This window comes from Musa acuminata, chromosome BXJ2-10 (assembly GCF_036884655.1).
Source record: "Musa acuminata AAA Group cultivar baxijiao chromosome BXJ2-10, Cavendish_Baxijiao_AAA, whole genome shotgun sequence".
NCBI lineage: Eukaryota > Viridiplantae > Streptophyta > Magnoliopsida > Zingiberales > Musaceae > Musa > Musa acuminata.
This window is the reverse complement of record NC_088347.1, coordinates 25,148,071-25,207,164: the sequence shown is the minus strand read 5'-3', so window position 1 is coordinate 25,207,164 and position 59,094 is coordinate 25,148,071. Positions and strand designations below refer to the sequence as shown.

Sequence of the window (59,094 nt, the reverse complement as noted above, 5' to 3'; positions counted from 1 at the left end):
TAATCGACTATTTAGATATGTAATTTCATCCTAAATTCGGATTATTAACGCGTACACTGCAGACGTGGAGATTCGATGAAATCCGACCCGTTGCCGTTTCTATCTAAAGCTAAGCCGACTGGGTCACCACATCAACTCGACAGTATCCACGAAGGCCACGTGTTAATCTTAAAACATGCGCGGAGTGGGGCCCCTAGTAGACGAGAGGATTTAGGCCGCAGGGGTTCACCTCCGGCCTAAACCACCCCCCCCAATAATGGCCATCTCGGAATCCACTCACCTCAAAGACCTCGAGACGGTGCCCCAAGTCTTCTCATCGGTATAGTAAATGCAGGGATGATGTACGGCATTGGCACTCGGAGATGGGATCGAAGACCACCGGTACATCATCCACCGAATCGATCCAAGTGATGCACGTTTCTTATGGTGGTCTTGGTAGACGAGGTGGTCAAAAAGGCTTGAAGGAACACATAATGGGATCGCCATTAGCCAAAAATTTGACTGGGTGCGTAAGCCTAATCGGCAGGTTTGCTGTGTCCTTCGGTCGACGCTCTTGCCGCGTAGCGTCGTCTCCCAGGTCCGGCACTGCGATCTAATTACGTGTTTGGCGTTGACTTCTCATGGAACATACAAGTAATGTACAAGTCAACCGAAACAAAGCAAGCATTTTGTGCATTAGAGCTGCAAGCAACAGAGGTTGGCTTGGCCATTTGGTTCTGATGAGTGGTGGCTACATCTGATGCAAAGACTTGTTCTACCTTTCTGGTTAACCAACACGAGCAGCAAGAGAGCATCCAGTGCAATCTATGGCGGCACACAAGCATCCAAATCCTGTCATGTTTGGGGGCCCGACAACCCAAAAGGTTCCATCTCGCAGCCGAAAGAAAGTGCTCTCAGCCACCAAACAAAAAGATACCCAAACATTTGTGGGTTGTGACTTGTGAGGCACAAATAATTTCTCATGTTTCATGTCATACTAATGTCAGAAGGCCAACGGTCAAAATCTTTTCCAAGTTTGAGGAGAGCAAAAGGTACAATGGGGTGCGTCCAATCTGTGGATCACATCTTTCTAAAGACCCCAACCAGAGGTGGACCTTTGAACATTACATCACCATGTACAAAACAGACCATAAAGTGGGAATAAGAGGGGCTACAAGCCTCTGCAATTGAGCCATGGCCTTGTTGTGGTCACTGTACTGAAACCTCCTGGTGATTCCAGAAGCCATAGCTTCCATGTGGATGGCAACAAGAGAATTCAAACACACAGGCCAGGCAGGCCAAAGACCAGGTGGGCTCTATGGTTATCTTGTCTGTACCAAGGTATGATTCCCCACTTTCTTGAACAGCCTCAATATCACAAGTCACACACAGTCTCACAACACTCTAAATTATTTACTTTCAGCTGAGTGAAAAAGGCTCATACAACATTTGCAGATCTAACCACACTAACAACAGAAAATAGAGACAGTAACACATACCCCATGACAAACCTTTCTCATGTAAACTTCTGAAGAGGAAGGCATAATTCTTTTACTCTTGTTTGGCACACACAAAATAGAGCCATCATTTCCGAAAAAGAACCGGTTTATCAGTTCACGGAGCTTGTCTGCTAGTTGTGCGTCTCTTCTGAAACCGAGGTGTTGGAGGAACTACTGTTCTCCCCAGTTTGCCTCTTGCTTGACAACAGTTCACCCAGCATCTTCCTTGGCATCTTGATGCCTTTTGCCTTGGCATTGCCGCTCTTGTCATGACCATCGCTCTTGGTTGTGTTGCTGCTGCCAGAATTCCTTTGGTTTCCACCGTTTCCATGGGTGAGTTTCGTGGATTTGAATGATCCAAGGACCTCAGCTGTCGGCATTCCGTCCCATTCATCCTCGGCATTGGTTGTGATGCCAGACCTCGAGCTTCCGTAAGAGCCACCACTCTCAGCTCGTCCACTGCAGGCAGAAGATGCTCTCATCTGCTCGAAGAAGAGGATTTGCACCACCAATCGTAAAGGAAGCCGCTCATTCTGCACCGTGTGAATGCAAATTTCTGCTGAGAGTTTCTTGCAGTCCAATAAACCACATAGCTTTTTCTTCTCGCTCTTGCTCAGGCTAGGGTGTTCCTGCTCATTTCATGCGACAATCATGCACTGGTGCCTCCAGAAAAACATCTATACAAATGTACTCCACTAATTTTCAAGAAATATTATATGTTTCACAGTAGAATATGATTATTTTGTTCTTTGGAAAACAGGTGCAGCGGTATAAAAATCATGAGGATTTACCTTTAGATAGATGTCAATAGCATGATACAGCCCATCATGCACAGTCCTTGATTTGCTTGATATTAATGCAGCAAGATCAGTAAACTTGGAACAAAGCAGGTTAGGATCTTTTGCAACCTCAGCAAGGTAGCCATCAATAAGCTTTGCTACAGCCATCTTTGAACCATCAGAGACTAAAGCTAGATTCATCGTCTCTGTTTCTTCAGTGTCATTTGGACTGGGTTGAGAAGCAATACTGTGCTGCATCAAGAATTCTTTCACTATACTCATAACAGTGTCAATGTCGTATATGGTGTTTTGCCCTGGCATAACAGGAATTAGCAAATCAGACACTGAAGCATACTCTAAATGGTGGCCTATTTGTTTGATGAGTTCTTTCATGCTTCTTTCACCACCATCTATCAAAATGATAGCTCCAAGTAGCTTAAAAAGGAATCGACATGACACAGAACCTTTCTCTGCTGGCAACAACCAAATAATGGTTTGTAGTATAGACTGATATTTTGCAGCATCAATTGCAGAATTCATGGATGCTGCGCCCAAATTTGAGAGCCACCTAAACGTGTAAGCTTTAAGAGCTTCTCCAATCACTTCAGAAGACACTCTCCTCTTTGCTTTTATGGCAACTATGATCTTCGTGTAGAAGTCTATCTCAAGCTCACATAGGTCCTCGACCCACCAGTCCATTGGTACTGACTGCTCTTTTACAATGCCATTCCACAGAGGATCAAGACTATTCTCAGACGGAACCTTTTTCTGGTTATATGTGTATGACCATTCAACCTTAGAGGGATTGACAGAAGCCTTGGAAGCTATAGAGTCTATGCAATTGCTGACCAACTTCAAGTCCTCAGACCATGGTAACAACGACTTCATAGTCCGCAGAGCAATGATAGAGTCTTTCCAGGCATGAAATATGCTACTGCTTAGGAGAACTTCAATTTTATAAATGAGGTTCCCTTTTTCGACTGTTTCATGCATTTCTAAGTACTCAGCAGCACAACGTGCAGAAACTACATTATAAGCATTGAGAATGACAGTCATGCCATAGCAAAATTTGACGCAGATTTCAAAGGCAGCAGGACCACCGGGGATGTCTGGAATGTGAATCTCACCAAGGTTGTCATCATTGTTAGTTGTCACCAACTTCTGTATACGAGAACTCTTGGACAGAAGTGGAAACTGCATTGTCGATTGGTCCACAAAAAACTAAACATTATAAGTACAAAAAAAGAGACAATATTAATTAACATTGTACATAGAAAAAGAGATGTGTAAAAGGAACAATGCTTACCTTGGAAAGTCAGGTAAAATATTTGTAATATCGGTGTGATGTAGTTACATAACAGTGTGTCAAATATACGTGATAGAAGGGTCATCAAAAAAATCTTTTATATTCTGGGCTAGTCTTTTCTCAATCATATAAAAGTAAATAAATTATTAAAAACTAAAAACAAAAAAGAACAAACAACAGTGTGCAATCCTTGGGCCCCAAGCTTGGACTATGTTGGGCTAATGGTTTCGAATTTCCGGATTGAGCCATCACATTTGTGAGACAAGCCTGGCAGTCTCCTATAGTTGTAGGGTGCCCTGAGCATACCTAGCCAGTCAGCGTGGTCCATGTTTCCCCTTTAAGTGCATCCAATTCATGTAGGCATGTGCCTTGTTGCAAATTTAGTAACAAAGGCAAATAAAATTTGAGTGTTGGAGTTTCATGCATGATGAACTCCTATATGCCATAAAATTCCAAAAATAGCTCAGCTCACCTTGTGTAGATGGAATATTACATCTCCTACTTTAACAATGATGTCAATCTCTAACTCAGATTGTACAAACCTGCAAGCATGAGCAAGATTTTTTTTTGTCAAACCTTTTCAGATGAATTAATGACACAGACAATCAGATTTGCATAAAATCAGATCTACATACAATAAAGCATAGCATTTTCTTTGTAGAATAAGATGTTATAGAACTGTAAAGATGTAGATAGAATGTATAAGATGAACCACATCGGTAGATAATGCTTCAAATATTTGAGAAAACAAGGACTTTAGAAGGCTGAACGAACAATTGTAAGTCTGCAAACAATTGCTCATCGGGTGTCGGGCGCGAAGGCAAGGTCCCGTCAAGTTAACATGCGAACTTGTAAAGAGTGTTCAACGCCTGACACCCAATGAGCAGTTGTTTGCGGACTTGCAACTGTTCTTTTAGCCTTCTAAAGTCCTTGTCTTCTCCTTCCTCTCTTGCACTCAAGGTGCTCGCCAAATTGCTTATAAAGCTTCCCTCTTCGCGAGAGATCGGGACTTGTCCGTCGCTCATTTTCAAACTAATCAATTTGTTATTTTATAGGTTCTTTGGGACCTGTACCAGGTTACAACTAGGCTGATCCTTTGTGGATGCATACATCGCAATGGCGCCTCATGACTTAGGCAATTCCAGCTAAGTTTGAGAAGTTGGCACAATAGTGCTTCACGACTTAGGTAACTCTAGATAAGTCCGTGACTTTTTCGCAAAGGTACCTTACGACTTAAGCAATTCCAGCTAAGTCCATGACATTGTGGTATCACTACAATATCACGAACTTTGGCGAAACACCACTAGTGTTCAATATGATTTAAACATACGAAAACATTTCTTTAAGAAAACTTTCAATTGTTATTGTATAACGTATTTCCATTTCCCTTTGAGAAATATTTATAAAAAATTTAGATGTGCGATTTGACACAATCACTTTTGTTCACCTAGGGCATAGAATTTCTCTCTTTGAAAAATGTAAGTTTTGATCCCTCTCATGTCACCATAACTTTCTTAAAGTTCAAGCATGGTTGGTATTGTTCCATTAAGTTATTGACCAAGTAATTGTACGTGAAGAAGATACTAAAATAGAATTCAGAATACAATCATCTAAGCTGGATAACAAGTGAGCTTATTAGATTGTGAAATGGAAATAAGTTGTCTGTTTAATTTGCTAGTCCACAGGTTTATATCAATTACATTTATTCAAGACAAATGCTTCATACATTTGACTACATAGAAATTTAAGGGTGTAACACAAGCTACCAACCGAGAATTAAATTGTTTGCTTACAAGAAATTTCATGAAAAGTCTGTTTAGAAATACAAAGTATCTAAAAAAATAATTCTTTTACTTGCATAGCAAAATAATAGATGACTTATATCTTTTCATCAGAAGTCTCAATCTTTCTGTTCTTTTATCTTCATGTCGAATGTAAACAAGCTTAGATAAATATAAATTAACGAAATTCTACCATGAACTGAATGCTCTTGTACTCTCTTTCATGAGATGAAAACAAGCCTGTATTATATAAAGGAAAACATTGCATATGGCCTTGGGCTCAGTAGGATGGTGAAAGACATGTTCTGAAATGGAGATGACAACATAGTGCCACATGTACCATATGCCACTAGAAAATAAAATCAACTCTCTTGTGAACTCAGTATCCACTTCCAAAAAGCATATCCTGAATCTAATACAATAATCTGTTGTCCATTTAATCCTCCTTAAAATTTCTAAATCCATATTTTTCCTCCTAAACTGTTAATTGTCCTATGATCCATCATTGTAATGAAGAATGTTGGTGCTTCCGTTTTTTTATTAACTAACCTATCTCTCATATCATTTACAACAAGCGTCTGGTGATGCGACTTTGAGGATGTCAAGAATCAAGTCTTGCTATGTTTTTGAAGCTTAGATGGATAATTATTCAAACTACATAGCGATGGGTGATTAGAGAATAGAAAGCTATCAGATAATTACAAAGAGAGGCAATAATGGATAAAAATATACATCATCTCTTTAGAATGAAATATGTGGTGTCAACTGTCAAGGGTGTTTCTTCTGCATGCTTACCTAAGTCATGATATAATTAATTTCAATGGGCCGAAGGACTATAATATATTATGTTGTGGGATCTCAAATATCATTAAACAAATACAAAGGATTGATAGACATAAGAATGCCAAAGATTTTTAGTATTAATGAATATAAAACCTTTTTATATTTGTCAGCTACTAAAATATCCTTTTAGTCTGGACTTATTTTCCTTTCTATGAGAAGCCAGTAGCTTTTGTGTGTGTTTACATAAAATAATAACTCTGGAAATTGTATACATCTGATGTTTTTAGGCCCACAGTGAGAATAAACATGAATCTATCACATATCGATGCTCATTGAACCAACCTCTACAATAGAGAACTTGAGCTCTTCATAATATTGTATTACCTTTGACAAAAGCATGGATAAAAACAGAGTTTCAAAAGAAGTCAGGATTCCTTCATAGAATATTGAAACGGTTCAGAATCTTTAGATGATTTGAAGCAATTGCAGCATGAGAATGCAAGTACCTGGTTAACTCAAATATTTGATCAGGCAGATTATTTGAAGATTAAAAATAAATCAATGAGACCAAGAATCATATTACCAAATTCACATGTTACCTATAAAATTACATTTAATATAGAATTAGTGCAAACAGAGTATTGTCCGAAGCAGAAGCAGCAATTCAATTAGATTCTGACCAATGAGCCAGACCGAATTTGTTAGGAATGGATGGATTGACCATTTTTGGACCAAATAATCACATTCATGTGGCTAGCAAGAATGTAATATCCTACTCAGTGATCTTTAATTTTATTCCCCTTTTTTCAAGAACGGGGAACAAAAATTTGTAGATATTTTAAAAATCCACTTTCACTTCTCAAAAGGTGGCTAACCACTGAAGTACAGAAACAAACATCGACAGATAGATATCAAACAAAAAAGAATGCAAAAGAAAAGAAAAACAAAATAACACTGCCAGTACATATTTAAGCAGAAAATGTGGATACCTTAGTGAAGTACTACTCACCTGATATTCTGCCCTTTCGACTGAAAAGAATCAGGCTTTGAGCCAAGCTTCATTGTAGGATAAATAGAGCTCCTTCACTTCAATGACTTCAACAACACACCACGCTTCCGAACACTTAATATCTAATCTATACCATGGAGAACATCTCTATCAATGCTAACTACTCCAATAAATGCATGGACTTCTTGTATGACGAAGACAAAAAGTTAATCATGATTAGCACACAGAAGAAGTTGTAGAGCAGTTAACATCTTGCTTCAAGATGGAGGAAGAAATGGCCCTGAAGCCATGTGACCATTTCACTTTCACTTCAAAGATGCCTTTTGAGCAAGAGATTTGCTTCTCAACAGATCTGCAACCGAGCCCACATGAACTTGGGCAAGCAAATTGGTCGGTCAAAGGAACGGCAACGATCTCTCTAGGCCAGATAACAATTACAGAGAGCAGACACCCACAAACAGTGAACTGAAACCTCCACTACTTGTTAAGAATTATACCCAGAGCCAAGTTCCTTCATAGATCAATTCTCCTATTAAGATGAAATAATCTAGTCAAATCGCCAAAAACACACATTAGAAAGAGTATGGAGTAACTACATGAGAACAAAAGTAAAAAAGAAAAAAAGTGCATCTAGAAATGCAAGCCCTTTGCAGTCATTATATATAACACAAGATACTGAAATATGATCAGAATAGGGTAAGATAGCAAGAGTAAATGGTAATACAGGTTATGCATATCCTGGAGAATAAATGGAGAATATAGAGGTTCTACAGGGCAAGATAGCAAGAAACTAAAATGGTAATGCAGGTTATACACATCAAATCTTTAATCTAATATTGCTGGTGCATGAAGAATGTCATCAAGTCACTGGAATCCCTCACCAGGGGAAAGTAATTTATATTACTAGATAGAAGGAAATCACATGAAGAAGATTTAAAGCTACTCGGAAATACAGCAACAGAAGCAGCATCTTTTCCGAACTAGAGGAACAGAAACAGCTCACAAGCAACACAAAACAAGCTACTCTTTGCATGAAGAGAGGAGGAAGACACAAGAGTAGAGTGCATGAAAAGAGCCCACAGAATCAAGCATGAAGCCCAACACGGTAACATTCAAGAAGAGAAGAGGGCAACATTTTCGCCTTAAAAGGGAATGCGTTCTGCCGAAAAAGAACGAAGGGAGACGGGCACAGCACCTGAAACGTCGATCGACTTGGTTCCCGGCAGGCGTCCTCCTCCGCAGAAGAGGCAGTAGGCCATCATGCCTCCTTCCCCGCCCACACCCGCCTTTCCCTCTCTCCGAGCCGTGTCAGTTGCTGGCCACCTAAAAAGCAACACAAGCAACAGATGAAGAAGAAGACGAAGAGGTATCCCCAAATCCAGCGGCCGCTAGTGTTCAAGAACTCTGAACTCCTCCGCTGTCACAGTGAGAGAGAAAGAGAAGAGGCTTTTAACATGAAAAGCTTTTCCTTCTCTCTGCTTTCTCTGCTTTTTATTGCAGTTTATGCATTAATTTATAGCTACAGCTTCCGACACAAAGTCACACTTCCTCACCTCACTCCCCCTTCTCTCTCTCTCTCTCTCTCTCTCTCTCTGTGTTCCCGCTTGCATGCCTCGCTCACTCGATCCGAAACGTGTGAAGTTACACTTCTGCACCTCATTCCCTCGTGAACACCTGTAGATGCCACTGCAGGCGTGATGGAACAATTGAGATCAGTCGAATTCGTCTCGGTGCTTGCAACCTATCAGTGGTTCTACGTAGTGCCCATCTACTTTTAACACCTTTAATCTCTTGCTGCTCCTCCTCCTCGAAGCCAATGAGGATGTCCTCATTGTGCAAATTATAAACGCGTGTCCATCTCTTATCCTAAAGAATGCTCTAAAATTAAAACTCATATATAACTAAATAAATATCAATTAATCGTAGTTCGTTTCTGGGAAATTTCCTGGACACCTGTTTCATCCTTCTTTCCTCATTCCCTTCCTTCCTCTTAACCTCGACACCAAGTTCATGCACCATAACATCTTTGGAAACCAAACCAAAGCTTTTCCACTTGCTGCACTTTCTCGGTGATGATGCCTTCCATTTTTAATTCGAGTTGAAGGTCACCTTCTCTTCTGAACCTTGTAAACTACTCAAGTGCCGACGCATGGAGCTGATGATGGATTAAGGGACAAAGAATCTGTGCTGAATTTGTATAGGATTGTTGGTACACTGCTTGTGGCTTTCTCAAGGCAGTTCAAACTTCAACAATCAAGTTGATCCTCTGTGAATCTTCAATGAATTAATAGTCAAAAGCAGAGGATCAATGGGTTTTCAAATTAGATTAGTAAATTATTCTATGTTGGGTCCCCAAAATCATGCTGTAGGAGTTCATGAAACTTGACCAACACAGTGTATTCTAATCTCATGTGTTATCCACTTCACCTCCAAGGAAGATTCGGTGCTTATTCTTAAACTAGCCTAAATATTGTAGCAAAAGAAGGGAGGAGGAGTCTCTCAAGATGGGTATCAAGTGAAATCTGGGAAGAAACACGATAAGAACATACTCATTTTATTCACCTTAAATTGCGATATCGTCAAATTTAGAGCACATCTCAAGGATTATAGAACTCTCCATCAGCATATAAAGTATGGTTTTGTGGCTTGTTCTTTGAGATGTATAAAATCACAAACTAATCAGCAAATTTACTGGTCTCACAGTATAAGAAGATGATGATGAAGTCTTGTCCCTGCTATAGATGTTGACAAGGTTCATGGAATCATATTCTATCAAGATACTGCGAGATCCTTTTCCTTGCATCACGGCATAATTGTTTTCAGCCTTCGTGGTTCTAAAAATCAAGTTCATGTGGATTATATGTTGAGCACTTGACAAAAGATCATGGTTTGCATTCAGACTTCTTGGCTCCATTAATATTTAGGTTTATTTTAGTGGCACACAAATGCAAGCCAGACGAAGAAGTTTAGGTTTGGAACTGAGAAGCCTGACCAAAAGAAAAGATTTGCAGTGACACTGGAAATTGGATGTCGTAGTAACATCGAGACATGTTCTTAAAATCATGTCAAATCCACTGAAACAAAAGGATAGCACCCCATGCTATGTTTCTTGGCATATGTAAATAATTCAAGAAAACAGTGAATGTGCTAATGAGTACAAACCACAAAGCATCATATACACAATGGAACAAGACTCAGGACAGAATGATATCCAGGGACTTTGATATGATGCTACTGTACTGATCTTGATATCAAGTATCTTGAGTCAATCCAAAAGGGATGGGGATATAAATAAAGAGATTTTGGTGTCATGAAAAGTCCAAAGCATCATGTATGTGTCAAGATGGGGACAGAGATGATTAGAAGCACAAGATATGGTGCTTGGTGCAGTCCATTGACAAATATTATAAGGCACAGAAAAGGAGGGGGACAAAGTGGGTACTCAATGTCCTAAGAGCTACTCGCGAAGCATGCACCAATAGAGGTGACATCTGACTTCATTAGGTGGTCGGCGGGCAAGGTGGGCATGTGTAAATGGTCAACCCATATGTCTGTGAACAGGTCAACTGAGAAGGCATAAGGATAGATTTTATTGATGTGCAGGAGGACACATAAAAACTGTCTTAGGTAAGGCATATGAAACCGACAAATAATATTAAGATGGATCAGTACATAACCATGCTAATTAATTTTTAATAACATTAATTGATATGAGAAATGTAAACATTATTATACAGTATAATAGTGTTTGTTACTCATGATAATGTAAGATTGGCAATGGAAAGCTTAGCTATGCAAAACATTAATGGGTGCACACACAGACCCATTAATGCCTGCTCTATCCAACTGTAGTTAGTGGGAGATATTAATTAGCACATGAGAAGCTTATGCATGAACAGTTAACACAGTTAGTCTATTACAGATCTCCTAACAACCCATTGTAGCACAAAATTTCTTTCTTGTACATCTGTTTCTACTCTTTTATGGCCGACCCAGCATGCATCTTTTATTTCTCCACCAAGGCATGTATTGCCCTTCCATGTTGGGGGCAAAACCAAAATGAGAAAGATCCTAAAAATGTAAATGGAAAAACTTCAGGCATGGATTTCCTCGAGAGAATGGTTTGGAAGCTCTCCTTGGCCGTCCAGCGGCATGTACTGTGCCATTATAGCCCTGATCTCTGAGTCCATGTATGACTGGAAAACAGGGAGAAAGTGAAAACACATCAAAATTTTATTAAAGGTCTGAACTGAATAGTATACAAGATGTTTTAAGGTAAATCATATGTGCGACACCAACCAATTTTGTCAAGCAACTTCCTCATCGCAAATGCTAATCGAATTGTAATTTTTCTTTTCAGCAACAAAGCAAATAATAATAATAAAGAAAAGCTTAAATATTGTTTAGTTTGTAATTCCTAACCAATGCCCTTGAAGTTAAATTCAGAAACCATGGGCATCATGATCTTAGCAACTATTTTAATCTGATTACTGATAGAGATGCATAGAACAAATCCTGGTACCATCCTAATCAATCAGTCGGGCTATTTCTCAATGAAGGTAGCAAACAGGGCAATTTTACATGCCAAATATTAAATCAAAGATATTAGTACTTTGTAGTCACGATGATGGTTAAAATGCAAATATAGGAAGTCTTGTGTAATCATGATGTGTTCCTTAGACTAAAAGGTTGTGGCGTCAACAACAATTTGACATTTGTGATGTTGGAATAATTAAAAAACATACATACATAAAAAGTTGGTGTACCTGAGATAGGTTTTTGATATACAGCATAAGAAAAAGCAATATTTCTAACTGATAGAGCAACCGATTTATTTATGATTATGTGGATGTCTCAGGAGAGTCTACATATGCAATGGTAAGATAAGACAGGTGGTGGGAGGAGATAAAGGAAGATCAAAGTCCTTATAAGAATTATTAGCAATAGATCTGTTGTTACTAAATATGTGAACCTAAACATAGCTCAAGGGGCACAAAAGGTCCATGTAGCTGACCTTAAATAATTGGGAACTTACACCTTGCAACTCATTGTTAGTGTTGCTGCTGCTAATCGCAGTAATACAGAAACAAAAACTAGTGCACAGAACCATGAGAGCTGTCAGCACCTAAGGTTTCACAGTTAACAGTTGGACTTTGCTCTTCCATTGTGTTACATTTGGTCCCCACTGCCCTAGTGCAATAAATAGGCCTTACAATGTCAAAATAAAAGATAGCTCAGAGTCTCAGACCATCATTGTTGAGGCCATTTCCACCAGCATGGATCGGCTCTTCGAAACAATTGCAATCGACCAGGCGATGCCAAGGATCTGACAAATTTCTAAGAAATGTTCCTAACCTAATATCAACTGCCTTGAAGCTAGAGACAAATTCATAGCTAACACAAAAATAGGGAAGGGATTGCCTAGTTACCTAAAAACTTCTGCATGGAGGGATATTGGGAGGTCTACAAGCAGAAACATAAGGGATTGTGATCAAGTGCAGCGAACATTTCAAAGTTCACATTAGAATTCCACCAACTTACACCGATTCTCTCAAATTGGCTGCACTAACGGTCAAAATTTTCTAAAACTAGCTGTCAACCGCCCGATTACAACAGGGTTTGTGTCAACCATCCAGTTCTCAAAATTCAAAATTAGGCAAGATAAAACCTAAAAAGAGACTATAGGTCAAATTGAGGCTTCCAAATAAAATGCAATGGTGAATATGATATCCCATAAAAGAACAATGACAAAACAATTTGTGTTGTCTTGTTTACTTACCCTTAATCTGTACTTGTATATAACATATGCTCCAAAAGAAGCAATAGCCAACACCATCAAAAGCACCCATGCAGCAGCCCATGTAGCCTTTGCTTCGCTAGCTTTCTTGCCTGCACATGATTCATCAAAGAGTATTTATGATATGGTTCACCTAAGATGATTACATGGACAAAGTAACTTGGAATCTCACTTATGCAAGTATCTTGTTCTTTGATGTATAGAAGGTCCCCACTGCAGGTGCACTCATAACTTCCCCACGTATCTTTGCAGCTGCATTCAGGGCACTGACAAGCTGTTTTCTTCTCGCACTCATTGATATCTAAGTCAAGAAAAGAAAATAATTACATTTGCTGAAACGGATTTGATAATTCAGCACATGTGTGGTAGCAGTAGATTGGGTCTAACAAAGCTGCTATTTTTCAAAGTTAAAACCTATTGCCTTGCACAAACACCACCTTAGAAAATAGCAACGAACTTATTGTTGTGCAAATTTACTTGCAAGAAAGAGCAACCGAGCATTCTTACTTTCACAGACTTTGACAGCATCACCTTCAAATCCTACGGGGCACTGGCATTTACCATCACCAGATTCCTGAACAGACAGATTCAAATAAACTGAAATAACTCTGGAATTCACAAATTGCAATAACAGAACAGCTAGTTAGCCCATAGTTTTGTTGATCAACAACGCTATTCTATTGAAACATTATGGGTCATGGAACTGGACGAACCTGACATGCAGAAACTGTCTTGCCATCACGAGTTTCTTGCCAACAGCCTCCATTGTTTATCCTGCACCTTCCAGGCCCAATTGCTGAAGAGCAGATGAAATGTTAGATGTGCATTCGTCTGCACTACATTTGTTGACTTTGCAAATGTCATAAGGGGAAAAGTCATAAAGAGCAATATACTTTTACAAGCAAGTTTTAGCGATGGCCTTTCCAACAGAGGAGCTATCATAACACTAAGCAGAACCAATAAACTATCAAAGTCATCTAAGCTGGCCTTTCATGCTGTTAGTTTTTTACTCCTATGGCCACTCCCATACCATTTATAGGCCATGATGTGACAGCACCAACATGATCAACAAATGAATTTAAAATGACCCAAAACCTAGAATGAAAAAGTAACATCAATATGCTAAAGTGCAATAACGCAAGATAGGCATGATAAAACATGTGCAATTTATGAATTTCAATGTATAAGAACAAAAAAGTTAAAGTTATAAAGAAAGCATAACAATGTAAAATATAAGATTCAGAAAGCATGCAGGTCAGAGAAAAGATTCATCCAGAGAAGTCAAAAACAAAAGCTGGTTGATATTTCCACATAATTTAACTATTAAAACAGTGATATCATTATCGATGCTTCATAACTGGAAATGCAGGCCAGGCCTGACATCAATTGTAACCTGCTGCCTGAAGTAGTTGGACCGTATCGAGAATGAATTCTATGAAAATATCAAAAGTCCAAATGCAACAACAAAAACCAAAGAAACTAACACAAAATATCTTGATTTAGTTTCATGTTCAAGATGAAGTTTTTTGATATATTTCTAAAGGTAGCAGAAGAAAATGTACAACCTAACAAAAGTACATTATATAATGTTAAACAAAAGATGATATACACAAAAAATTGTTTCTAGGGGATGGTCAATCTCCATATGCAGAAACAGGTTCATTCAGCACATAGAAACAAAGATGCATTAACTGACAACAGTATGATGATAAGTTCTTCACTGTAATTTTCCTTTTGACTCGAGCAAAAATATATTGGTCTGTGTTTTCTGTCATTCAGTTAGTTAAGGATACAGATTCAAATTGATGAAGACTTAAAGCATATTGGGAGGTTTCAAATTCTAGATTTTCTTCTAGAGAGGAACAAGGTGCTACCTTCACAGTTGCTATATCCATCACCCTTAAACTGCACACCATTGAATACAGGGCACTCGCAGACTCTGCCACGGAAAGTATCCTGGAAGATAATGCAACCATTAAACAAAGAATGGGCTGACTTACATCTGGAAGTTAAATTGGTACCTTGCAGGCAGTAATGTTGGATGCTTTGTCATGCCAGCATCCACCATTATCATCCAGACATTCATTTGTTTCTATATCTGTGTCATGACCATTTGCAACAGTGAAATTTTTTTTTCATCTACTAGTTTTGATCATGAAAATGGAAGGTTGAAGAACAGTGCAAAGTTACTGAACCTCACCATCACTCAGGCAAGCAGGTGGCTCAGTAGTTTCCTCAAAACCAGCACAAATAGCTTTTAAGACAGCCTTTTTCTCTAATTTTCCTGCATTTATTCTTTTGAATTATAAATGCACTCAAAAGTTTGGAACTTATATTATCCAGGACTAACCTCGATACTGTCGATTATTAACAATGAGTGTAGGCAATATAGTAACATCTCCCCTTGAACCTGTTCCAACCTACAGAAAGGAATTTCAACTGGAAATTAGGTATTGGTTCAGATTAACATTTGATGTTCAGAAGGACTGCAGACAAAAGCATTGTTTCCACAACAAGGGTCATGACCTTGTTCAGTTCTACTGAAAGTGCATGACAAGAATGACTGACCTGAGCATCTTGTTCCATCTTCAGTAAAGGATTGTCACTATCAGCATTTGGGTCTCCCATACACTGTTCAACCTTCTTAATGTCTAACCCTGCCCAAAATAAGCATGTTATATGAGTTCTCACAAATGATATATTGCTTTTCACAGTCTTTGTGTTTTTCAATATCATAAACCATGGCTTTGACAATAATAGTTGCACAGCATAGCAAATCATCATAAATTATCATACACACTTAACTATCAATACCATCTTCTTGTTATTCCTACAATGAGAGACTAGATCATGTATTACATCAAATAACACTGCAAGTCAATCAAAAGAATTCCAATTTGAGAAACATAAATGCCAGAAGAACATAGCATGAAGATGATACAGATTGAAGCATGTTAGACAGTAACAATGTTGGCAAGACCTATCATTCATATCTAATTAATTCTTGAAATGCACCTACCCAGAGACTCCATAACAGTATCTGCACAGTCTTTGTTGTACTTCTTCTCATTCATAGGACACCGTATATGAAAATCAGTTACATAATCCCACCAAACCCAGGGTCTTTTACTTTCATTTGCAACTCTAAATACACAGAGTTGTCTCAAGTTCTCAATAACTACATCCTTCCCATCATAACCAGTGCTGAAATCTTGCTCTGGATCAGGTGCACAGTATCTCCCCTTATTGATGCATTGTGACTTGCACTGTTTACTGATGATGAAAGCTTGAGGACAGTACCAGGTAATGTAATGAGGTGTAAATTGACTATAACCACCTTTCTCAAGCAGTTGAGCTACACCCCTGAATTCCTTCAAGAAGTTCATCAACATGTCACATTTAGCACCACACTCATCATTGCTATTAGTCCACAATTCATACTCCACCCGCTCATCTGGGTGTGGAACAGCTTCTCTCCAATCAAGGTTCACATTGACCATTTCACCGCTGCGGACAGCCGTCTTTAACTGTTCACCAAACCTTTTATCAATGAGAGCAGAGGGAATTGTTATGTTCTGAATATATTTTGCAGATTCATCATCCTCCAGAGGTAAATCCATGGTTATCAAAGGTTCATCCTTGTCATCTACAACAAGCACTGCAGAGGCACCAGCATTCTGTGCGTTCCAGACCTTTTTGGTGAAAAGGCAATCTGTATAAATAGGAAAAAGAATATAATGGTAGTTAAACGACATATCATAGTCTAATTAAATCCTTGGGAGAAAAATCATTGCTCTTGTTTTGCCATTAGAAAATAATGATTACAAGTTCATCTATTAAACTCAAAACTGACATAATCGCATGTGCAGCGATCTCATGTGAAACTCATAGCAAATTAGATGAGGTGCATGAAACCTCTCGACACATTTCAGAAATGTCACCGCTTTGTCGAGGCAAGACCTCGTCCAGAACTTCGACAAGTTTTAAACAAAATTACAACATAGAGGGCACTGACACAATAGACTATTAAAAGATGCTCGATGATGGAAATGAAAGATTTTGAGTTGTAATTTGTTACAGTACAATTATAATCACATAAATCAAAGTTTAGAAACAGACTCGTTTACTTGTTGAGACATTTCAAATGACCAAAAGACAGTTTCCATCAACATTTGTAAAAAAAAATCTTTCAATAAACTCAACCACCATCCTATATCTATATGGAGCTTGTAACCAACAAATAACTTCATGCCTCCCATTGAAGTAAAAAAGAAGCGAATATGAACTAGGAGAAGAAGGGGTTCATGTATTTCACTAAAGAAAAGACTAAGAAGATCTAGGAGGAAAAAAAAACCTAGATTGGAGAAGCACACAAAGTCACAAAAATCAATGAGATTCATATGGAATAAGCATTCAATTCTTCAATTTTTTATATCAAACCCTAAAATCCATGAACCACAATGGCTACAGGTTAGCTGAGTGTTTTTATCTTCAACTACAATAGAAGTAACGTCCCAAGATCATCAGCAAAATAATGCTAATGACCTCCCCTTTTCTAATTGAACGCTTAAAAAATATTTGTGTGCCCCTTCTGAACCTCCCAAAGTTTTCTAAATTCAAATTTCAAATATAAACGATTCTGAATCATCAGCCTATCAAATTTGAGTGTGTGTTCCGCTTCTCCAATTATTTTGAGTAATTAATCTATCACCTGTGTGTTTTGTTTCCCCTATTCTTTTGAGTAAATAATCTCTCATCTACTACATTATAATTTAGATTTCAAAAAAACAGAATATGTTAAGTAAAGGAAACTATATCCATTGTCGCATTTTCTATTAAACGCCAACGGAGCTCAAGAGACAGAATTAAACGGTTAAAGACGACATCTAGCATCAAACTTCCTCTGAGACGCCAAAGATCTCCAAAGATATTCACATTGTGACGGGAAAAATGAAAAAAACGATTGTCCGATACACACACATTTTACCTCCGCGATCAATGAGGAGAAAATTGGGAAGCGCGCCAACCTTGGACCTAAATAGATCGGGGCGCGAGAACTCGTCGCAGGCCGCGGCGTTCTCCTTGGGGTACACCACCGCGCCGGCCATACTCCCGCCATACTGCGGGATGCCGAAGTTGCCGATGGCGCTGTCATGCTTCCCCTTGATCTCGGATGGCGAGATCACCATCAAGCTGTTCTTCTCCACCACGAAACGCCCCGCCACCGGCGGCGCCCAAATCCCCGAGACCAACCCCCACGCCACCAGGACAAACCCTAGGCCAAAGCCGGCAGATGGCCCCATCACTTTCCCCTTCCCTACGGGTAGAGGAAACAAAAAATTCGGACCTTCGAGTGCTCGTTCTGCTTCGCCCTTCGATGCCCTTATATCACGTACGAAGCACGCTTCCTTGGAAGGATTTCTTCTCTCTATGATTCCCGTCTACTTATTCTTCTGTCGTCGGAGGGGAGTCGACGTAAAGAGATTAGTTCCGACGACGAAAACGAAGAAAGCCTTTACCCACCCAAAAAATGGCATTTTACGGGTTAAAACCATTATATATATATATATATATATATATTAGCCTATCTTCATTAGATATATGAATAATTATTAAATAAAAATAAGAATAAATAAGATGGAAAACATAAAGGAATAGAAAAATGTGAGACGGGTGGATGTCATTACACGAGTCATTTCCAATCCAATGAACTTGTTTATGGCATTAACCCGAGAAGAGTTTGCAGTATCAATCAATTCTAACGTCATCCTCAATTTTTGTCATAGGAATAAGAGACCATCAATTATTGGAATCCTTCGACGCTTAAGTCAGATCTTGGAAGTGTGGCCATAATCTTCTCAGAAAGGGACGCCTGTCTCGTAGTATAATTTCATCACTTCACATACTCAAAACACTCCCTCCTAAATATCATTAGTGCTGTCAAATAATCCAAACATTCCCTGAAATTTGAAGAACTGATTGACAATTTCACATACAAAAGATTCATAGTCTCACATCCAATATGTTATTTATAAAATCCTGAATCTTTTTTTTTTCCCACACTAAAAGATCAGAAAAAAGTGAGGATTTGTTTTGTTTTTGTTTTTTTACTTTCTCATAAAATGTTTCAGAATCTATACACAAAATTATCCCTATTCCTGTAATATGCAATAACACAGGCTTGATTCCTGTGCAGCTGTTACTTTGAACTGGGGTCTCCTTTTGTAAGAAATAACCTGTAATATGCAATAATCAAATGCAATAACATTTGATTATTCCTGTTTCTGGAAAATGCAACAAAGCTGATATTTCAATCCTAGTAAACAATTATTTTATATAGAAGCAACTAGATTCCAAATATATGAACAAAGAAGCTACTCTTTTCCATTCAGATAGTCTCAATATCATGTAGTCAGTACCCATCTAACACAAACAACAGAACATTCAAAGTTGTTGATTACTTTAACACATGCATAAAAGAAGCCACAAAAGGAGTCCTAAACCATGCAAAAACATGCAAACTAATGCTTCACAGATCTCCTACCCATAAGCACATCTGAGCAATGTATAAGGCCTGCAAAAGAAGAAAAAGAATTCATAAGCAACAAAAAAAATTGAAGAAACAGAGTTCTGTAAGTTTAATTTCTAAAAAAATAAAAGTTGTAGTAAAAACACCCAGAAGAACCAGAGATTCAAAGTGAAATTGCTTCAGCTTAGTTTCATACCAAAGCCAAACAATAAGAATAGAATAAAAATTCTGTGTCTGAGCAAACTGCAGTTTAAAGTAGATGATGCAAATATGTAAAATAATTTACTGAAGCAACATGGCATCTATGATTCCATGAAACTTCAAAGGCATGGGTTTTTGTTTTTTCTGTAGTTGGTCCAGTGACTAACTTAACCCATTCTTTTGGCTGGATTAAGACATAACCAACCTTAAAGAAACCATCCACTATTTAATGTAAAGTAGTAGATCAAACTATGAAAGAAATAAACCCTGATAATGGTTTGCCTTTTATAATAAAAATGGCTTATGTTCAGATGGGTAGCTGTCCCATTAGAAGTAGCAGATAAAGCAGAGAAAGAATGATTATACATGTAGATGTCCCCAGATAACAGGAACTTGTTGAGTAGGGTGTGAATTTTTGGCCTTATTACAAATCAATCATATCTTGTACAACAATCAGGTCCACCAGCATAACCAGGTCCCAGGATGAAACCTGGCTCTGATATGTAGAGAAGCTCTCTGTAATTTTTTTTATGCCAATGCCTTTGAATGATTATTTTATGCTCACCCGACACTTGAAAAGCATTAGCAAAGCCTATGACCAATAAAGAGGACCTGTGATTTTCCTTTTCCTTTTGAAATTGACCAGAGGCAGATATATATATATATATATATATATATATATAAGAATAAAATGTCTCTTAAAGGACTTGAACAGACTTGCTTATGTGGGGATTGCTGTCAAGGTCTACAAGATAACCTGACCAATTGGTAATTTGTTGAAACCTGCTCAGCTAGTTGGATGTAAAGGAACCAACTAAGAAATAGAAACTCAACTGAAACCAAATGGAATCTTCTTAATCTGACAGAGATCGAACCGGTCAGGGTTGAGTTTGATAGATCACCTAGAAAGATTAGAGCTAAGTGTTCCAATGATCATATGGCAACAGGCTCTCCCTTTTTACCAACTAATCAAGCACAAGACAATCATTACCATGTCAACTATAAATTCACAAAAAATGCTTTGAATTTCAACAACAAGATAGAAACTTACATGGATTCGATAGGAGTCATTCCCAATGTAACAAGACATTTTCCAGCATAAAGCCTCAGCTGAGTTCAAAATGACACCCTAGAAAGCCTGCAAAATATCCAGGTCTATCAAATGGACAAAAGATAACCATACTATGCATTCAAAACAGCTCAATCTATGAGCTAGTGGGTAACAATTTACCTAAGCTATTACTGTTTTCCATTACTGTCCTTCAGCTAGCCTTTTGGATTCTTAGAGTTTTATAACACTTAAAAAGCACCATAAGACAATAGATTACCAATGATACAGCAGATGTCAGACCAATACAATAGGGGACCAACTCAAATTGGCATATGTAATTGTAAGAACCAGTTTAAAGTTTTGAGACATGAATTAGTGAAAGAAGTGCAAATGATGCGAACGAACACATACTTGGATCTGAATTGATGAGCACTGCGGTGCTGTCGAAGCTGCAACTGCCTCCAGATTGTTTTGTTTTCTGCCAATAGCTATTAAAAGCGTAGGAAGCATGAGCTACCACATTATCAGGGTAATAGCAGCTCCCATCGGGCCCAATTTCCTCACAATTAGCCCCACCCTCACCACAAGCGTAATCCATTGCCTCCTGCAACTTCTCCATTGGAACGGTTGGCTTTGCTACACACCACAAGCCAACCTTTTGCCCCTCCCCTGACCCTGGAGCAGGTGCAGCCGGTGTAGGCAGGCACGTTGGTGGCGAGGCCAAGAACACGTCAGGTGGGCTTGCAGGAGGGACCAACGCGGGCGAGGCATCAGGTGGAAAAGAAAAGGAACCATCAGGCGGCGACGGAAATATCATGGGTGGGGGACTTGGTTTCTTGGCTAAGTGCGAGGGCACCTGAAAGCCAACTGGCTTTGGCATTTCTGAAGCTGAAGGCGAGGTCAAAGACGACAGCTTTCTGCTCTCCCTCACCACTCTGATGTCCTTAGGCTTAGAAATGCCCAACCTTTTCCAAGCATCTTGGTGAGCAGAAAAGGAAGGCTCGTCTATGGCATAAGCTGAGCCACTCTCTTGCAGAAAACCAAGTATGGGTTTGAGTGTAACGCGAGAGTGCTGGTGCAGACAGTCGGCGGAGAAGGCAGCTGAGACTTTCATCTCCCTCACGAGCCCCCACCTTACAAGAGAGTAGTGAAGGTTCTTGACAGAAGGGAGAACAAAGTCCCACTGGTGTTCATTGCTCTTGTTACAGTGAACGCCTCTTCCAACTATGATGGTGGTAATCCTAGTAGAAGGGTAGCGAGCTAAGACATGCGATCTCAGCCAGGTTTCAGCTGCTAAGACATTGGAAGAGACCACGGGAAGGTCTGCGTCGCTTACTGAGACCCCAACCGAAGGCCGCTTCCCATGTGAGTCTGGTTCCTGGAGGTGTACGACCTCAAAGCCTTCTTGACCTGTAACTGAAGCGGAAAAGAAGAACACATCAATAACATATATCAACACAAAAAGGGTTCAAGAAAGAAGGAATAACAAACAGATAGTTACCTGTAAGACCCGATAGAAGGATAAGGTAGAGAAAGTGAACAAAGCAGCAGCGAAACCCGACCATCTTCTTATCTTGCTCGTGTTCTAGTGGGAAGAACAGGGAGGTGGGATAAAACCCTTAGGAAGCCGGAGGGGGGACGGGCGGTGAAAGGGTGACTTTTTGGGGATGCGAGGGCAAGGAGAAGCGGGTTGGTCTTTAGCCAATAAAGCGGAGGGGAGCTGGTGCTCGGAATCGGAGTCTGGCCATCGCATTGTGGCGAGCTTGTGCCTGTCCTTCCATAGCATCGAGGAGGGCGCTTCTGAGGCCCCAAGGACGAAGGCGTGGGAAGTGTGCCCCACTTTCACGGCCAAACCAGAGAAAAGATCAAGCCTTTTTGCGCATTTTGACGTGAAACAAACTGTGGAAACGGGGCTTTATTTTCTGCAACTGTACTACTTTACTGCAACATGTCGCCCTGCGTGTTCAAAACCTCTGCCTTTATATGTTGTGCTGGTCCTCACCGATGATAACTGCACGATCATGGAGATTGCTGCCGCCAGGGGGAATTCAAACTTTGTTCTTGCTCCATTCACAAGAAGATTTGCATGATTAATCTTTGATTGTGGAGTATGCCTGACTAAACCTCACTGTAATCGCATGAGACGAAGCTCCCGAGAGTTACATGTGAATTCAGGCAATGATGTCCCTGCGGGTGCAGAGCTGAGGGGTTCACGAGAATGTTTGAGTTGAAAGTAGTGAAAGGGGATGAACGGGGGACTGCATTGGGAAATCAGTAAGTAATTAAGCATTAAAAGGCAGTCAAGGTGGCAGTACTACGACTGACCGGTCCGGCTGCTCTGCTTCCCGTTTCGGGGCGCTTCGGGAGCTGCTTCGTCTTGCTCTGCTGTTAATGGCAGCAGATCTAAGCGGGGAAGCCAGCGCGGGTAATGAGTGCCTCATGAAAGCATTATGGCATCAGTGCAGGTGATGCATGGTAGAGGGTGCCATTCCGGGAGGGAAAGACCTTACTACACAATGGATGAATTCACCATTCATACAGTAACTTTGCTTCGATCATGGGAGAGAGTTCGCCGGCACCGCCGTGGTTTGTTTCCTGCAAGCAAATTCGACTGATATTACACTAATATTACTATATAAATATTTAAATATTTTTAAAAGATGTCGATATATGAAAAATATATATGATTTTTCATTTGGCTTCTCATCCATATGACGCCAGATAAACCGGTTGGATTTAATGTGGACCTGAATCCGGTCGAGCCGGATTAGCGCTCGAACGGGTCCGATGCGAACCGAGTTACGGTCCGACGGGACGGAATTCCACAGGAGCGGGCGGGCTGTTGGTGTAAACGATGGCGAAGCCCCAAGGAGAAAGGTTGTGCTTTACGATTGCCATCCTCGCTTGCGGTGAAGATGCCGGAGGAGCGGAGACGAAGGGAAGGCGGGGAGGGAGGAGGATCGTTGTCTCGTCGAGAGGGCCGTGATTGCGATGGCAGACGCCTGTCCTCCCGATCGGAAAGGGAAAAAGAAAGGGAACCCAGGTGCCCAGCTCATCTCTCTCACACACGTGCCATATCTTGACAGTGCAATTTCGTTCCCGAGTCTTTCTTCGGGGGATCGATTCATTTTCTAGGATCAGGTCGGCGACAGGTTCCTAAAAATCTGATCTGTGGGAGTCTTGATTTTTGTTCTTTTATCATTTGTTTTGTGTAAGATGGTTATGGGAGTGCAAGACTTGGGGAAGTAGCTGTATTTGACGAGAATGGGTATTTCTTGCAATTGGGTGTCTGCTTAGAGTAGATGATACAGGGGGTTCAGTATTCGGTGGTCCTTTACCTTTAGTATTGATTCGGTGGTACTCCCCGCGGCCTATGCTTCGGAGAAGAAGGCACTTGTGTAAGATTATTATTGACCAGCAACCAAGACCTTTGCTCCGACGATATCTGTGTAGTATGTACTATAGAACTTGCTGAAAGCCCTCAAAACTGGATGTCTAATGCCCAAGCTAGAACTTTCCTAAGACGCTCGTAGTCATGGCCAAGAAATTAACTTTGTAGCATTGAATCCTAGTTTTGCAAGGTGCTATACCTATTGATTGGCAAGGCTCATGGTTTGAGTAAATTTGCAGCAGGAATTACTGCCGTTTTGGATTTCTTCTAAACCAAGAGACTCTACTCTTAGTGGCCCTGTAGGAGACATTTCTTGTGCATTGTCTGTTGCATTGTAAGCACATTCTGTGGTTGCACCAGAAATTGCTGCCATTTTGAATCTCTTGTAAACCAACAAAAAACCTATTTAGTGTTATCCTCCTTATAGGAGATATTTCTTCTGCATTGTCTGTTGCACTGTAGGCACATTAGACTCCAGTGCTCAGTTTACATCATCATTTCTTGTGTTATTGGGTGCTTTTCTGTTGATAGTATCCCAGAATATGTATTTACTTATGTTTACTTTGGGTTGGTAAGTTCAACCTTCACTGAAGGATAATTTAAAGCATGATAATTGATTAGCCCTAGTTTTACAAAGGTCTTCGTTTGCAGAAAATGATACACAAACAATACAAAGCATAACTAAGGGAGGAGAAATAATTCAGTGTGCATAACAATCTTTTTCTAAAAAGCATAGCTGAGAAAACAAGGTTTCTGCTAATGCAGAGTGTAGGGACGTTAATGTATGTAGTCTTAGCCTTGTAAGCAAAAAGACTATTTCTGTGACTTGAACCTTGGCTAAAAGATGTTGGAAGTGTGATAATTGATTAGCCTCAGTGTTATAAAGGTCTCTGTTTGTGGAAATTACAATGATAGAAAATTAATATAAATCATAATTCAATAACTGATGAAAAATTGATTTAACTTTCAGATATGCTAATCTACTACTTTTTCAAAAGGTGGGGCCTGCTTGGTAAAATCTTCTTTAATGTGTTTTTATTATCTGAAATTGTAAATAACTCATTGGGGACAAGACTTGATGATTAGTCAGAAGTCTGAGCCCTGTCTTGACCTTTGCCATTTTTCAGTGGTTATGGCTCACAAAAGTTAGTTCTAAGGAACATTATGGGTAGGAGACAAGCTTGAAAAAAAAAAAAATGGTTGCATTTATGTTCTTGCGTTCCTGACCATATCTTTTGTATTGTTACTTTGAAAACCACGTGCTGATATTAACCTTTAATGATTGTATGCCATTTCTTTTTTTTTTCCCTCTTATCAGAAGTCCTCTTTCTGTTTGTGATTGATTTCGTTGACATTATGATGTGATTGTACATGTGCATTTTGCTTGTCTTCAGTTTGCCTTTATGATAATGAACAACTCTGCAATCAATTTTTAAAATTTTATATTTTCCAAGTCAACATGTGAAAACCTCTGGCTGTCTCTCCTTTCATTTCTATCTCACTGCTCTCTAATATCTTCATCCCTCGCCCTTTGATATACAAATCTTCACTATCTTTGAACCAAATTTCTATTGATTGAAACTTGGATGAAATGTTTCTTTTATAACACTTGTTGTTTTATCATCAGTGCTTTGAATTCAATAGACTATTATGCTGGGTGAGGACAATGTTCTGGGCCATGTATAATTATGAAATTCATTTACCTTTAGTTCATAAATGTTTGAAATCATTAAATTTCATAAATGCTTTAAAATCCATTTAATATTTTTTGACAACTTTCTGTCACAGCAGCACATGACAAATTTTCAACACAGCAAAACAGAACAGGTCAAAAATTATGTAGGGACACCTCAACGTATGTATCATTGATTCTCTTTGACTGCTTCTGGTCATCATTTTGCGGAACTAAAACGTCACGAAGAAAGGCCATCCGCAATTTGCATTTTTAATTTAAGAAAAAAATATTCTACAGCTAAATAAATTGTAGGTTTTTTCTTACAAGCCTTTAGTATTTGTTTCTGGATTCATCACTAGGACGGATGGTGTTGCTTCTCACTTTTTCTAACCAAAGTTTCCCTTTTTTAACAGTCCAAAAAGATTCAGGAGACATGGAAAACCAGCATCAGCAAGAACATACTCCCGCAACCATGATTTGGACATTGATGACAATAGGGAATGGAAGCATCTTGGGCGGTTTCAAGATACTTTGCCATATGAGAATTCTTTATCAGCAGATTCTAAGGTGCAGTCTGACATTCTTAAAGATGGTTCCAACAGTCTTGACATTCTAAAGTGCATCATATTAATTATTTAACTGAGATATTTGTTCTTTTAATTTGTTATTCATTGCATATGAACCTCTTTTTCCTCCTGGTGTAGCAGGATTCTTGTTCAGACCCATGCCTCAAAGTACCTCATTTTATATAACAATCTTAGGCTACCTTTGCAGCACGATGAATGTGGCAGTGCTGGGCATGGTGGTCAAAACTATGTTCACATAACTGCTGGTAACTTAAATCATTTAATTAGAGTTAATCAGTTGACTCCTTTTAAATTTACGTCTTCTTTTTTAAAACTTCTTTTATGTGTCGTCATAAAGACGATGGACGGAGTACTTTAAAAGAGCATAATGGCAGCATGGTGGACAAGATAGAGGCATCTGATTTGCAGAGGAAACATGACAGGAGTAAAGCATGTGAAGATGACGACGAGTGGAGACATGATGGGTATTTTGAATTGGAGGCTGAGGCATCAGCTCCCAGGAAAAGGCCTGCATTCAGTGAAAAAAAAATGCCAGCAGAAGATGTCCCTCCCACTAGATCAGAACTCAGAAACCGCCATGATCGACAAACTTTTGGTGTTTCAGGACGGATGGAAAAGGAAAACTACTTTTCACATGGAGATGAGCTTGAGAGATTTTTCCATCAGGCCGACGATAAACATGATAGCCGGGGAGACAGATATCACCAAAGAAATGAAACGTACAGAGCTGGTTATCAGTCGAGAGAGAGGCATGGTAGCAGGGACACAAGGGGCAGGGAAACTTTTGCTGGAAGATACGGCGAGAAAAAAACCTATCGACAGGGTGGTTTGCAAGTAGAAAGATGGAGGCATGATCATTTTGATGAAGCAAATAGAAGCCCAACCCCAAAGAATGAAGAAGAGCAGATAGCTAAGGTTGAAGCACTGTTGGCTCTGTAGCCATTGCATCCGTCAAGACATCTTGAACGGTTCCATCTGATATTTCTCAAGAGATAGTGGTGTTTCTTTAGCGTACTCAAAGCAAAATCACTCAAAAGAGTTTGATAATTCTGTATCTTATGCTATTCTGTTGTCTAAAGATAGCGTGTTTTTTTCTCCTTATTTTGTTTCTCTTTTGCGCGAACTATGTTTGAGGTCATAGTTTTTCCTCCAGTAAATCCGTGTTTTTCTTGATTCGTATTCTCAAGTACAAAACCTCCATTGATCATTCGCTCATTTGACATTTTCTTTGTTGTGATTTTGTGTGATAGCTTGGTTCACTAACAATTAGATTCGAGGCCATAGTCAACTAATCTGCCTTGGGATCTATTTATTATTATTGTTGTCTGCTAGCCCGATTCACCGGTAAACAACTCCTGGATTCCATTGCAAGCGTTTCTGCCTTTGTTTTTTCCATTGTCCTTTGTCATAGTTTCTGCATTCTATCATTAGGGGGGCAATGCAATACCACATTCCCTGTTCTCTGCTCCTTTTATTGGTTGAGTGCATCAATTCAGAGAAATGGCAGTCTCAGATGCAAACCTATGATCTAACTCGTTGCTCCGTCGGGCCACGAGATGAATTCTTTTTATGCGAATCCCAACAACAACACTTACTCTCTCAGGTGTTCGGTGAACCGGAAGATCTTTGGTTAATATCATGTTGACTTGCTTCGTAGTCTTCGTTAGTATATTGGCTTAATCGTATCCCATGAGTCACCTTCCTCATGCCAAGTATGACCGCCAATTCTTTAAAGCTGGATGAGGCAGATTAAAGCAGTAGTACCGGAAACACGTCGATTTCACTTCGTCGGCGGCCGCTAAAGTTGTTCCACTGCATGCCCACTTGACTTGCAACTTCGTGGAACGAAGTCGCACATCTCACCAACCCATTGTGTATATGATCCCAGCCGTCGTATTTGAATACAGTAGCTGTTTCGTGATCCATGTGGTGCTCTCAAATGGCGGAGCTTTCTTTTGGTTGGAGGAAGCTCCTGCAGCTCGAACAGTAGCAATCCGATGGCCGGTGCAGTGGAGCAACGCAAGGCAGAGTTGGCTCGGTGCTGAAGAAAGTGAGAGCGATACTGACATGCGAAGCATGAACACGAGATCCAACATGGAGGCTGCGAACACCGGAAAGCGAAATGAAGAGAAAGCGCAGTTTACCATTTCTATTGTGATAATAATAATAATTATATATATATAATTATTATATATATATATATATAATTATATATATATATATATATATATATATATATATATATATATATATATATATATATATATATATATATAGAGAGAGAGAGAGAGAGAGAGAATTAGGAGTGAGAAGATATTTACTGCTTTAGTGGTAACCAAGAGATCATGTATCATGAATGATTGGTATGGCTAAAAGGTGGTGGAGACGAATGCGCAAGCAAATCGGCTTTCAAAGGATATGTCTGCTTCAATGGAGGCATGACAGATCCAGTGGAGAACATGACACAAGACTTGGATTTTTCCTGTTCAGAGTTCTGAGGATGGAGAACGAATGGAAGGATTTACTTTTTTGCTCAGCTTTTTGTGTCTTTTTGCAACCGCCAAAGTCGATCCACTTTGTGTCTTGGAGAAGAAAAGGTGCAAAACCATGTAGCTCTCTCTCTCTCTCTCTGCGTGTTTCTGCAGAGAACAGCTGCTGATCGTGTTTTGATGGTTGAATCTCTCCATCATGCAGGCTAAGGAAATGAACCATTGGGATGTTTGACATTGTTCATGGGAAAGTGTTTTCTGGACTGTTGTCTTGGATTCCTCGTGTTTCTTGTGAATGTTGATTTTGTCTTGTTTGAGAATAAATACACTTAACCCATTTGTTCTTTGACCTAATTTCATGTTGTTTATCTGTGATTAGCTCAAGAGTTTATCTGTGCTTCTCCTTCTTTCATTTACATTGAAAAGAAGAACAAAAAGGGAAAAGGAATTAGACAAAAGACAGAAACAAAACAAAAGTACAAAAACTAATAAAGTAGCAACATGAATGCCCGAGTTGGATCAACCTTTTATTCTTTGTTCGTGTGTCACATAAACCAAAGTTTGTTTCACGTCCTCCTTTAAAGTTTGACGAGTCTTTTCAAAGCAGGAAAGGACGCATTAATGGATCTTTATTTTCTTGTTCAGATTCAACTGTTCCAATGTATAGCAGCTTAGTGGCTTTGCCATGGGGTTGACTTGACTTTCATGGTCCGAGTACCAGACTTTGTCGAGAAAAAGTCTCATTGTACTGTGTAATTTTTTGATGAAAATATTGACCATAAAATCATGTTGGCTTAAGTTAGATTACCAATACAAGGATAAAAATAATAATTAATTTAGCTAATAAAGAAGGTTTTGATTATTTATAGTTTAAATTATATCTTCATCATTTATTTTTTATAAAAAATATAAAAAATTATGAATCTCACTTCATTTAGCTTTACATTAGATGACTATCAATTATTAATTCTATATTAAATTTATTGCTTAGGTATAAATGTGACTGTGTTAAAGGATTTCATCGTCAATATCTAAATCCATCCAACGTGGTTCGAACCCAAAAGCACAAGAATATCTAAGATGACGATTATAGGTGATTTTGAGATAGCTCCGAGATGACTCCGTAATGATTTAAATATGACTTAAGGTTGAAGTGTCGCTCTCTTGATGCACTATTTATACTATGACAATGAAATTTTTTGACTCGATTCTTTTAATGCTCAAGTTAATAATTAAGATATGTAATGAATAAAAATTTTTTTTAGGAAGAAAACCTCCGACATAATGTCAAGGGTTAACTTTTATATATGATCTCGAAAGGAATAATTTGTAATTATTTTAATATTTTTTTTTGATATTTTATGCATGCAGACGATAAGAGAAAGATAACCTTACATGATGATCGTTATCGACAAAGATAGATCGATGAAATATACCTTAGATTTTTTAATGATAATTTTTACGTAACGATTAGACGTTTAATAGGACATGCTGTAGTGATGATTAATATTTTTAATAATGATGATTAATTATTATTATTTTTTTTATCATATTGTTTAATAGAACATGCTGTCGTGAGAAGAGTTTATGAGTCGTCGAATTAAAAGCCGAAACCTGTAAACGAAGGATGCGACTCACTTGTCATGTCGTAGTATCAATATCAACCTAATAATGGCACCACCACATCCAAACATTAGCCTTCAAGTTTGTGACGACGGAGGGTGCAATGAATGAGGATAAGAGGACACCATGAGCGACTTTTGCGTTCCCATAACCGGGAGAGGGATGTAAGTAAGGAAGGCCTCATGCATGACTCGAGCCGCGTTATGGGGATGTCTCCATTTGCCATCCCGCCGCAATCCGATGCGTTATTGATTTCCTTTTCACAGAGATGCCGAGCACATCACGTAAACTATTTTATTTCATTTAATGGACGAAAGGGGACAGCTCGAGAACAAGAAGGAAGGATAGGAACATCCATATTTCAAACATCGAAATCGAATCGAATCAAATTCAAGATCATACGATTTGATTCAGATTTATAGATATTAAGAATTAGAATGCACATCATCATAATGTGAAATCGAACGTAACTTATAAAATCTGATATAAGTTTAATGAATGAATTAATCTTAATTTAATCCTCTAACAAAATTACCACATCAAAACGGCGGTAAGAGCGAGTGCGGCGGAACGAGTCTTTCCTTGGCGCGGGCGACTCGTCGCCAACCTCGACGAAACGGATAAGGCATTGCCGTGTGTCCGTACTTGAGGTACAGGTTCGGAGGACGCGATCCGCAGGACCATCACATGCTCCCATCATCATCCCCTTCCATCCATCTCTTCCTCCTCCCTACTTCACATCCTCATGCACTCGCCACGCCATAAATTAGCATACACGAATCACCCACGGCTTCACTGTTTTTTTTTTTTCTTTTTATTTTTACCATCTCAAAAATACACACCCAAAAAAAACAATCGCATTATGTTAAAAGAAAAAAGCTTCTTTTTCCATTTTCCATTGGCTTAGGAAAATTCACAGTCACTCGCGGTCACATATCTTACATCGAGGGTCACCGGCTCTGGAATCGCGCCACGTGTCCAGTTCTACCGGTGTGAGTTGCCGGTCGTCCTCGGTTGCCGCAGTAGCTCGAGCAGCGATTCCGCCTGGTTTTGGTTTGAGCGTTTAAATTTGGATTAAAAGAGGAGTTAGGGGAAGGAAATAATTACAGGAAAAAAAAGAAGATCGATATAAGTAAGAGGTGGGGTTGTCGTCGGCGAGGTGAGGTTTACCTTCTCCTTGGCCTTCTTGGTGCCGGACTGGGAGAGGTCGACGAGAGGGGGGATGGCGCCCTCGTGGGCGACCATCTTGCGGTAGACGGCGCTATCCTTGCAGATCTCGAGGAGGGAGCGGACGGCCGTCTCCTTCTGCCGCGGGGTGCCCCTCTCCACCATCTCCACCAGAACCGGGATGCCGTCCTCGTCCACCGCCGCCGCCCGCCCCTCCGCCACCTCCACCACCGCGTGCAGCACGTACGCGGCCTTGTCCACCATGCCGGACTCCGGGTCGGCCATCAGGTCCAGGAGCGGCCGCACGATTCCGGCCTCGACGGCCCGGGCCTTGTTCTCGCGGGAGGCGAGCAGGGTGAAGAGGGCGGTGGCGGCGTCCTTCTTCCCGCGGGGGCCGCCAAACTCGAGGAGGGCCACCAGGGGAGGGATGGCGCCGGAGCGGCCGATGGCAGCCCGGAGGTCGTCGAGCTGGGCGAGGCGGAGGAGGGCGCAGGCGGCGTTCTCCCGGGCAGCGGGGGTGCCGGTTCGTAGGATGCGGATGAGCGGTCGGATGGCGCCGGCGGCCGCGATCGGGGCTTTGTTCTCGTCGCATAGGGAGAGGTTCAGGATGGCGGTGACGCCGTGCTCCTGCAGCTGGGGGTCCGGGTGGGAGAGCAGCGCGACGAGGGGCCCGACGGCGCCGGCAGCCGCGATGCGCAGCCGGTTCTCCGAGCTGTGCTTCGCGAGGAGGCGGAGCTCCATGGCGGCGCGGCGCTGCGACTCCACGGTGACGGAAGGGGACTCGATTTCAGAGATGAGCCCGCGCACCACCTCGTCCGAGTAATCAGCGGCGCAGGAGATGAGAAGCCGGTGGAGTCCGCCGCCAGAGGAAGAAGTCGACGAGGTGGGCGATCCGGAGGAGGGAAACTCGCCGGAATGGTCGCTGTTGCAGTCGCTGAAGGCGCCGGAGGAGTCGCCGCTGTCGCTGTAGCTCCGCCCCATGTACCGATAGCTCGACGGGCTCTCCGCCTCCATCCGACCTCGACCAAATCCGCTCGAAGAACAGTACAAACAAAGTAACCTTCGTTGGTGGCGGACGACGCTTTGCCCTCGCCGCTCGCAAGTGGGGAAGGCGGACCGGAGGGAGGTAATAAAGGGTAGGGGGTCACGTGATCGTCACGTGAGACGACCGCGACCGTACCAAGCCGAGCAATCTCAGTGGCGCCGGCGCACGTGGGGGAAGGCCCGACGCGTGTGGCGTTGGTCTGCGGTTACTGGTAAGGAGAGAAGACAGCCAACGGCACAGCACCGGTCGGAAGACCCCACGCCGCCCTCTTCCTCTTGCCTTGTGGCTGCTAACAGCAGCTACAGATTCTGGCACTCATTTATTCCCACTATTCATTTTAGGGGTTAGAAACAGCTCGGTATTATCTTACTAGGAAAGAAGAGAGACAATGCACGTCACTCTCATTGGTGGCTGAGTCAAAAGAGAAGCACCAAAGCATGCAGCATCGGCGAAGTCCATCGTACGCATTCTTCACTCGCGCTTTTCCGGAGTCTTCCATGGATAAAAGGGGGTTTCTGTGGCCTCCCATCTTACTTTTAAAGTTGGGAGTGGTTCCATATCTCACTAGATAAACTCATGTCATCATACTTGGGAGGTGATTGGTGCTTGCATTTGCCGAGAACAAGCTCGCGGACCTTTCTTCCAGTTACTATTGGAAGAGGTATTGGTCAGATTCGTCGCTCGTTGGTAAATGAATCAAAAAGTCACCTGCGGAAATGGCACGAGTTGCAGATGATATAAATTGGATCTCAAGACAATCGATGGAAAGATTCCTAAGCCTCACTCGGTGGATGCAGTTCAAAGACTCCTTTTGAAAGGGAAGGGAAGCTACGGGGAAGACTCTTCCTCGTGCATTAAGTTTTACTCATTAATTTCGGTGAGTCATTTTCCAGATACACTGTAATTTATCCGAGAAGCTTTCTTGAGGAGTGGCATACTTCCGTCGCAGGGCGTCGGGTTTAGGCTTCGAAGATGGACATGTCTTTTAGTGGTGTCGGTAGCGGCGCCAAGAAGCTTAGTGTAGGGACTCTTTAATTGCAGGACGCCATGGGTCCTTGAGCTCATGTGCTTGCTGCGGTAGAAGCATAGGCACAGTGAGACAGACTGAGCTGTAGCAATTGCTTCGCTTGTGGTGATCTGACATCTTTTTTTTGCGAGTCTCTTGATTAGATCATTGTTACTTGTACATAGAATTCCTTATACTGTGGAGAGAATCTTCAAAACAGGGAGAAACCATCAAGTCTGATGCATGCGAGAAATAAGTTGTGATGCAGACACATCAATCTCTGGTTCGGTGGGGGGCCATTGCTATTGATCGCAGCATTTGGCAGGTCAACGGATGATGCGAGTCTGTTCCTGCAATTTAATGCACATGAAGGTGGAGGGCATTGCATGTGCATCATTCACCGTACGCATCTTCTGTTCCAAAGTTACAAGCCGCCATTCCTGGTTCTTCTTGTGTTGTTCTTCTTGTCACTTTGTGAGACACTGCCAATGTGAGGAATTAAAGACGATGGAACCCCATCCACAGTATCATTACTCTCCACAAAAAAGGAATAGCTGAATCGGTGGGGGCTTACTTGCCACATCCCTCTCCTGGTACACCACTCATCACTCATAGCTATCCTCTCTTTGTGGCACTCTGCTTTGCTAGTCCACAAGTGATGCTGAGTAACTATCATGATGGATACTGATGATGACCATTTAACATTATGGCAGAGTTCTTCAGGTAATTCATGTACTGCCCTTTCTTTAGGAATCCACTCTGTTAATATTTAGACTGCAATGAGCTTAACAAATTAGGAGGACATGATTCACCTATCGGCAGGTTCGATCCATACATTAAAAAGATTAGATTTTTGGATTGAATTAGTGTTCAGATTGATATATGATAACTCTGACTGGTTTGATTCAAACTCGTCGAACAAATGAACACATCCTGGTTTGATTCACTCTGGTTTCAGGGAGGATGACAAATGCTACCAAAAGTAAGATTGAACACATGCCAATCGTCACCTTTGATCTGCTTGGCCGGAAACAGCGGTAAATGCCAATTTAAAGCCATAGCTTCAAAATAATTTCAAAAATAATATGAAAGAATTTATTCTCTATTTAATTAGATAAGATTATGTGATAGATTGTGTTAGATTATGTGACTCTATTTAATTAGGTAAGATATATTATAGATATGATTGAATTTTGATTATGGTTATTGGTCAATACAAAAAAATTCAAGTAAGATTCCTTAGAGGATAATGATCTTGAGAGGAACTATTCTAATAACTTATCATAGACCCTCTGTTCTCACACAGAATCTCTAAAAGTTAAAAAGACGTATATTAACGCAGTTAAGAGATTAAGATTTTTCTTTCAATTTTTTTAAATTATAAATCTAAGTGGTTCTGTGAAAAGATAAAAAAAAGGAGAATGATCTAGTTCTCTTTGCAGATTGATATCTCAGATCTAATCGATGGTGCTCTTATAGATCAAATAATATGATTATAGATTTTATACTAACAAATTATTAACGTTTCATAACCATACATCGTCAGAATCTATATAAAGAGAGATGTAGGAATCGACCGAAGTCGTGAGTTCAAAAGTCTTTCGAGATCCGATCGTGAGGTCTCTCACATACAGACAGCAAACCGTGTCCTGTAGAATTCAAAGGCACTTTTGAGCTTCGAGGAAAAGAAGATCTTAAAAGTAGATTCTCAGCAAACGTATCTTTTAGAACACCCATGAGCTAGCAAGCTGTGGGAAACTTTGTTTTGGGTGCAGAGTACTCTGTCATGGATTCCAGTGTAATGGATCCCATGTTGCATCACATGAACCAGCCCATAACTTGGAATCCAAGACGTTCATGTCATCAAACGAAACAAAGAGGAGAAGTTGAAGTTGGTTTGTGGAAGCACATATGTATTTCTTTGTACAAGCAACCCTTACTAACTCGATCTTGCGTGTGTTCCTAATGTACGTACTCCATTGGCTACCGAGAGAACATCTCTACCTTTACCTGTTGTTGATGAAGGCCCTAATATGTGTTAGCATCTCACTGGTCCGGGCGTCAGATGTATGGTGATTGTGGAGCACTTGGAAGGCATGCCCAACTCCAGCAAAGATTGCCTGTTCGACACTCTTGCCTGCGCTGCTCATGGCCTCGCAGAGCTCCAAGTTCCTGTCCCTTAGTATGTCCAACTCCGAGACGCATACTAGCAGAGGAGGAAGCCTCAAGTCCTCCAGCTTCGGGGAGCTCTTGGCCAGGGGGTTGCACCAGGGGTGGTCCCGATCGGTGCCCGGCGGCAACGCCATCCTCCAGTAGCAATCCGACGTCGTCAAGCTAAGCGCTGATCTCGAAGATTGCATCGTGTTCTTCTCCGACGAGGTCCGAGCCACCCCACCGAAGAAAGGCTGGATCAGGATCACTCCCCTGAGGCAGGCCGGCACGCCGAGCGATCCCAGCTGCACGGCCACGTTGTAGGCTATGGCCGCGCCGGCGCTGTCTCCGCCGAGGAACACACGAGCGAAGTCGCAGCGGGCACGCCACCATCCGAGCTCGTCCGGACCTCGATGGCTCGCCTGCTGCCTCACCCATCTCATCACCGCGAGGCCATCCTCGTAGGCCGCGGGCAGGCGGTGCTCCGGGGCGAGACGGTAGTTCACCGAGAGGACCACGCAACTCGCCTGCGAGGCCAAACGGGCCAGGAACTCATGGTAGCATCTCCATGAAGCGGAGCCGACGCAGAACCCGCCGCCATGGAAGTACACGAGCAAGGGCAGCTTCTGCTTCCGGAGCTCAGGCACGTAGAACCGGGCCCAGAGGCCGGCGGAGTGGCCGACGGCCACGTCCTTGCTGACCACGTCAGGCTCAGGGGCCCACGTGCATGGAACCTCGACGACAGCGGGCAGGCGTTCGACATGGCCATCTCTGTAGACTTTGATGAGCCCCTCGATCTCTTCGATCACAGGGCCAATGTCTTCTTCCCTAGGATGGAAGTTTCTCCTCCGGTCACCGATCAGTTGGGGAAGGGCTCCCATCCTTCTCCTCCCGGTAAGAAGAGTGGCAAGCACAGGAAGCTACAAAGCAATAGGGATGACCTCCTCTCTCCCTGTCGAACCTGCTAATCTCATCTCCATTGCCGAGACCACCTTATACGAGTGAAATTAAGGATCTCGTTCCCATGGTGTGGTCAGAAGGGAGAGGGAATGTTCTTATCGAGTGCAAGCAAGAGGTGTCATTCCTGCCTTGCGTGTGACAAGTGCCACATTACGTATACATTCTGTACTCCGGTGAATGCAGCATGGCAGATCGATGCATCCGAAAGAGGCTGGATTCATTGTTTACCTTCCAAAGTCCTGAGTGGCTTAATCATCTACCATTACACAACAAGTGGGAGTGACTGTGTTGGTGGTGGCAGTCTCCAATACCCTCTCTTGTGGCCAAAACTCATGCTCCCTGGCCTAACCCAAAGCCCTAAAGGACTCAAAACTCATCAATTGGCTTTTCTTAGGAGGAAGATAAATAATATATTAATGGCCTAACTTGGAGTTGACGTCTCCCTAACTTCTCCGGAACAAAGAGTAGTATCATATTAGCCTAATCCAATTGAAGAGTGTGCAGGGGGCCAATTGGCAGCTTAGGAATGAGAGGTGATGGTGCATCGACATGATTGGGATTTCTTTAATAAACTAAAGTAATCAGTGCACTAAGAGCAGTACATTCATGGGTGGTAAGTGGAGGAGGCTGCAAACTCAACAGTCCATATCAAAAACATGCATGGGGAGGGAGATACGAACACTAGAAGATTAAAACAATTAATAGGATAATAATTTAAAAATATATTAAAAATTAATGTAAGGTTAATGAGGTTCGATAGTTTATTATCTACATTTATATAAAAATTATATGAAATCAATTATAAAATGCTTGAGTTATGCTCACTTAAATATAATCTTTTTATATGGTGCTGGCATCTTCTCTCGCCCACTTTAATAATTTTAGAAAGTATTCATCATTTCTTGTTCTTCATCATCAAAGTCTAAAGATATATAAAATTTTTATAAAAAAACTAAACCTTAATCCTATGCATAGTAAAAAAAGAATTGAGCTTTTCTTATCTTAATCTTCTTGGAAGATGATGAAAAGTTCAAAAAATAACTGAAAAATAAAAGAAAGAGTCGTGGGTTATTAACTGGGTACGAAGGATAAGTTCAAAATAGAGTAGAAGTAGAAGTGTATAAGAGTTAATCTTTAGGTCTAGGGTTTAATTTTATTAGGTCTTATTTTAAATTTTTATTTTATTTTCTTCTCTTACTAATATAATTTTAATAGTATAGCAACTTAAGTCTAATTTGATTTGACAAAGATGATATTTTTTATCTAAACTCAGTCCCTCAATCTTAATTATGTATCACAACATTTTTAATATAACACTTGTATTTGATTTTTATCTCCATTTAATTTTTTATTATTTCATCCATGTCAAAGTAGTTTATTATCTTCCATATACATGATGTATAAAACTCAAACTTTCTTACTTTAATAAGGTCAAACTCATTTAAGTCCTGAGATTCACTTAAGGTCAATTACAATTCAACCATCACTTTTTGTTACTAAATATGTATGCTTCTTATCATAACTTAATTTCAAGTCCGTTAATATAGTTAAGCTTGTTGCATCGAATGATTGTATCTTTTTACTATAAAATATATTTAAAATAAATATCAATATTTATGCATACCCAACTAACATTTTCGTAGAACATTATAAATATTTTTTTAAAAAAAATATGTATTTCAACTTTAAAAGTAAAAAAAAAGTATATCATTTTTTATATTTATGAAACATAGACATCATATCATTAAATAAGGATAATATATTTATATTATTTATGCTTCTTAGTATATTAATTGTAATTCAATAGGTATGAGCCTCATGATAAAATGTTTATAAAAGAACTAATTTTTAATTTTTTTATGAATCACAAAAATAAAAACCTAAAATATATGGGATGTTTGTAGGATTCCATATCTTTTAAGATGACATGATCCATATGAAAGTGAAGAATATTATTTATAATTCATAATTCAAAGAATCTTCTCTAATAATACGATGACAACAACAGTGAAGAAGAGTAAAATAAACCCAAACATGTCAGGAGACAAAACAAGGATTAACAGCCAAAGTTTCACTTGCAAGAGAGTGCAATCACCACTGTTTCCTATCTGTCCTATATCTCCTCATCCGACCAGCTTTCTGCAATTGGAAGCAACCGCAGGTTAGATGTTCTTAATAGAGAGACGAAGAACACTGCACTATGACTTGTCAACATTTCAGCTCTGCCTGCTTTTGGTTTCTGATGAAGTGCAAGCTTGGCCATGTTGACGTTTTCGAAAGCAACAGAAACTTTTAGGTGAGTCTCTTGATAATGAGTTCTTAGCTAACTGATGCGATACACGAAACCAACGACGAACGTACAGGAGGATAAGAATCCATGGCGACCATCTCAGGTTAACGATCCATCCAAAACTCTGTAAGACGGTATCGCTTACTTGTTGGCTTCACGGTAACAGCTGGTAGAATGAACTAAAGAAGCTAGAATTCAATTGATCGATGCTCAAAATCATGCTGAGCTTGGAAGTTATACAGACCACTGTGCGATGACTTGATCAACAGACTACGCTCGGATCATACTTAAACTCAAAAGCTTCTGTCAACATGAGTAATTGACTCGGTCAGCCTCTCAAAGAGATGGGTTATCTTCGCGAAGTTTCCCGCCGCAATAGTTCAAAGCCTTGGCCTCGAAGCAATGGAAAACCCCCGCCCCTTACACACCACCACCGTCGTCTCTCCCGCTACGTGAAACGGCCCACTGCTACGCCATATATATAGTGAGACGCGCTCGAGGAGGACACATGGTAGAAGAAGAGCGTGGGAGAAGTTAGGAGAGGGAATAGGAGATGGGACGGAAGCTGGACGTTCTGCTGGGGAGGAGGAGTTCGAGGCAGATGCCCATGCTGAAGTCCCTGTTGAGCCTCACCATCTGCCGCCTCGCCGTGCTCCGCAACCGCCGCCAGGCCCGATGCGACCAGGCACGGGAAGACGTTGCTCAGCTCCTCCAGCTCGGCCATGTCGACAGCGCCCTCCTCCGCGTACGTGACCAAACATCTCATTCGCCAGACACCCATTCACCGCGATTGCTTCGTATGTGATGCTGACGTCCTCCTCCTCAGGTGGAGTATGTGATCAAGGAGCAGAACATGTTGGACGCGTTCGCCATGGTAGAACACTACTGTCATCTTCTGGGTGAGAGGGCCGTCTTCCTGGATCACAGGTCACTACGCTTCTCCTCCGTGTTTGTCTTGGGTTGTCACGGAACCAACTCTTGCCCTGGTTGATCAAACCGTATTCTTCTCCGACGCAGGGAGTGCCCGGAGGAGCTGCGGGAGGCGATCGCGAGCCTGATCTTTGCCGCGTCGAGATGCGCGGAGTTACCGGAGCTGCACGAGGTCCGAGGCATCTTTTCCTCCAAATATGGGAAGGAATTCGTGTGTGCCGCTCTCGAGCTGCGTAACGACTGTCGTGTCAATGCCAAGGTTGTATAGGGTTATGTTTAGCTCTCATTGAAAAAGGGCCCTCACTGATCTTGGATCTTCTTCGTGCAGATGATTCAGAAGCTGTCGACCGCGCAGCCAAGCCTGGAGATCAGACAGAGGGTGACGAAGGAGATCGCCGCCGAGAAAGGCCACAAACTGGGATGTTATGATCCCTCTTCTGATGTTGCAGAGGTCAGTATATTATACCGAATCTATCTCGCTTCTCAAGCGGCTGTTCCAATCGAAGCAAACTGAAGAAGGATATATGACCTCTATGATTCAGGGAGAGCCCGTCGTGAAACCACCGGTGGATTTCATTCAGGATCAGTTCTTACCAGATGAGAATCTTTGGCCGAGGAGCCACAGCCATCAGAAGTATAACGATGCGGCTGGGGCAGCACAGGCGGCTTTTGAATCAGCTGCCTATGCTGCGGCAGCTGCAAGGGCTGCAGTGGAGCTTTGCCGATCGGAGTCCCAAGGAAAAGGCTCCGGTGACGAGAACAAAGCTGGTAGCCACAAGACAAGTGCGATCAAGGAAGCTAAGACGGCCAAAGCAGAGACTTCTGCGGGCGCTTACGGTTCAGATGCAGAAGAGGGGAAAAAAGCAAAACAGAAAGATTTGCTTCGAGAAGAAAGATACAGGGAGAAGTGCATCAAGCAGCAGCAAAGGAGGCTATCTTCTTCGAGCTCTGACTCCAGTGATGAGGAAGATAATATGAGTTGGAATGCGCAACACTCAGCAGGAATCAATATAAAGAATATTTTGTTTGATGAAAGTGGTCATGAGATAGGCAGGAACGAGACAGGGAGACGCGGGAGTTTAGCAAGAAGAACATTATATGTTGTTGGCAACGAACAGCCGAGTCTCCGAGGGAACAATGGACACGAAGGCTCAGAACAGAGGCAGTTCGCTGCATCTTTAGAAGACAAGCACGGAGAATAATACGACTTGCTTCCTCCTGCCTACCGCAGAGGAAAAGAAATAAGGTCCGATGAAAAGAACATCAATTCATTGCATGAAGAGACAAACAAGGTGGGACTCAGATCGGGAACCTTGGGCAATATTGCAATGTATAATAATGCAGAGAATGCATACCTGGATTCTGTAGAATTGCGCCGACTGCATTAGAGTTCAGGAAAGAAACCCATCTCAGTGAGGACAAGATGACTTTAGGGGGCAAACAATAAACTCTTTTCCTTGTTTAGACGAATTGAAACATGCAAAATGAGATTTTGGCTGTCTCAGTGTCAGAGTTAAGAGTGGGGTGTGGTATTGAACTTGTGCTCATGTTTGTCATTGCAACCAAAAAGAAGTTGGTCCTGTAGGTCCTACAATAAAAATCTAACAGAAGACAAGAAGACGACCAATGTTAGTAATTTCTTTTGCTGATATAATGGCTACTCATAAGAAGTTTCTATGACAAGATCAACATCATTTGGGCTGCTACCAAAATTAGCAACGGCAAAAGAAGACAACATCAAAGAACTTCTTAACTCTTCTCTTAAGAGTGTCTAAACCTTTTAAAGATCGTATGTATATGAATAACATAGCATCATTCATAGAAACAGGTAGGTGATATCAACGGGCTGTTTTTCTTCTCTTACCAGGATTAATCAGTTCACTGCAAGATTGCAGACTCACTCCAACATCTTCATCATACTCCAGACCAAGTTCCTCCTGTAAAAGTATGAGCAAGGGTTTCAATGGAGAAGCAGAACAGTAAATTTCAGATATAACCAAGAAGATGAGCTCAAAATAAGAAAACCTTAAATTCTTTCAGGTCCTTAGGTGAGTTCTCAGTTATAGCATCCCATAACTCTTTAAATATCCTCTTACGCTTTCTCCACTGATTGATCTTCTCAGCATAGGTTTCTTCAATCACCTTTTTGTCTTCTGCCTTTACCAAAACAACCCCACTGCGCAATGTACTCAGTTTTTCTTCCATTTCCTCGACCTAGACAATGAAATTGTTTCCGATTAACTTATATTTGGATATTTCAGTTTACCAGAAAGGAACACCTTAACTAGAATGTCAATCTGATTTACCTCGCCGATTAGCTTAGCCTCCTTATCTTGTATTTCTTCCAATGTCAAATTCGAATGAAGAACTCGAATTTCTGCAAACAGAATGTACATATTTCAACTTCAGAAGAAAATCGACGCTTGCCCTCTTTTATGAGACCATAATGGATGAGAATAAATATGACGTGTTTGACAAGGGTGAGATGGTTGATAACCCTATTAACACATTCGAATATGATGTTTCCAAGCCATAGTATCATGGCTTTATGAGGGAATAGTAGAATACCGGCCTCCACCTCGCTTATAGTTTTCTTTTGTGCTCCGAGTTCATCCTGTAATTTGCTATTGTCCTTCTTCATCTGATCCAGCTCTTGGTTATTTGGTATCTTGAAGTGATCCTGACGAGCAAGGTAGATCTTCTGTTTGCCATACTCTTTATACGAAATTTGTCCATTTTCCGCTAGTGTGTCCAGTGCTTTCTGGACAGCAGTTTTTTTCAGATTATATTTCTGCAGGGCGTCAGCAACATTCTGAGAGTTCAATGGCCTATTTTGCTGGCAAAAAAGAAAATATTATTAGTCAAAAATACATAAAAGATTACAGAACCATCACTTATAATCAGTTTTCCAGCATGAAAAGGTACAGATAATATTTATTTCCTTTTAGTGTACATGTACCAAAAGGTAGATGGCCAGATAATTGTTCTAGAATGGAGGCTATGGGAAGAGGTTGATTATGTTTCCTTATTGTAGCTTTCTGCTTTCTAAAAACAGTTCCTTTATCTAATTAAAAACAAAAACAAAAAAGTCATGCAAAACAGTGGGTTTGGGAAAACAGACTTCCAAATTGTACACATTAACTTTTGGCCACTTCAAGATAGGCATGATCCATTCTTAGAGAACATCTTGACCTCACTTCTCAATACTGCATTCATAGTCATTTTCTTGTAATCTCTATCCTGGATGTTATGAGATCACAACCTTTCCTTACACAAACAACCATTCAACTGTTATTATCGAAACTATAAAAGAATTCCGGAGTGATGTTTGATATGCAGACATTTCTAAGGATGCAAATGCCATTTTTTGATGTTTCGACTTTCTAGTCATATTTGGACATGAGAGCCAACAAATTATTGCAGAAGATCATATATCACCCTTCCTAGCATTTATGCTATGTTGTTTTGTAGCATTTCTAATTTATCATGCCTTTTCCTGATGCAATTCTGTAATAATCTATATTAAGCAAGTTTCCAAGAAAGATTTTCATCGATAATGATAGTGCATCTTATCTTCTTCGAGGAGATATATGAATGATCACAAGATGGCCCTGTTAAGTGGGTTACAATACATAATATATATTTGAAAACATAAAAGCGCATAACACCCTCCTAGGGAACCAAACTTTCAGCTGTATGAGAAAACCCAAGCTTACTATTAGCACCAACAAATCACCAAATTTCAATGTGAAATTTATGAAAATACTAGAAAATAAACATAGATAAATAAAAACATGCGAGAACTATTTAAAATGATACCTCTAGAACAACCTCTGGCTCTTTCTTTCAGAACTATTTGATACACACCTTTTTGAAACACTCCAGTACAGAAGTTCAAAAACTTCATAAGAGACCCCGCATTTATGACCGCTATTGTATTTGGCACTATTACTTGAAAATCTGCTTAAGCTCTTGAAAACGCTGCTAAGTCATAATGATTGCACGAGACCCTAGCTCAATGTCTAATTGTGCATCTGCGTTTACGTAATGCCCTTAATCTTCTAGACGCGAAAAATAGTGGCAATCCTATACATGAACCACATGGTTACCTTTTAAAAAGATCCTTCTCTGACAAATACAACCAAGCAGACATAGACGGTGATTCTTTTACAAACCAGTGATTCATATTGTGCTGAAGCAACAATTTCTTAACTTGATAACTACATTTTGGTATACTGGGATGTGACAAGGCAAATTGAAGCCAACCAAAGACTTCTTTTTTTTTGTTGGATTTGTAGCAGAAACACAGTTGGTTTTTACCAAGCACTGCAAATGAAAATAAGGATAAGTAAACTGCAACCCTCGTTTAGACAATTCCGCTCGAGAGTAAATGAGTAAGACAAGTGAAACAAGAAATGACAAAATATTGGTGCAAATCACAACGTCCAGAGAAAAGCTACCACGAAATCAGGAGCATAGGGTTGCAATAAAAGTAAATCGACTTGTGGTGTCGAGTAGCAGATGCTGAAGCTGGATTGTGGATAAGAACTTAGGCCAAAATATAGTGAATTGCTCATCTTAACTTTACGATGCATCAAATTAGCAGAAACATTAAACACTTCACGTGTACTTAAGCGGTAAGAAGAAGATTGACCGATTAGGGCCAAACCCATAGTCGACGACATGGAAGAAAAGCGAATAAGAAAGGTAAATTTTTACTCAAATATCCACGCCTTCACATCATCCAATCAACATAAGAATAAAAGAAGAGTGGGATTTCCGAATGTGGATTTTGATGGAAGCTTTCGCTCACCTCATTGACGAAGCCAAGAACGATGCCTGCAAAAATATACGATCGCTCGGTTACGAAGGGGAGGATGTTTATGCGAATCAATTCGCACGATAAGAGAAGCGACGAGGATCGAGTACCTTCGACGCTATCGGATTTAGGCGGCATCTTCTTCCTCCCGTTCCTTCCTCGTACCGCCCCTCTCTCTCTCTCTCTGTTTCAATTCCCTCCAAAAGGTCATGGGCCGGTGATATGGCACATTAATGTCATGGAGGCCCAAATTAGGGTTTGGCGGATGCGAGACACCTAATTATAAAACAATATTTCGTGAGAAACGCCACTTCAAAGTCTTTATTAACTAACTTAACTGTCAATTATCGAGTATGTAACTTGAGACATAATGAGTGTGACATACAATAATATATTTGTATCTCCAAACACCAATCGTCACCTAACCAACAACTAACTGTACCTATGAATTGGTAACTAAACACCAGTAAACAAACTCTGGTTGGTCACTATCAAAACCCAACAACAGTACAGGAAGCAACAATCGAGTGAAATTTCCTCTCATTTAATTTTCTGGATAGCACAGTTCCGATTCCAACTAATGGCAGATCGCACTGGTGAAGAAGACGAGACGGGTGGGTGGCTCTCGACCTACCTACCAGAAAATTACCAGTGCAAGAGAAGCTGATGCACTTTGGAAGGAGTCGAATACCGCCAACACTCGCGCCGTATGAGTTTCTCGTGCGTTAGGCGCTACCAAATTGTTCTGTTCCTCGTCTTCTCTGTTTCCGAACCAACAAGAAGAAAGATGTGAACCATACATATCTCGTCGTCGGAGTTCCTTAGCCCCTGCAGGGTTTCTACACCTAAGAAGATTAGGATTGGAAACTGGTAATAATGTCCACAGTTTGTGCCGTAAATCGTGCATGTAAAAGCTCTAAAGCTAATCGGATTTCGTCGTTCGATGATTCAGCAATTAGTCAACTCTTACATGGCAAAACTTAGAACACAAAGGCAAGGATGAATTTTGGAGTATGGATTAGGGTAAAAATTCCACCTGTTTTTGTGGACTGGTAAAATCCATATGGACACAATTGTGCTCGCAGCAATGTTAGATCCGTATGTTTTAATCGTGTACGCCAGACTTTAGGAATGATTCACGTTATACATACATTTAGTGTCTTTTCGGCCTTAGTTCATGTCAAACCTCACCGCATTAAAAGCAATTATTTTTAGTGTTTTGTGCAGAAATTGTGTTTTATATTGACCTGCCACACGAATGTTTTTTGAAGGATTCTAATGATTCTATTGTTATAAGCCATAGGACACTGAGCCGCAGTGGAAGTTTGATGTAGCGACACCCTCCATGGCGCAGTCAGTGCTCGGAATGCGGCGACGACGACGACCGTGGCATCACTCGGCTTCCGTCGTTTCAGTGTCTTCGTTCGCCTGCTCACACGACCTTTTCTTCGACTAGTCGACAGGCCAAGTTATCGTAGCAGCGACTCCCTGGTCCAACGTTTTGGCCTCGTATTGGGGTGGTTGGCCGCTTTCAGTTTACCCTCTGTTTCCACCGCAGGCTAAAAGTAATGAGCTGCGTGGACTTTTCGACCTCAAAGGGTCCCATTCCTTCCCCACCCCACTCATCCCCTTCCTTGGTCGGATGGCTATAAAAGGCCATCCTTTGCTTGCGGAGCTCCACAACAAGCCTTGGACTCACCACTGCTCGTAGTCGTAGCTCTTGAGTTGGGAGTGATCGATGGCTCAGGGAAGGGGCAGTGCCGTGGCTCTGGGGTTGGCCCTGCTTTGCCTCCTCATCCACAGCGAGATCGCGGATGCCGCCACGTACGTCGTCGGCGACAGCGGCGGCTGGACCTTCAACGTTGTCGGCTGGCCCAGTGGGAAGAGCTTCAGGCCCGGCGACGTGCTCGGTGAGCGATCACTGCCTCTTGTGCATGCATCTTAGCCACTTGCCTTCACAGGACTGATTGATTGATTGATTGATGCGCTGTTGTTTGTCGCGTTCGTGAACTGGTGCAGTTTTCAGGTACAATCCTTCGGTTCACAACGTGGTCGCGGTGAGCGCGGCCGGCTACAGGGGTTGCTCGGCTCCGACAGGCTCGAGGGTCTTCACTTCCGGGAACGACCGCATCACGCTGGCCCGAGGAACGAACTACTTTATCTGCAGCTTCCCCGGCCACTGCCAGGCCGGCATGAAGATTGCCGTCACCGCCGTGTAGCTCCCTGGCAGATGAGATGGACAATAATTATAGTGATAGTAGCGTGCGTGAAAGATGGAGAACGATATGTCGTGTTTGAGTGGTCATTAAATAAAGTCGGTTGGTTGTTTGTGGTTGATGAGCTTTGGTTCAATGATGAGGCATAACATAGCGACAGTGAAGTGGCTTCCTGTGGACTGTGATTGCTGTGTGCTACTGGAATTAATTGCTTCTTATAATATTATCGATCTAATCTTTTCCTCCTCCTTCTGGAGACTGCAAAAGGTATTCTTTTGTGTTCCATGTGGAGTTTGGTGTTCATCGACTTCGTCATCTTCTTGTGCACTTGGGATTGCGTTTTCTCTAGACTTCATCATCTTCTACCTCCAGATAAGCCTCTTGAAACATAGTGTTCTCCGAGGAAAGAGAAACCGACCCGAAACCATGCTTGCCGAGGTCTACGATGAAGGAAAAGAAAACATATCGAACAATTTGTCATAACAAAACATCTGCAAGACAAAAGTTCCACAAATCCTGCCTTACTCTGAAGCAGAGTCCACATGTGATGAGGCCACTGTTTACCCAACGAACGGGTGCATTCAAACATCTCTTCCCAAAGCGAGAAATTTGCTACATGAATGATTTTTCTCGACAGTGGCGGCGCCGAAATGGCAGGTGCATGCGGAGGAGTTCCCGAAATGGCAGAGAATGATCTAACCATGACTTGACGCTGAGTTGGGCCTTGGTGTTCGTGGATTTCCCATGATCTACCGATTCAAAGCCCATGGCCGAAATCCGACCCACGATGCTTTAACCCAAAGTTCACCTTGGAAGTCGACGGATGAGATTGACTCGACGTGATGCTGCCAATGAAACATGTATGCTTATACTGAAGGGATAACGTGTGCTGGGAATGTAATCTGCCAAAAGTTTTCTGCAAGTAGAAGAAACTCAATTTTTATTTCTCGTCAATAAATTAAATGGGTCTCTCACTCGGGAGCGTGATGGCCACTTTCTGCAGGCGTTCTGGCCAGTGTTTCAATAAGATATTACTGATCTGAAAACAAATGTTGCAGAGAAAGAAGACCGAGTACATGTTGGCCTCATGGTCATCATCAAGCTCAAAGAAAACACCTGCTCCTCGTCGTACTACTACGAACAAGGGCAAAACATAACCCTCACTTTAGGCAGACTATTACGACAGGTTGATGAGACGCAGCCTTGACACACACATCAACTCCACACCAGAACAATGTTGTCAAGTGACCTTAAAGTGTACTACAAAGAGTCGGGGTTTTGTTGATGCTTAAAGCAAAAGGGATCAAAGTCCAGAGTCGGGGTTTTGTTGGTGCACACCTTCGAAGGCAATGATTCTACAGCCCAACTACATTACCTACTCCCTGATGTGTCCCAGCTTGAGATTTAGGTATAAAGATCCTGCTGGTCTTCTTCTCATTGGAACAACTAGCCAACGTTGTGGAGCTCCTTGATGCCAGCTTTTGTGTTTGAAAATGGATGGATGTGCAGGGCATCCATTGGACCACAACTGTCCTCGAGGGATGGAAGACATCATGCTGTAATGACCGAGCATATAGAAAGAACTTTGTTAACTATATTCAAACCCATGCTCAAAGATCATCATACAACTGCCACTTTCTCTCTCTAGGGGACAAGAAAAAAAAAGTGAAAAGAACAAGAGCAACTCCATCCACTCTACTCTCTTCGTAAGACTTTGTACAGCATTGAAAGCCATGATTTCTGGCACAATCACGGTGAGTGGCTGCCACACCACCCACCACCCTCCCCTGCCTCAGCCACCTTGCCTCCCCCACAGCAAAAGTGATGAGCCCAGAACAAGGAGAAATAGAAAAGGAAAGAAATAGAAGAAAAGAAAGCCTCATGAAAAGCCGGGCCTGGGAAAGCAGATTCCATCCATGGCCTGCTTCCGCACGCTGTAAAGCAACCGACAAGATACAGAACCAGGAGCTCAGTTTCACCACTGGCGTGACCGATTTGCATGCAAGAAGAACGCATTCATCCATTACTCATGTTCGATGGTTATTGTTGCAACCGCATTTCCAGACAACCCATCCACTCCTCCATCTGTCAACAAAATCCCATTCAGTTTGAACGTTATCTAAAGAAGAAACCCGACATATTAGGATCAGACAGGGAGATGCTTTCTAGGTGAAACATCTCCTTTGTTCTTTTCCTTTCATTCGGGTGTGTGTGTATGCGTGTGTTGATTCTCGGTTTATGCTTCTTTGTAGACTCTTTTTTTTCTTTTGTTAAGGATAAAGAAGATTAAAACTGTGACCGGTATGCTATGCGGAAGTCTAAGCAGAAAAAAGACATGAGCAGTTAATAACTGTAATGAGTAGCACATCATGAGTGGAGTTTGATGATATGCGGTAGTTGCCTATACATGAATACGAGAATCAAAACGATCGGTTGAACCAACTTACCTTCATTTCTTCTGCATACTATGCTGCGAATGAAGGAAAATAATCACATGAGTTCCTCGCTCGAAGTTCCACACTTCTCAGATCATGAAGATGTTCCAGTATCTCTTGCAGAAGGTGTATTCCCTTGTCACCTTTCTTCAAGGAACTGATACAATGCTTGAGAAACTCTCGGTCTGCCTCAAGAGCTTGCAGTCGCTCATAGATGTTATCAACCTCCTCTATAATTGCAAGCTGCTTCTGCTCTTCCGCAACATTTAAAATTGTTTCAGGGGAAGCATCTATTGCCTCTTCCTTGATGCATACATCATCTTCATTTTCATTATCAATAGCATCAAAGAGAGGAAGAAGCCTCTTTCCTTTAACAATGTTTCTTTGTTCACTATGAAGCTTCCTGTTAGCTTCTAGTTCTTCTGAGGAACCATTCACATCATCATGTAAATCATCAATCAGAGGTTCACAATTTCCATTTGAAACATGACCATTTGCATCTGAAATGTTCCCCACGGCATCTAAATTTTGGGGGTCTTCATCGTCCGATATAAGAAGTTTCTTTTCCAATGCCCTTAGTTGCTCGAGGATGGAGAGTCTCTCTTCCTCAAAATCAGCCAATGATTCGTTAAGTGTAATTAGATGCTTTTCAGTGCCTTGCTCTGCCCCTGAACTTAACACAGCATCAGTAGGAGTATTTTGATTACTTTCATCAGGGCTGCAGGTAAACTCATCACCTTGTTGGAACTCAAACAAGAGGTCGTCACTGTCTTCAGCACTTGATGAAGCGGAAGATGCTCCACCCTTACCATCGACCTTGTTCTGCGCCATTTGTCTCCTCTCCTTGGCTTCGTGACGTAGAACCTTCTTTCTGTAAACTTCAAGTTCCTTCTCTAAATCCTGTTTCTCCTTCTCCCTTTTCGTCATCAACTCATTCAAGAGCTGCAAGGCTTCCTGGTCATACTCTGACTGTTCCTCCATCATCCGCTGATATTGCAATGCTTCCATCTGCATAGCAGCTTTCTCTTCTTGAAGCCTGGTTATCATTGCCATTGTTTGGTTGGCAGCAATGGCAGCAGCACTTCTCTCTTCCTCAAGCTCAGCATATAATGCACTCAGGGTCTTCCGTTCTGCTTTAAGGGCAGCTTTAAGCTGATCTACAGTCAATGTCTCGCAGCCTTCAAACTCACCAGCAACACTACCATCTAGAGACTCTGTTCCTGATTCTCTCCTTCCAAACAAGAACCTCTTATGTAAATTGTTAATGCCATCAGAAGAAGTTGGCGTCTCAGGTTGCCTCTCCTCTTCAATCTCATTATGCTCTTGAAATCCAGCTATATGGTCCGGGCATTGTGCAGTAGTCACTATTGGTTCGCTTTTGGCGGCTGGCATTTCTTTGTCAAAGAAAAGCATTAATCAGGACATAAGAACAAAGCAAATGCATCATATGTAACCGACCAAAAAGAAAGAAAAAATTGTCCAGAGGATGGTTATAAGGGATGATGTGAAGCAGGTACCTCGGTTTATATCAATAATGTCATTATAGCTCTCCGAGGGTTCCTCATGTGTGCTTTCTGACATTAATATTGGTTCATGACGATGTGCGTGATCAATGTGTTCCTGATCACATATCTCACTCCCTATAGATATCTCACAATTGGTCTCCACATCGATCAATTTATTGTCTTCTTCATAAGCTGTAACCATCAATAAAATGTATGATCCTTAAGAGGCACATAGCTATATCAATGAGCACATGAAATAATATTGATTATGCCAACTCAACAAAATTGACTAAAATTTCCCTTTTAATTAAAAGATTATCTTACCTTGAGTTCCAGGAAGGTCTTCCTCTCCCATCAATGATTCCACTTGAACACCACCACCATCTGGGGATGTTATGATTGGTGTTGCTAGAGGAGCAACAAATTGGTGATCAGATGAGCATTCACCAATGTTCTCTGAAGAAGGAAGGACTACAGAATTCTGCTCCAGGATCTCGCACCTCTCCGTATTAGACAAAGATGATACATCTCCCTCGGCTGGAGTAATTCCTATATCAAGAATCATGGCATTTTGTTGGCTTCCATCCATCTCAGAAGAATTATCTTCAACAGTATCAGCCATAGAGCATTGTGGGGCTTCATTCATCTCAGAAGAAGTCTCTTCGGCAGAAGCCAACATATTTTCCTCCTCTGTAACAAATACTGTATATTCAAGAGCATCAGCTTGTAGTTCTACTGCAACATCCTCAGAGGAATTTTCTTTGACAACATCAGCACTCCCCACAACCAAAGACGACAGCTTCTCCTCCTCCATAATGCAGCCAACATCAACAACCATCGCTTTGTTTTCCACTTCAACATTTCCTGAAGGATTCGCTTCAACAATATCAGCCATCTCTGTAGCAGAAACCAATCCCTTTTCCACCCCTGTAATGCTCCCCTTATCAAAAGATCTACCATCGTCCTCCACTTTTTCATTCCCAGAAGAATTCTTTTCGATGAAATTAGGCCTCTCTTCAGTGAAAGCCACCGCTTTGCTCTCGTCCCTGCCAACTTCTTCTCCTTGGAGATGCCGAAACTCTATCTGATCTTGTTTGCCAAATACACACGCAGCATGACTTTTTGTCATAGTCGCAGAGTCGATCAGCTCCACCGGTATCAACCTGTCCTCATCGTATACGTTCTCCAGATACCGAGTGAGAACTTCCAAGGAAGCATCTTCCACCAATGGACAGGCAACAGAGAAGTCGATGAGGGTTTCTAGTTCTTCCAACTCGCTCTTCGAAATGATAGCGTCTGTTGCCTCCTCTCCGTTGATCTTTACTTCAATATGATCCTCCTCCTCCTCCTCCTCCTCCTTATCATCATCAGGATCATCATGGAATCCATCAACTTGATCTGGAGATACCAACCCACCCCTTTCCACCTTTTCTTGGCAAAAGACGGCATCTTCTCTAAGAAGCTCGCGATCGACGACGGCAACCTCATCCACCAAGTTCCCCTTGTGGTCATACTCCACGGCGCCCCAAGAAGGCTTGAAAAGGAGGTAGGGCGAGTAGAACCCGCTCTCGAGGACGACGTCGCAGCAGGAGCACCTCAGATCCTTCTCCCCCTCCTCGCTCCGCTTCATCCAGGACAGGACAGCCGCCTCGACGGGCCGGGTCGAGAAGCAGCAGTCCTCACACATCTCCCCGGCCTCCGCCAACCTCCGATGGTAGGCGCAGTAGCCCAGCTTGGTGACCTCGGCGGCATGCTCGTCGCAGAGGAGGTCGCGGTAGGCGTGTCTCCGCCGACCCTCATCTTTCTCGAAGAGGTGATCCACTCGGGAGCAGAAGATACAGGGTGCCTTGAGGCCGAAGAAGGCAGCGAACCGGGCGATGAGGTAGCCGAAGAGACCGTTGAGCAGGAGGAAGAGGATGAGGGCCCATTCCAGGATGGCGTACACCAGTATCACCGCCATCCTGTGGCTGTTCCGGTGCAAGACGGTCGCGAACTTGTTGGCCGCCATGATAGATGAGATCAGATGCGCTAGAGGAGGACGGGTTACAGTCTGCTTCGAGAGAGATCGTATCAATCGGGATGACAATTGGAAGGAGACAGACGAAGAAGAAGAAAGGTATAAACCGAAAAAATTGGAAGGAATTGGTGTCGGGCCAATTACAAGAAGGTAGATATATATACGAGCAGAGAAGCAAACGTATAACGGGTCGGATTCTGGAGAACCAGCTGCGTGCCCGATTCAATCCCAGCTTTGGCTTTGGAACACCTTGCTGTCCTACTTTTCAACGACAGGGATCCACCGCCACCGAAATGGATCTGACGGTCGAGAGGCCCCGCCACGGCATCGCCCCCCCGCCCCTCTTTCCTCTCTTATGCCTGCCCAAAAGTAACGTGTTGTCGAAGCATAGGGTGCCCGACTCATGTCCCTCATCTTCATCATAGAACCACGAATATTAAGGCAATGTCAAGCACCCGCCGTATTGGAGGTTTCCCTTCGTCGTCCATCTGATGTTTTGATGGACTTAATATTGAGATGGATATTGGTTTATTAGTCAAACCAGTGATTTTGGTTTAGTCAAAACACTTTTGATGACATCTATCAAATGCATGATGCAAAATTATATATCCTACGACTAAGCATGGTCAAGGAGGGAGCATCGTACAGAAAGAGATGAGAAGTTGCAGAGCCAAAAAGCCACCGATCACTGAATAAGAATGATTACTGACAAAGTTGGTATGCAGTGTACAACTGCACGTTTGGCTCTCGATTCCCTCTTCTGCTTGTATCATGATATCATTACGATCGTCGTGAATGGTAATACCGTGAACATACGTTGTGTAAAGATGACTATCTATGCTCGTGATATCCATGTCACAATCAGTAGAGGCTCTGAAAGCCTCTTAAGGAGGTGATCGAATCGGTCGTCGGAAATGCCTTTTGGGGAACACATGGCCGAGGTGGGTGGGTATGCACAAGGGAATGGCTGGCGGGCTGGTGAGACGATGATGATCTCCTATAAATGGAGCTACCGGAGAAAAGAAAGGAACGAGGGCTGTACGCCGCAGTTTAGCTAATCATCCCATCGTTTCTGAAGAAGCCATGACTAAATCATATAGTCATCGATATGCTTAATGCAGAACGAATTAGTCAAACAACCATTTTTAGATCCTTTCGAGTGTTGCACTGTGCTATATACTCTTCATCAGCCATGGAAGTCGTCAGGGCGTTGGCCGCGGGGACTCCGTCCATCTCCACTAGGTGATTCGTTGGCTGCCGGTGTTCTTGGATGTCATGGGTGACGGCTTATCGAGGCATCTCAACAGGCGTTGGAGGGGCTGTCGATTGCTCAGAAGCCGAGGCTGTCATAGACTAACCCAAATGAGGGATCAGGAGATGATAGACTACATCATCTCGATCAACGTTTGAACTTACTCAAGAGTGAGGCTAGAAAAGCTTTCGTAGGAATCACCAATGCTAGATATTCTAAATCCAGAGTTAGGAATAGGAATATAGGTTGTTGCCCACCATGAGTTAAGTAGCTATAAGTCGGGGTAGAACATCTTCGCTTACAGTGTTCATCGAGTGATGAGTAGACGAGATGATGTTATTTTGATACAAGTCATTCTTATAACGTCAAAATAAATATAGAGATGTGGAGTGATGTTTGGATCAATCTCACTTAGTTTAAATTAATATGCACAAAAAATTTAGGTGGAGCTAAAAAAGTCTCGAATGTCAACCTACATAAAGATGAGTAACATTATCTCTTTGATGCTAAGTAAGTCACAAACTGAGAAGTGAAAGTTTCATGTAAAATAGTAATTGATCGCGATTAATATAAATTAATAAACGTTTATAATTAATTTAATGAGAATAAATACTTAGTGATATAAATAAAATAATTCTTAAAATTTTATATCAGATGGATGTTTATATGTCTCAATCATTAATCAAATCATCGACCATCTCGATTTAATTAGGCTGTCACATGTCGAGTTCTTTGCCCGAAAGGCTACTACAAGAACACCGATCCATGAATCAGAAGAATAGATGGAAAAGTAGTGCCGACACTTTGACATAGAAAGTGTGGAGGACAGATAAAACTCTTGGAAGCCAAGCAATGTCTAATCTCTCTCCCTTTTTTCTTCGTTTCTGGCACACAGTCATCGTCGGTGAAGTCATGGAGGAGTCAACTCTTTCATGTTCACCAGTTTAAATTGGATCCCAGCGGAGAATTAGTATGCATCGCATCGAGAGAGTGTGGACTTCTTTGCTGTTAGTCCCTATCTTTCCCTCTGCCATGTTTGCATCTCTGTGGCAATTCTTCGTCGGTGCAGCAAACCTCGGTCGAGCTCAAGTCTCTTTGGACCTGAAGTTTTGGACCATGGTTATGCATATCGACAAGATTCATCTTGTCAATGTAAGATAAGGGGGTGAGAATCTCTAAGGAAATATTATAGTGATTAAGAGATGATCATGTAGTCAATCTGTTGTGTCTAATAAGAGATGTTCATCTCGTTTCGACACAAAATAATAAGCTCAACCAATAAATACGTTCCATCGATAGAAGAAAACATTGTGCTATATTAGTAAAATTTGATGTGGAATATCTCCCTAATCACAAATAATTAGAGGAGGATCAACTATAAAAGGTAAATATAGATGGACACAGTTGAAATCCACAATTCATGAATCTAATTTGGGCATCCAATGGACTATGTGGTCTTAGGCTTCATTTCAAAACATAATTAATTTTTTAATGTGCAATTAGAGAAATAAGTTTGTTTGGTTAAATGATAGATGAAAACTGTATGTTGTATACATTGATAAAAGTGTTGTTTTATAAAATTATATATTAAAAACATATATATATATATATATATATATATTTTTTTTAAATTATTAAGTAAAATTATAAAATAAATAAATGAATATATGTAATATTGTAAAAAAATTCATAAATGACCCAAATATATGATAAATAAAAAAATATAATAATATAAATAAAATATAAATAATTTTTAAAAACAAATAAATAAATTTTCTTTTCATATAAAATAAAGATCATATTGATTTCCTATGAAATCATTTTTGATAATCTTGTAATTTTAGATAAAATCATAGTATACTTTTGAAACTTGAAAAGTTATATTAGTATCAGGTAAATGTTGAAATATTCAGTATAATATTCAGTCTCGATGCAACTTGAAAAAAATATATCAAACACTAATTCATATTTGAAATATGCATTTGACTCTCAATGTCCATTTCAAATATATTTTCAAACATAATCTTAGTACAGAAAAGATTTCTTAGGCTTAGTATCACATTAGATGATCAAGATGATCAAGCGATCACCGACATCGAACGAAATGAAATTAGTAAAAGAAAACCGAAAGAGAAAACCCATCAGGAGTAGAACATTTGAGATGTGTTACACACCATATAAGAAATTCAAAGTAATTATCGTATAATTAAAAATAATAATTCAATTGCAAAGGAATATTTTTTAGAAAAATATTCCTTTACGAAAGAACATTCGAATTTCTAGAAGTCTTTTTTCTTTTTCTTTGAGGTAAAAAAAAAAACACATATACACACATACAATTTAAAAAAATTGTTGAAGTGTAAATCATATATCCACCGCAGTCCACAGCCCGAAAGATAGAAAATAAGCAAACACTCGTTCATAATAGAGAGGTAAAACTCAAAACAACTTCTCTTTGCCTCGTGATGGGCTTTGAGCCTCAAAGGTGAAATCATAGGGCTGGGGACAAATAAAATGAAGAAGATATTATTATTATTATTATTATTATTATTATGTTTGATATAATAATAATTATATCATGTGTTTGATATATTATTATTATTATTATTATTATATTTGATATATTATTATTAGTATGTGCTTCTATTTATACAAGGAAGAAATTTTAGCTATTATCAAAGGAAATCTTAGCTGAAAGAGAATAATACGTAAAACCCCCCGAATGCAAAGGGATTTTGAGTTTAGATGTATGACATAAACCCGAATTGGCAGCAATTTTATTTTAGCATATCTCTTGATATGATCGATGCAGATCGTAAGAATCGGATTACATTTATTGTATATGACCCACAGCCCAATAAAAAATTAATCTTTTGAATTGAATTGATAATCATTTTGATTTATGTTACTCCGATCAATTTGACTCACGCTCATTATTGTTAGATTCCTGATAAATCATAAGTTAATTATTAGTCAAGGCTCTATTAATTGATTTAATTATATAAATATAATTTATTATAATAAGTTTCCATATATCGTTCATTATTTGAGGTATTGTGCGAGTCAACATTGCCTAAAGTCCACGGCGAAGTCTATTCCCGACTTACATTACATGCCACATTCAATTGCAAAGACGGCATCGAATAAATGCTGCAACTACTCGCAGAACAGATGTAGGACTCGGCTGCTTGCTAACATAACAAGCAACACATCTGTTTCTTTCGCCGTGGCTTTCGATGTCTGCCATCTTTGCCGTCACCGGGCATGTGAGAGAGGGAAAGAAAGCGAACCTGCAGGAGAAGCAATGCTCGTGTTGCACCACATGGGCATTGCTTTTGTGACGCTATGGATGCACTCGGTGCCATCGATTCCCACTGCCATCCATCGCACCACAATTTTCTTCGTCAAGCTGAAGACTCTGGTGGCGTGCGTCCACCCACCGATCGAGCGTCCAGTGTTGTTTCGTTTTCCATATGGGAACGGATGGAGGTCAACCGTAAGAAGCATCGGATGGAAAGCAACGTAGCCATGAGTTTAGTTCATTTGGTTGCAAGAACGTACAAGTCCATGACTGATTGGGAAGCATACGAGTCACGTTGTTCTTCTGTGAATGAGAAGAAGCCACATGAGTGATTGCCGATGATGAACTCTACCTTACCAACAGTTAATGCAGAAGATCCGAATCCTCATGATATGATATTGATTCATGACAGAGCACTTGATCTCTTCATCCCTTCTTTACGCCACCTCGTCGACTTTACCCATATATAGTTCTCGGTTTATTTAGTTGTTTTTGCAGTCACTTCGTTTCGATCGGCTTCAACATGTAATAGAATATTGATTGTAGCAAAAAAGAGGGTTTATTTCCATAGGAATTGTGGTCGATTAATTGAACATCTCATGATGATGCATGCATTGCAATGTAAAATTTTATTCAAGCCATGGCATATTTGCAGCATATTTCCATTAAAAAAACAAGTAATATTATATATATATATAGCATCAGTATGTGGTAATAATACATGTATATTAATGACCCTTCAGTTTAATGATATGGACCTCAACAAAAAAGGCCAATTGCATTGACGCATTTATTGGTATTCAAGCAAATGCAGGAAGGCTTTGATTCGCCTGGAATCCTTCGTCTAGGCGTAGTCACACAAGCCATACATGCAGGTCTTCTTGCACCGGTTGAAGCAGCTCCCACAGTTCTTCTTATCGAACGCCAACCTCACGCACTTCCCACCGCAGCAAGCCCGCGTGAACTTGCACATCTTGCCGCACTTGCCGCAGTTGAAGGGATCGCTGTCAGTGTCGACGCACTGGTCACCGCAGCAGCGCCGCCCGGGGCTCCCGGCGCCGTAGCAGACCATAGGATCGATGCTGCACTTCTTGTTCTTGGGTGCCGTCACGGCCAGAAATCGGCTTCTCCGACCTCCCCCGATGTCTCCCGTGGCTGTCGGACTGAGAGCTAAAGCTATGGCTATTGCCATGAGGAGGACGGCAGCTTGCCCCATGGCAGGATGGTAAGGAATGTTGACCAGTGGCTGGGCGCTGCAGAGTGGAAAGTTAGGGTTGAGAAGGAAACTGGGGCTTCGAACAACGACGCAGGGATTTATAAGCGATGATCGGATCTCCATGGCTGGTTGAGTTGCAGTGCAAAAGGTATAGAGAAGATGGAAAGTAAAGGCGGGAGAGTGGCTTTGAAGGGTTTCGAGTGCAAGCTAGACACCAATAGTCAAACAGCTTTAGGAGCGTGTGTGTGTTCTGTCATCACATGCATGCACGTACGCTCAATGACTCGAGAAGAGAACCATTTTAT

At 41.2% G+C, this 59,094-nt stretch overlaps 11 protein-coding genes across 13 annotated transcripts; 3 read left to right on the top strand and 8 right to left on the bottom strand.

Annotated features, from left to right (window-relative positions):
- Nucleotides 1-1,373: 1,373 nt before the first annotated feature.
- Nucleotides 1,374-8,927, bottom strand: LOC135625545 (BTB/POZ domain-containing protein NPY4-like). The gene is made up of 5 exons (XM_065130481.1): nt 8,332-8,927; nt 7,137-7,665; nt 4,036-4,105; nt 2,270-3,451; nt 1,374-2,107 (listed from the first exon to the last, which is right to left on the bottom strand). Exons 2-5 carry the CDS (start codon nt 7,187-7,189, stop codon nt 1,610-1,612), a joined length of 1,803 nt encoding a protein of 600 aa, XP_064986553.1. The 5' UTR covers nt 7,190-7,665; nt 8,332-8,927; the 3' UTR covers nt 1,374-1,609.
- Nucleotides 8,928-11,001: 2,074 nt separating this feature from the next.
- LOC135624630 (vacuolar-sorting receptor 3-like) lies at nt 11,002-18,383 on the bottom strand. The gene is made up of 12 exons (XM_065128453.1): nt 17,921-18,383; nt 15,953-16,645; nt 15,502-15,590; nt 15,284-15,353; nt 15,134-15,217; nt 14,955-15,031; nt 14,808-14,889; nt 13,647-13,729; nt 13,441-13,507; nt 13,106-13,234; nt 12,916-13,025; nt 11,002-11,332 (listed from the first exon to the last, which is right to left on the bottom strand). Exons 1-12 carry the CDS (start codon nt 18,234-18,236, stop codon nt 11,231-11,233), a joined length of 1,902 nt encoding a protein of 633 aa, XP_064984525.1. The 5' UTR covers nt 18,237-18,383; the 3' UTR covers nt 11,002-11,230.
- Nucleotides 18,384-19,293: 910 nt separating this feature from the next.
- Nucleotides 19,294-22,597, bottom strand: LOC135624206 (glucan endo-1,3-beta-glucosidase 7-like). Its single transcript, XM_065127614.1, has 4 exons — nt 22,216-22,597; nt 21,126-22,130; nt 20,715-20,801; nt 19,294-19,507 (listed from the first exon to the last, which is right to left on the bottom strand). Exons 1-3 carry the CDS (start codon nt 22,277-22,279, stop codon nt 20,770-20,772), a joined length of 1,101 nt encoding a protein of 366 aa, XP_064983686.1. The 5' UTR covers nt 22,280-22,597; the 3' UTR covers nt 19,294-19,507; nt 20,715-20,769.
- A 948-nt stretch (nt 22,598-23,545) lies between these two features.
- On the top strand, nt 23,546-27,553 carry LOC135625884 (uncharacterized). Of its 3 annotated transcripts, none has more exons than XM_065131002.1 (4): nt 23,546-23,757; nt 26,194-26,347; nt 26,555-26,612; nt 26,705-27,553. In XM_065131002.1, the coding sequence occupies exons 1-4, from the start codon at nt 23,630-23,632 to the stop codon at nt 27,304-27,306; spliced, it is 942 nt and encodes a 313-aa protein (XP_064987074.1). In that variant the 5' UTR covers nt 23,546-23,629; the 3' UTR covers nt 27,307-27,553. The 3 variants fall into 3 exon arrangements, with proteins under 3 accessions (XP_064987074.1, XP_064987075.1, XP_064987076.1); XM_065131003.1 differs by having other exon boundaries at nt 23,573-23,757; nt 26,488-26,612; XM_065131004.1 differs by having other exon boundaries at nt 23,720-23,855; nt 26,488-26,612.
- A 3,698-nt stretch (nt 27,554-31,251) lies between these two features.
- LOC135624629 (U-box domain-containing protein 4-like) lies at nt 31,252-32,765 on the bottom strand. Its single transcript, XM_065128452.1, has 2 exons — nt 31,650-32,765; nt 31,252-31,523 (listed from the first exon to the last, which is right to left on the bottom strand). The coding sequence occupies exons 1-2, from the start codon at nt 32,658-32,660 to the stop codon at nt 31,464-31,466; spliced, it is 1,071 nt and encodes a 356-aa protein (XP_064984524.1). The 5' UTR covers nt 32,661-32,765; the 3' UTR covers nt 31,252-31,463.
- Nucleotides 32,766-35,579: 2,814 nt separating this feature from the next.
- Nucleotides 35,580-36,993, bottom strand: LOC104000723 (probable carboxylesterase 17). The gene has a single exon (XM_009422835.3). It carries the CDS (start codon nt 36,727-36,729, stop codon nt 35,704-35,706), a length of 1,026 nt encoding a protein of 341 aa, XP_009421110.2. The 5' UTR covers nt 36,730-36,993; the 3' UTR covers nt 35,580-35,703.
- A 2,545-nt stretch (nt 36,994-39,538) lies between these two features.
- On the top strand, nt 39,539-41,494 carry LOC135625456 (uncharacterized). Its single transcript, XM_065130308.1, has 5 exons — nt 39,539-39,843; nt 39,925-40,025; nt 40,116-40,287; nt 40,357-40,479; nt 40,571-41,494. The coding sequence occupies exons 1-5, from the start codon at nt 39,652-39,654 to the stop codon at nt 41,228-41,230; spliced, it is 1,248 nt and encodes a 415-aa protein (XP_064986380.1). The 5' UTR covers nt 39,539-39,651; the 3' UTR covers nt 41,231-41,494.
- Nucleotides 41,495-41,655: 161 nt separating this feature from the next.
- On the bottom strand, nt 41,656-45,081 carry LOC135625457 (homologous-pairing protein 2 homolog). Its single transcript, XM_065130309.1, has 6 exons — nt 44,958-45,081; nt 44,842-44,867; nt 42,597-42,864; nt 42,335-42,405; nt 42,054-42,242; nt 41,656-41,965 (listed from the first exon to the last, which is right to left on the bottom strand). Exons 1-6 carry the CDS (start codon nt 44,983-44,985, stop codon nt 41,867-41,869), a joined length of 681 nt encoding a protein of 226 aa, XP_064986381.1. The 5' UTR covers nt 44,986-45,081; the 3' UTR covers nt 41,656-41,866.
- Nucleotides 45,082-46,511: 1,430 nt separating this feature from the next.
- On the top strand, nt 46,512-47,311 carry LOC135626044 (chemocyanin-like). Its single transcript, XM_065131233.1, has 2 exons — nt 46,512-46,757; nt 46,867-47,311. The coding sequence occupies exons 1-2, from the start codon at nt 46,586-46,588 to the stop codon at nt 47,064-47,066; spliced, it is 372 nt and encodes a 123-aa protein (XP_064987305.1). The 5' UTR covers nt 46,512-46,585; the 3' UTR covers nt 47,067-47,311.
- A 1,326-nt stretch (nt 47,312-48,637) lies between these two features.
- On the bottom strand, nt 48,638-53,145 carry LOC135624628 (myosin-binding protein 2-like). Its single transcript, XM_065128451.1, has 4 exons — nt 51,328-53,145; nt 51,016-51,195; nt 49,511-50,892; nt 48,638-49,148 (listed from the first exon to the last, which is right to left on the bottom strand). The coding sequence occupies exons 1-3, from the start codon at nt 53,009-53,011 to the stop codon at nt 49,529-49,531; spliced, it is 3,228 nt and encodes a 1,075-aa protein (XP_064984523.1). The 5' UTR covers nt 53,012-53,145; the 3' UTR covers nt 48,638-49,148; nt 49,511-49,528.
- Nucleotides 53,146-58,417: 5,272 nt separating this feature from the next.
- LOC135625710 (stigma-specific STIG1-like protein 3) lies at nt 58,418-58,912 on the bottom strand. Its single transcript, XM_065130798.1, has one exon. It carries the CDS (start codon nt 58,910-58,912, stop codon nt 58,418-58,420), a length of 495 nt encoding a protein of 164 aa, XP_064986870.1.
- Between the last annotated feature and the right edge of the window lie 182 nt (nt 58,913-59,094).

Bases quoted from the DNA above. Each gene is read 5' to 3' on its own strand.
- LOC135625710 (XM_065130798.1), bottom strand. From the start codon at position 58,912: ATGGAGATCCGATCATCGCTTATAAATCCCTGCGTCGTTGTTCGAAGC.
- LOC135625884 (XM_065131002.1), top strand. From the start codon at position 23,630: ATGCCGGAGGAGCGGAGACGAAGGGAAGGCGGGGAGGGAGGAGGATCG. The intron at 26,348-26,554 runs GTGCAGTCTGAC...CTACCTTTGCAG, and splicing joins CTTTATCAGCAGATTCTAAG to CACGATGAATGTGGCAGTGC. The intron at 26,613-26,704 runs GTAACTTAAATC...GTCGTCATAAAG, and splicing joins CTATGTTCACATAACTGCTG to ACGATGGACGGAGTACTTTA.
- LOC135625457 (XM_065130309.1), bottom strand. From the start codon at position 44,985: ATGCCGCCTAAATCCGATAGCGTCGAAG. The intron at 44,868-44,957 runs GTACTCGATCCT...ATATTTTTGCAG, and splicing joins TAAATCCGATAGCGTCGAAG to GCATCGTTCTTGGCTTCGTC. The intron at 42,406-42,596 runs GTATTCTACTAT...TTCTGTTTGCAG, and splicing joins TATAAGCGAGGTGGAGGCCG to AAATTCGAGTTCTTCATTCG.
- LOC135625456 (XM_065130308.1), top strand. From the start codon at position 39,652: ATGGGACGGAAGCTGGACGTTCTGCTGGGGAGGAGGAGTTCGAGGCAG. The intron at 40,026-40,115 runs GTCACTACGCTT...TCTCCGACGCAG, and splicing joins GCCGTCTTCCTGGATCACAG to GGAGTGCCCGGAGGAGCTGC. The intron at 40,288-40,356 runs GTTGTATAGGGT...TTCTTCGTGCAG, and splicing joins ACTGTCGTGTCAATGCCAAG to ATGATTCAGAAGCTGTCGAC.
- LOC135624629 (XM_065128452.1), bottom strand. From the start codon at position 32,660: ATGGAGGCGGAGAGCCCGTCGAGCTATCGGTACATGGGGCGGAGCTAC. The intron at 31,524-31,649 runs GTAAACCTCACC...AACCAAAACCAG, and splicing joins CCAAGAAGGCCAAGGAGAAG to GCGGAATCGCTGCTCGAGCT.
- LOC135625545 (XM_065130481.1), bottom strand. From the start codon at position 7,189: ATGAAGCTTGGCTCAAAGCCTGATTCTTTTCAGTCGAAAGGGCAGAAT. The intron at 3,452-4,035 runs GTGAGCTGAGCT...TCGACAATGCAG, and splicing joins TAATATTCCATCTACACAAG to TTTCCACTTCTGTCCAAGAG. The intron at 2,108-2,269 runs GTAAATCCTCAT...TGAAATGAGCAG, and splicing joins CTATTGACATCTATCTAAAG to GAACACCCTAGCCTGAGCAA.
- LOC135624206 (XM_065127614.1), bottom strand. From the start codon at position 22,279: ATGGTCGGGTTTCGCTGCTGCTTTGTTCACTTTCTCTACCTTATCCTT. The intron at 22,131-22,215 runs GTAACTATCTGT...TTTCCGCTTCAG, and splicing joins CCTTCTATCGGGTCTTACAG to TTACAGGTCAAGAAGGCTTT. The intron at 20,802-21,125 runs GTATGTGTTCGT...GATATTTTGCAG, and splicing joins GCTCATCAATTCAGATCCAA to GCTTTCTAGGGTGTCATTTT.
- LOC135624628 (XM_065128451.1), bottom strand. From the start codon at position 53,011: ATGGCGGCCAACAAGTTCGCGACCGTCTTGCACCGGAACAGCCACAGG. The intron at 51,196-51,327 runs GTAAGATAATCT...TGATGGTTACAG, and splicing joins AGACCTTCCTGGAACTCAAG to CTTATGAAGAAGACAATAAA. The intron at 50,893-51,015 runs GTACCTGCTTCA...TCTTTGACAAAG, and splicing joins CATTATTGATATAAACCGAG to AAATGCCAGCCGCCAAAAGC.
- LOC135624630 (XM_065128453.1), bottom strand. From the start codon at position 18,236: ATGGGGCCATCTGCCGGCTTTGGCCTAGGGTTTGTCCTGGTGGCGTGG. The intron at 13,508-13,646 runs GTTCGTCCAGTT...CTGTCTGTTCAG, and splicing joins AGACAGTTTCTGCATGTCAG to GAATCTGGTGATGGTAAATG. The intron at 13,026-13,105 runs GTGAGATTCCAA...AATCATGTGCAG, and splicing joins AGAACAAGATACTTGCATAA to GCAAGAAAGCTAGCGAAGCA.
- LOC135626044 (XM_065131233.1), top strand. From the start codon at position 46,586: ATGGCTCAGGGAAGGGGCAGTGCCGTGGCTCTGGGGTTGGCCCTGCTT. The intron at 46,758-46,866 runs GTGAGCGATCAC...GAACTGGTGCAG, and splicing joins CAGGCCCGGCGACGTGCTCG to TTTTCAGGTACAATCCTTCG.
- LOC104000723 (XM_009422835.3), bottom strand. From the start codon at position 36,729: ATGGGAGCCCTTCCCCAACTGATCGGTGACCGGAGGAGAAACTTCCAT.